Genomic DNA, 72,089 nt, shown 5'->3' on the forward strand with positions numbered 1-72,089 from the left:
GAGTTTCTCCGGAGCAGCAGAAACAGCAATCCAACCAGGCAAATCTCATTTAAATTTTCAATTAAAATGAAAGTGATTCATCAAACATTGAGTTCCCTTTTCGCTTCTGTGGTGGGACCCAGCATTGATTCCCGAGTCCGGAGACTTTAATTACCATCTCGGAATGGCTCTTTTCATTCTGGGGGTAGATCTTCAAGGAGTTGTCTCTTTGCCTGGTGGTGGCAAACGTCATCCTTAGAAATGCACTCACACTCCGAAAGGGAACATTGTGATCGCCCTGGAAGAGAGGAAGAGGGGCAAGCATGACCGGAGAAGATGATGGATTGCTTCTGGTACATGAATTGCATAATTAAAAGGTTATTCAATTACTGGCTTGGCTGGTGGTTGGTTAGTTAGTTGCTACCAGATGGGGGCACTTTTTTGTATCGACCGCAACAAGTTGATTACATTCTTTATGAGTTCAAAGTAACTTTGTTGGTAATTACACCACTTTACTAGAGTCCATTTTTGATTTTAATTAAATTGCATAAAACTAAGAAAGCATCCTATGCAGTAACGACCCTTATCTTTAAAGACCAAAACATTCAAATTCAAAGGAAAAGTAATTTCCTTCATAATAATAAATATAGCGAAAAATCTTGAAATAAATTGCTTTTTTCACGGGGATTATAATTCTAAAACAGAGAACTTCATTAACATTTTATGGAACGTGAAAACAATGGTGAAAATAAATCTTATAAATCATATGTTAAGCATCCAGAGCAATGAGGTGTTAAGTTCTTAATGGACTTTTGTCCAGCCAAAAAGTCTGTCAATTTTTAAAAAAATATATGTTTCAATCAAGATAGGACAGTTTTTGAAATCTCTATAAAGATTGTTATAGTTAGAAAAGATCTTTGACAAACACATTTTAAATCATATTTGTTTCTATCGAAAAGAGTCAAATATTGGATTTAGTTTGAAATTGAGTAAACTTCCTGTGACATGGTATTTTAAAATTAATTGATTTTTTTGTAGAATTCACTTTACTAGAACCTCACGGAAAAAAAAATTGTCAACTGGGGTTCGTCGTGAAGATTCTCTAACCCTAGTATGTCTAGGGTTAGAGAATCTTGCAAATTGAGATTAATATGTATTTCAGTCAATAAGGACTGTTAGATAATAACCCTCCACTGCTCATTTTGTATTAAGTTTTGAAATTATCAAAAGTTTCTCAAAATGATCGTCTCAACATTCTGAGAATCTTTTGTTAGATTTAACCCTTTTCGTTTTCGGCAATTCCAGTTGCATTTATTTTGTTTGATTTGGGTTTTTTGCCTTCCTCACTGAGGTAAGGCTATAATCTTGCTATAAAAATGAACTTTTCTCAGAAAGCTCGTAGACCCACCTTCATGTATACCAATCGACTCAGAATCGAAAACTGAACAAATGTCTGTGTGTGTATGTGTTTGTGTGTATGTGTGTATATGTGTGTGTGTGTGTGTGTGTGTGTATGTGACCAAAATTCTCACTAAGTTTTCTCAGCACTGGATGAACCGATTTTGGTCAAACCAGTTGCATTCGATTTGGTTTAAGGTCCCATACGTACCTATTGATTTTTATAAAGTTTCGATATGTAGTTCAAAAGTTATGTATAAAAATGTGTTTTTGTATTTATCCGGATGTTAGATAAGTGATCGGAAATCGACTCAAATATCACCATGTAAAATACGTTGGTTAGGTAATCCAAACACCTTTCCAACGAATCCAAAGCATTGAGAATCTGGAAACCCTGTTTCAAGTTATGGCCACTTAAGTGAAATTTATGTACTTTAAACTATGTCCAGATCCATCGACCGGTTAGGTAATCAAAAGACCAAAATATTGAGAAACTTTAGTGATATTTGCGTATTTTTTTTATTGCGGATATAGAGACAAAACTAGATGAAATTTGTGTCCAATCCCATCGAATCGCTAATTATTGGTAAAGAGTGAGGAAGGCACCAACCACATAGGTGGATTAAGTTAGTTTTTTCTGATAGTTTTGTATTTTTTGTTTTATTATTAACTGTTCACATTCATTTATTTAATTAAAATTGTTATACATTTTTGCATTGAATCGAATACATTTGGGTAAAAAAGAAAACATCACTTTAACCACTAATCCTTACTTTAAGCTAAAAAAAGTAAATTCATTGAATTATTCAAAATCATTAGAACGAGTAAACTACGAACTGTATTTTAACACTGATTAACTGACGTGCCACCATGAACAAATTTGTCGATAATTTTTGACCGCACACTGTTTCTTTTTCTTTCTACAATTCTCTTCTTCGGCGATTGTCAGAATTCGAGTTTGACGTTTTGTCACATCAGCTGTTTCCTTGCTGAGTTCCTAACCCGAGCATGGGTAAATAACAAGGGAAATGCGTAATAATACCTTTCTCTAGTATCAATACCAAATTTTGGTATTCCTGGACCCTTTAAAATTTGTCTTAAGGATTATGCAAGAGCAAAATGTGGTATCATACCAATTTAAGGTATTGTTTTGATATTGCAAAATTGCAGAATTTGTCAATGGTCGAACACCACATTTTGGTATTCTTTTGGTATTACAGAATTTTATCAAATTCCTCTGAAACTATGGGAAATTTTTGACAAATTTTGACAAAATAATTAATTTTGCGCTAAAATGATGTCTCAAAGCGAATGCTTTCATTGAAAACCGGAAATTTCAAACATTTTTGATATACCCCCTAAAGAAATGACTTGACATTGTGGAAAAGTTTCTAAGTCAGGATGCCACATTTTGGTATTATTTTGGTATTGAAAGGTTTCATCAAATTCCTCTAAAACTATGGGATTTTTTAAAATAAATTTTGATGAGATAATTAATTTTGCGCTAAAATGACTTGAAACCCAAAAATGTTAAAGCTGATTTTCATTTTTTTTTTTATATACCCACTAAGATTTTTTTTTAAAACGTTGAAATTTCTCTAAGTTGGGATAACCAAATACTTTGAAAAACGAGTTAATCGACAGATTATAGAATTTTGGTGAATTTCAATCCAGTTTCATTTTAATAACACTTATTTTTCAATCTTGTTATTTTTTAGAATCTTCAAGAACTTCAAGCACAGGCTGTTCATCAATGACAAATGCATTCAATGTGGTGAAGAATATCACTAAGGACAACATGGAATCATCAGGTGAGTAGATTTGGCTGTTGCATATGGACCGTATTTTCACTAACTGCAACTGTTGCACTAAAAATGGTATGAAAATACCAAATTTAGGTATTTCTTGTGCAAATACCAGCGACAAAAATGTGCTCTTGGTTGCCCAGTAATAGATGGTAAAATACCATGAAATCATACCAAAATCATGTATTTGGAAGACCACAGGAATACCAAAATCTGATTTTCCAAGGGCGCGGGAATACCTAAAAATTAAACCATGGCAATACCAAGTTTTGGTATTCAAGCAATGTTCAAAAATCCAGAAGATCTCAACTTGGTATTGAAATGGTTTTATTTTGAGATATTATTTTACCCTTGGAATAACATGGTTTGGTATTGTTGTGCCCTTCCACATACTAGACTTTGGTATGATTTCATGGTATTTTACCATCTATTACTGGGCAACCAAGGGCACATTTTGGTCCCTGTTATTTGCCCAAGTAATACCAAATTTTGGTATTCCCGTGTTATTTACCCCTGCTCGGGATAACTTGCTCCTGAAAGAAGATACAGAGTGTTCAAAACTCGTCTAAAACGTGATCTTGGAGCAAAAAACACATTTTAGACGAGTTTTAAACACACTATATCTTTTTATAGGAGCAAGTTAGCACCATACTCTCTTCGGGAAAAATGTAGAGCACATTCCAGAGCAACCGAATATGAATCCGGTTTTAATATAGCGTGAAACGTGGATTTTCCAAAAAAATGGTTTTCCCCATGGTAAATTGAATTGAGTTGTTTAGGACCCCAAAAGGAACTTAAAAGTTGCTGTGCTCACCAAATTTGGATAACTTTATATTTTTTCTTACAACCATATTACACCCTATTGTGACACAGACCATTTTATCATCAAAATGATCGTGCACACTTGTGACACGTCATACATGTTGTTGGAAAATGTGGAATTTTTTTTCTTGTTTTTCACAAATTTATGTTGATACACACTTTCTAAAGGCAATTCCATCTTTTTTTTTGAAAATATACTGATTATGTCGATTAAACCATTGATTTGAGCCTATTTTAGTTTGTATGGGAATTCTGTGCACACTTGTGACACGTAGTACAATTTTACTTTCGAAACACACTTGTGACACGTGCTTTTCAGATTTTTGTTTACATAATTTACTGTATTTTTTAACTGGTGTAACCAAATTAGTTGAAACTTGGAGCGTTTGTTTAGCGATAGTATACAAACCGATTGCTTCAAAAAGTTTGGCTCTATCATTCATAGTTTTGAAAATATTTATCATCAAACTTTGAAAATCGATTTTCTAGAATAGTACTAAATGGTCGTTGTCACAAGATAGCACACAACAGACGATTTACTGAAACATTTATTTAACACCCATGCCTTTTACACGCAGCTGGAATACACCATATGCTTCATTTACACAACGAAATAGGGGTGTTTAAATCGAGAATCGTTTAAAAAAAAGAATTTCCGTGACTTAACCCTCTACAACCCAACCCCGCCTTTAGACGGGCTTCGATTTAAAAAATCGCCAAAAATCTATTTTTCAACCAATTTTTGATCTTTAAAAAGCATTGGAAAGAAGAACTCTTAAAATTTTAGATAATTTATGGGTTGGAAGTTTTTCTTGTTTTATGTGACTTTGCCAATGTTTTTAAAAATGTAATTTTTTAGAGATCAACTTTAGCAGTGTTTTTTACTAACATTTCTTATATTTTTAATAAAAAAAGAAGTATGCAGTAATTTTTGTAGTGCCCCAGACTATGACTTTACACATTTATTTACAATTTAAATGATAATGGTGCCATTTTAAAGCAGAAAATGTGAAAAACATGCAAAAAATTGAAAAAGTTACTGTAAAAACATGAAAAAAATAGATAGGCAACTTGTAATTATAGGAGGTGGTAGAGTAGGCCAAAAACTACCAAAAACAAATATAAACTAAGCAAGATAAAAGCAGACTAAAATACTAAAAATGAAACAACAAAAACATAAAACAAGAGAAGTAAAGGTTTTCGTAGAACAAAAGTTGCTCAAAATGACCTCCTGAACACGGGAAAAATAAAAATTTTCGAAAAAAAAATTTGGGCTGTAGAGGGTTAAATTGAGAATATGACTTAAATTAAGAATCTTTCGGATTTCGTAATTTTTCGGAGAATTTTCTAAATGTATCAATAGTATTTTGTTTAGTAATGCTATAACCACATTTTGGTAAGGTTTTGGAACACCTGGGATGTTCTAGTCCATCCGAAACTTCCGGGAATTTCGTGCAATATACCTACCAAAGAAACAAGTCGAAACTTCAAGATTTTGACTACGGATTCTACCCAGATTGCTTCAGTGATTGTGGAAGGCTACAGTGCAATGTTGTAACAACTTATTGGGTTGATCTGGGTCATCCAAGGACTCCCTGGAGTTAAGATCAGTGGGTCTATCACCGTAACAAGCAAGAGGTCAGCGGTTTTTGACAACGGATCATACCCGCATAGCTTCAGTGAGTATGGTAGACTACTTTGCTGATGTGTTGGGACGGCCTGGGTCATCCAAGGACTCCCTGGAGTTAAGATCTGAGGGTCTACCACCGTAACAAGCAAGAGGTCGACGGTTTTTGACCCTGGGACATACCCGCATAGCTTCAGTGAGTATGGTAGACTAATTTGCTGGTATGTTGGGATGATCCAGAAAGTTCTTGTTACAGCCGTATTCCTTGGATGACTCGGGACATCCTAAAACATCAGCAAAGTAATCTACCATACCCACTGAAGCTATGCGGGTATGATCCGTTGTCAAAAACCGCTGACCTCTTGCTTGTTACGGTGATAGACCCACTGATCTTAACTCCAGGGAGTCCTTGGATGACTCGGGACATCCTAACACATCAGCAAAGTAATCTACCATACCCACTGAAGCTATGTGGTTATGTCCCAGGATCAAAAACCGTCGACCTCTTGCTTGTTACGGCGGTAGACCCACCGATCTTAACTCCAGGGAGTCCTTGGATGACCCAGATCAACCCAATAAGTTGTTACAACATTGCACTGTAGCCTATCACACTCACTGAAGCAATCTGGGTAGAATCCGTTGTCAAAATCTTGAAGTTTCGACTTGTTTCTTTGGTAAGCCTATTGCGAAAGATTCTTAATTTAAGTCATATTCTCAATTTAAGTCATGGACATTCTCATTTTAAGTCATGACTTAAAAAAAGTTGCGTAAATCAAGAATCGTTTAAAAAAAGGTGACTTAAAAAAAGAATATGGTATATTACTTTTCTATGCAAAAGGGCCTTATAAAACTCAGGTATTCGCGATCGTAAAAATCAGGAGTGAGTTGCGCTGTTGCTATAAAACAAGATCGATCTTGGAATTTATTTATACTAATCGATGAGTTATTGTGTGCTTAAAGCCCTTTCTTCATCATCGCTGGTTGGAAGGCAATTTGACGGTTGAGTTCGTTAGTTTTATCGCATAAAAAATATTTTGATTCATCAAGAACGTTGTGTGGTGCGCGAGTCTTTTTTTTGTGTTGAAAAGACCTTCCCATAGCTCCGTAGCTCGGAGGGCTCGACGTCGGTTGTTTGTGTGTTAAGCCTTCTCCAAAGCATCGTAGCTCGAGAGGCAACGAAAATCAATACCTCATCTAGCTAACAGAAAGAAGATCGGAAGGCATTTGATGGTTGAGTTCGTAGCGTCTATTCCGTAACAAATTTATGAATTAAATGGTTATATAATTAAAAATCAGACTACGCTATCATTGCAGCATGGCGTTAAACACCTCATTCTATAAATAAACATTATATGGCTTTATCTTTCCACAGCCTACTGTCTAAGATTAAACCATTTAATTTAAAATTTAACAACAGTTAAACGGGAAATGTCTCATCCGCAGCATCCGATTGTTTGCCTTGAGAATAATATATAAAACCTTTCAACAAACACTACGATTTTGGGTCGCATCATCATCTTCTATGATGAATCCTGACCAAGCACCCTATCCTACTAACAAATTTTCAGGTTCTTGGCGCTTGTGGGGTGTAAGCACAGAGTAAATCAGCTGCCCTAGTAGCAACCTGCGCTAACTAACATTCCCGTCCCTTAAAATCGAGATCTACAAACTGACATGGCGGGCGCCGTTGGTGGCCAATGACTGTTACCTATTCGCAACTGATCTAGTTTTAGCAATCATGGTGTTTTATCTTTTCGGCGCATTCATACATGCTGTTGATAAGGGAAACACCACTAGATCGTCGAAGCCTATGATCAGTAGTGCTGAAAGGATATTACGGTTCTGTTCAGCAACGGAGGGGCAACCATGGGTGGTCTCTCATGCTCATGCTCATGCTCAAAAGGGCCTTATAAAACTCAGTAATCTGAAAATCTAAGGAAATTTGCATCAAAGGGAATGAAGATTTATGTTATGTTGCTTCAAACGTTTCAAAAACATGTGCTAAAAAACAAAATAAAGCAGTTTAATCTATTTCATCACTGCACTTCCACCACCAAAGACAAAAAATAAACCTCCATTTTTGCATTAAAAACCAACCCGCTCTCTCCATCGAAAGGGGGAAATTTACATGCGATGAGCGGAAAAATCATTTACCACCACTCACCACCCAGCCAGCATGCCGAGAGGGGGTAAGTCACCCGTAACTGAGAGGGATCCGGATGTGGACCGGATCGGGCGGTCAGTGCTGGTGCTAAGAACGAAGCAGGAAAAAAACAACACAATCACGTGGAGGTGGAAACCTTGTTGACATTTAATTTATTTCCGTTTTTTCTCCCCTCCGCACATTGCTGCAATTTGGCTACCTGTCACCTGTGGATGGGTTGGTGAAATGCTTTTCAATTTACGCAGAAAAATTTGAAATTATTAATTTATCATAAACTAGAAAGGCAACCAACATGCCAATTTGCAAACAAGTACTTCTTTGTGGAAATTTTTTACTGTTCATGAAAAAGAAATGTTTTTCCAGTGCCAAATTGAAATTTCACCTAGTTTTTGTGAACCTCAATCACACACGGGTCCCATGCGTGGGCCTCCAGCTGCTGCACGTTGCTGTTTGCAGTGTCAGGTGGGAAAACAACCGAAAAATTAAATACGACGAAATGGTAATTATTCGGTGCGGAGATGAAACACTTTCATTAAGTATCACCGAAATGAGGGGCAAGGTGCCCTAAGGAGGTTTACCTTCGGTAATGAGAATATGTTAATTACTTTTGTCTGTCAGTGTGTAATGTTTCATTTGATTGATTTCAGTTTAAATATGTTGCTTTCGTTAAATTTCGCATCATCTGAAAATATTCCTGGCCAAGAAACTACCGGAAAGTGTTCCCGGAACCCTTGATTGCCCCTCAAGTGCAAATAAGGACTCGATGAAGCTGCCCTTCAGTGGCTCGAAACCCATCGTTAAAAGTGCCCAACGCGTACTTGTGATGATTGCAGAGTTCTCTCCACGTGTGCACCTATCGTGACTCGGTAACCGCTTCATTTGCAGGTCCACACGACGAGCCCGCCAATGACTATCACTTAATAATCTCGGCAATTTTCTTCTCGGGGTCTTTCTCTATTAACACCCGACCGTATCGTGGATCGTTTGGTCTCCGTGGGGCAGACGCATAATTTCCAGCAATAACTTTTTATTGATCCTCAATAAAGCGGTCTGCTCATCGCGCTAGCTCTGGACGTACGCTGAAGAGGACATCTTCGTATAACCCACAACTATATTACGTCTGTTTAAAAAAAATGACTCAAAAGTGAGACGGGGTGAAACAAGGTGACCAAAATCTCACAAAATAATCTGAAAAAAAAAATATCACAACGAGCAAATAAACAAGTGCTCGAACCTGGGAGTCCGAAGGCTTGAATAACCCAAACCTCTTTTTACTCCAAGAAACCTTCCACCATAGGATTCGAACTAACAACCTTTGGATTGCGAGCCTATTTCAATGCTAGGTCACCAAAATTACAAAGATAAAACTAATTTAATCCACCTATATGTCCTCACTACTCAAAAATCTTCAAACTCTTAAAGTGGTTGGGGAGGTATTGCGATTATCTCGATTATCCGTCCCATAAGGGGTCGTGCATAAACCACATGGTCTCCTTAGGGGGGGGAGGGGGTCCGAAATCCGACCGAAAAAAAACCATGAAAAGCCATGGGGGGGAGGGGGGGGTCGACGGCTGACCACGTGGCCTTTAAAAAAAATCTTTTCTTAAAAAAAAACAAAAAAAATACGCTCATTAAGTTTACTTATATGCATACATTTTTTCTTACACTTTAATACCATACAATTATTGTGTTTAAAATTATTACTTATATTTCAATGTCTTAATATTTTCCAATTCAATATTGAATTATATATTTCGGCAGATTCATATCAATACTTTGAGCCTGTTATTGAATGTACACTTTTTAATACTCATGTAACTACGTCTTGCAAAAGTTTAAAAGCTGTTAAAAAATAAAGTGACAGTATCCAAAGTTAATATACCCTAAAAAATGCGTACCAAAATGCAAACAAAATTTCATTTTTTTTGTTGATGGTATCAAGTAGCTAAAAATGTGCTTGCAAATTTGCATTGAAAGTAGATGTAGTCTTCGATAGTTCTATTTTGGAACAACTTAAAAAATAAATATTGCTGACAATTTTATGAGATTTTCGTAACAAGGCAAAAAACTAAATATGTATTATAAATGAAGTGTCTAAAAATGATTCTCTGCGAAAAAAAATTCTTTTCAAAATCTCAGATCTTAGCTAATTACCGTAGCTGGTCCTATAAGTGATTGAAGAATCTTAATCGAAAGATTTCCTTTTGGCACTTAAAACAAACTCAAGATATCTTGTATCTCCTCTCTCATGCAATATTTTTTTAAGTACAAAGAAACTAAAAACCCCAATTTCAGGATTATCGCGCAAAATTTAAGTTTCACTACCTCATTTGCAAGTGAAACGTCTAACATTAAAAAATAACCAGTAACGAAAAAATGAACGATACATACTTTAAGATTCACCAAAAAAATTGATGAATATTTTGGTCTAAAATATATTCCTTATTTCATGGGTTACACAATTCAGATTGTTATATTACATAACATTTCATAAAATACACGTTTACTATCCATCGTCAAAGTTGTAGGTATTTTTTTTTGTTTTTTTTTATGTTAATAGGGACCATCTCTTGAGCCAAAGAGAAACATGATTTTTAGATTTTTAGAGAAAAAAAAACGAGCTTCAAGCAAACATTGTTTTTGTTTCGCAATTAATTTAAAGATTAAAAAAATAGGGGCCAAGGTGCCCTTTCCTGAAAATATTAGTTTTTCTTTAAGCTGAGAAAATATACTATACCCTCAACTTCATATTTGAGTTAAAACCACTCAAATATATAGACACATTGAAATAATTTAAGTTTTAAAGAGTCACTTAATTTTTAAATGCCGATATCAATTTGTGAAATAAATTTCAATACAATGCCGTTAAAGATCAACATAAATAAAACTCCTTTAAAAAGATGGAACGGTATTTTCAACTCGCTGGTTCTCGGGCATAACTCAACCAACCGGGACATTTTTTTTTTTAGTGAATTATAAGGATGTCTAGATGATCCTTAAACTTTGCAGAACTCGATTTGATCAAATCTGTAATTTATGCGATCAAAAACGTCGTTCCAACTTTTGTTTGCTCTAGTAAAAAAAATCGCCCGAAAATCCGCGGAGACAAGCCCAAAAACCTGTGAGTTGAAGTTACCGTTCCAACGTTTTAGGGAGGCTTTGGCATCCGTGTTTATTTGACATGCGTTGGGCGTCCCAGTATTAATAATTTCAAAGATATTGAAAAGATTGAAAAATTAACTTATTCAATTTTTTTTTGTATTTATTTTGAAGTAATATCTCAGCAACCAAAGAGTCGTGTGGTGTTCGTGGGGGAGATCGGTTCGTGAATCGACGCGCGAGAAAGTGATGGAAGTTCTGGAATTTTTTCAAAAAAATTGCGGTTTGGCCATGAAAGTGGGCCTTCAGTCGTGTGGTGTTCGTGGGGGAGATCGGTTCGTGAATCGACGCGTGAGAACCTGCGAGATAGTAGTGAAAATTCGGGAATTCGTGTCGTCGTGTGAATTTCTGCTGTCGAGCGGGTTGTTTGCGGTCCGGTCGGTGCTAGTACGTTGCGACGTTTGTTATGAAGAAGTCGTACGCTGTGTAGCAGAGCTATTTCATACTTTTGGGATATTATATTATGAATTGCACGTCGCCGATTAAAACGATAATTATAACTACACTTCCTTCCAAAGCCCTTCCCATAGCTTCGTTGCTCGGATGGCACGCCGTCGGTATGAAATAATATACTTAAAAATGTGTTATTAATTGCACATTGCCGAATAAAACGTTTTTTATAATTACACTTAGTTGTAAAGCCCTTCCCATAGCTTCGTTGCTCGGATGGCACGCCGGCGGTAAGAAGTTTCAAAAAATGCGCGATTAAATAAGTCCTTCTCATAGCGTCGTAGCTCGGAAGGCAAGGATCATTCATTTTCTGGTCATATCATCTACCAAGATGAATCCTGACCTTCCCTTTCCTTCCCCTACTAACACAATTCCCCCACTTCCCGTGATGCTTGAAGGAGATGCTGTGGATTCAACGGTCTCATGCGGTGTCAACAGGTATAGAGCGACACACTCTGTATCTGATGAGTCTGCAACTTCAACTATCGGACTAACATTCCTACCTTTGTTGAACTGCATCTCCTTGGGGGGGCGCCGGTATTGACTTAAAGCAGAGATCTTCAGGGGTTATACAGTGAGGATGATTAGCTCCCACTACTCATCTGTTGGTTCATTGTGTAACTTCAGCTGATCCGTCAATAACGGAGTAGCAGCTCATTGGCAGTCAACCATGCTCATGCTCATGCTCAAGTAATATCTCAGCAACCAAAAGTTGGATCAAAAATCTTAAATCGTAGATAATTGCTTATTTAAACAACTGAAAAAAAAATGTAAAATAAATTCCAAATTTTAGCTCAATCTTTTTTAAATTTATCAAAACACGTAGTCGATAGCAAAATCAATTTAAAGTAAGAGTAAGACTTAAACAATTTGGATGTCCATGACTAAAAGAATGATTTTTAGCGCGTTGTCTACAACTTTTCCAAAGGCACGAAATCGATTTTCGAGCAATTCTATACAAATTCGGTCTTTATTCTTAAATTTTATTTTTTGATTTTTTTAATCCGTCTGAAACCTTTTTTGGTGCCCAAGCCATTTGCCATTAGTTTGTCCATATAGTTTTCCATACAAATTTGGAAGCAATGAAAATTAAAAAATCTGTATCTTTTGAAGAAATTTTTGGTGGATTTGGTGTCTTCGGCAAAGCTGTAGGTATGGATAAGGACTACACTGAAAAAAATGATAAATGGTAATTTACTTTGCCTATTTTTAATTTCACTTTTTGTCACTAAAACATGATTTATTTTTTTAAAATTTTGCCAGCTTTTCAGAAATTTCCAGAACGGGCAAAAAATCGTTGTTTGAGTTATGAATTTTTGAATCAATACTGATTAAAAAAAAATCGAAATATTGACCGCAACATAATTTCAATTTTATTTTTCGATGTAAAATCGAATTTGCAATCTAAAAGTACATTAGTGAAATTCTCATAAAGTGCACCGTTTTCAAGTTATAGCTATTTTTAGGTAACTTTTTTATAAAAATAGTTGCAGTTATTAATTTAAAAAATTTAGTGCCCATGTTTGCCCAATTTTGAAAAAAAAAATATTTTTGAAATGCTGAGAAAATTCTTTGTTGCTTTGTTGCTGAGATATTGCCATGCAAAGATTTTAAAACAGAAAAATGGATGTTTACTACCCAAACAACCCATAGTTTTCCTATGTCGATATCTCAGCAACTAATGGTGCGATTTTCAATGTTTAAAAATAAAACTTTCGTGAAATTTTCCGATCTTTTCGAAATCAATATTTTCAAAAATAAAGTTAAGACTAACATTTCAAAAGGTCGTAATATTGAATGTTTGTCCCTGTCTCTGATTCTTGTATGGAGAAAAAAAATCAAACAGCTCGACTTTTTTGGACACACTGAATCATTGGAATCAATCATGCTTAAATAAAAAGAAAAGTTGCTTTAGTTTGGATTTTTATGAATGTTTGGAATAAAATAAATATTAACTAGGAGCTTTCATAACTAGATATTTTCCTTAAAATAAAATGAAAATATTTTTTTCCTGAAACAAAACTTTTCTATTTAATTAATTTCGATTTTAAGAAAATATTAAAAAGCGCATTTAAATTAAATCATGAATGCTGTTTATATATCAAAATAGCTTTAATTCTTAAAGCATATTTATTCTGGATGCAATTTATTGCACTGCAATTCCATAATTTTGAATACATATGTTTTACTAAGTTGCTTGTTTTGTTGAGAGTATTTTTTACTTTCTGTACCATTTCAATAAATTGTTATACTGTTATTATTTACCTTAAACTTTGTGATATCATACTTTTTTCACACTTTTAAGTGAATTTCTGTTTTTTTTTTATATATATATGAATAAATTCGTTTTAATGGTGTTACAGCACCTACACAAATTAAAATGTTTTCTATTTGACCCAATGTCACCCCCTCTAAAGGGTGAGTTTGAGTTAATTTTAAAACGATTGGCATTTATGATCGGTGTGATTATACTGGCCATATTCTGGGAAAATGTTGGTAAATTCAGGAGCATTCCCCAACATTATTTATTTCGATATAATTTGAAATGTTTTTATTGTGTTAAAATAACAACAGTAATATCGTTTTTTGACCAAAAGTCACCACCACTAACGGTACATCATTTGTGGATAAACATTTTTGAAATCTATACCTATTTTGTTTTTTTTTAAGATTTTTCACCTGGGAGGAAAAAGCCACGTGGCCATATGGGGGGGGGGGGGTTGGCTTGAAACCACGAAAAACCATGAGGGGGGAGGGGGGGGTCAAAAATTCTCCAAAAAAAAGGCCACGTGGTTTATGCACGACCCCTTAAGTCTCTAATCAAAATCAGTTTAGTTAAGTACTTCATAAGTTTTGCTAAAAAACGATCTTGACTACATTCTGGAAGATTGTAAAAAGGGTGGATCTTATTATGCATATATAAAAAGTATTAAAAAGACCTTTCTAACGACCCCAAAACACTGACAACTCTTTCAAAAGTTATAAGCACTTAAGTGTTATTAATCCACTTTTTCGAGGCCAGATCTCATATATTTTGATGAAAACTTTGGTAGGATCTATCATGCAACCCATCGTTAGTCGTGGATCTCAGATATTTCGATGAAAATGATGTCCGGAGCTGTCATGCGATCCATTGTTTGGTGATTAACCTAAGACATTCCCGATGAGCCCAACAAATTGAAGATCTGATAGCCCTGTCAGAAGTAATGAGAACTTATGCGTTGATTATACAATTCTGGAGCAACATTTGAAAAGGGAGGGGGATTTTGTCAGGTGAAACTATTTTGCAAATTCCGAGCCAACAAAACTACATAACCCGCAGTCTTAAAACGTTGCTGGGAAGGCCAGCTGTTAGGGGAAATATACCCTTTCTAATCAAACACCTATCATCGTCATATGGAGAGTTTGATGCTCGATTAATGCTCCAAAATATCAAAATGTATTGGAACGATGATGATCATTAAAATTTGCATGTATTAGTCATCCCGTAAATGGTGTATAAATGTAGTAGTGATGTTTTAATCTGTTTACGTCAACGAAGTAAACAAACATATTTTTTTTAAATATTAAAATCAAAATAATTAAAAATGATTCTAATAATCGAAACGATTTCGCATCGATTTAGGATGTTCCGTTCAGGGATACCTTTTTTTCAAACGCGGTCATCTGCTAGGGACCATTCATAAACCACGTGGTTTATAGCTAGGGACCATTCATAAACCACGTGACCACTTACTTTTTTTGAAATCTCAAGCTCCCCTCCCCCCTCCTCCTCGTGAACAATCGATGGAGAATTATTTTCAGAGACTAGAAATGTTGCATTCTTTATTAGATAAAGACTGTTTTCTATTAGGGGAGAAAATCGTGACGTCAGAAATGAACTCAAATCACTCAAAGTTCATTTTGTGAGTGACTTTAACATTTTGGCCTACTTTGACAGCTACATTGTCCCCAGTTTTCTGATGGGAGAGAAAAGGAGGCGAATACTTTATGAAAATCATACCTGTCAAAATTCCTAGCCTCAAAATTTAATCGCGAGTTGCTTTTCTCCTCTATTAGGTTTTACAGCGTGACGTCACGAGCGCACACGCACACACATTTTTATTTAGACACACGTGCAAAAAATGTAAACAGTGCAGCCGAACTGTCAAATTTCTAACCTAAAAATCGAGTCGGCGTAAAACCTAATTGCGAGCTGATTGTTTCTGATAGTTTCAACAGGGCAATCAGTGTGATTTGAAATCTTGATAATTAAAACACCGGGACCGGTGGTGTAGGGGTAGGCTTGGTTGCCCCAGTCGGCCTGGGTTCGATTCCATACGGCACCGGTGCCATTTTTCAAGACGAGACTTGTCTGATCACGCCTTCCGTCGGACGGGGAAGTAAATGTTGGCCCCGATCAGGTGTAGGAGTCGTCTCCCTGGGTCCTATCTCGGCGGAGTCGCTGGTAGGCAGTTAGACTCACAATCTAAAGGCCGTCAGTTCAAAATTCCGGGGTGAATGGAAGCTTAGGTGAAAGAAGAAGTTTGCAATTGCTTCAAAAATGAAGCCTTCGGACACCTAGTTTCGAGTAGGAATTTAATAGGGCAATTGATTTTTGATTTCATTTGATAATTGAAACAGTAGTAGTTACGATTGCATGGTTTGCTACTTCTTTATTTCCATGTTTTGTGAAAATACGTGTTGAATGATGTGTTCTTCAAAAAATGACTCAAGTTTGCTTTTAATCTGATCTGAAAAGAACTCGTTGTCATGGTTGACGATGTGATAACCAATTGGAGTGTTCCGAGTACCGTTGATGTAGTAAATAATGCTTTTGGAAGCACTGCATGCGTGCAATGATGTTTGCGCTTCAACTTCCGATTTTTTTGTTCGGTGAAATCGGGTCAAATTTGGTTTCCGGGAGCTTTCGAAGATAAGAATCGTTTGATCATCATCGGAAATGGCTGAAATATTGCGTAAGTTTATTATACTATATCAACATGAATCAAATATTCAATTATTATTTATACTCACCATCCGGTGAGCAGCACAAATAAGTATGGCATTTATCAACAAAGAATCTAGTGCCTCTCAACTTCAAGTTAAGGTCCTGTTCTACCAGTCGAAGAATTCGCCCTACCACCCGTTTGTTAGCTTTTAAAAGCTTGTGGTTGTGCATATTTTGTAGCATCGCTTCAGCTTTTTTGGCCAAGGTCTTCGATTGGGCACCAACAATTTCGGGTACAAACTTAGAAAGTATGCGCCCTTTTGCATCATCATATTGAGATCGATGCTGGTTTTAGAGATGTTTGCGAGTCTTTGGAGAGCTGAAACAAAATGGTAAAAGTCATAAAACGTATTTGCACGTTTTTTTGTTTATTTGTTTATAAGTAAAGCGATCAATTACCGTATAAAACGCTCTAATCTTTGGTTTGTCCATTTCGTTATTGGTCGTTCTTTCTTCCATTCTTTCAACAGCGACAAGTCCGTAGCCAAAATCTGCTTCAGATTGTGTGGAAGACCTGTCCGGGTCGCCATCCGGCACGCGCTTGTCGGGTGTCAAAAACTGTGGTAGAAAGATTGCAGATCGTGTGCTGCTGTTCGACGTAACGACCTCCTCGCTGGCCGCATCCCGGGGGAACTTGTTCGGGTGGCCATCCGGCTTGGGCTTGTCAGGTGTTACGAGCTGAGGTGGACAGAACGCGGGTCTTGGGCTCGGACAGGTTTCCTGGCTGCTTCCCTGAGTTGTCGCCACACTGCTCGGCGTGCCGTCCTCTTCATTGCCCGCGCCAGAACCTAAAAAAAAAAAATCAAACCATCCACATTAACGACCCCGGGTCTTTTGTGGTCTCTATTGCAAGTTTCTGCTCGAACCTAGGAGTCCGAAGGCTTGAATGGGGAGAGCACCCAAACCTCTTTCTACTCCAAGGAACCTTCCACCCCAGTGTTTGAACTGACGACCTTTGGATTGCAAGTCCAACCGCCGCCAGCGATTCGACCGGAGTAGGCTTGGTTTGGTGTGTTGTTTGTACTTATGGCATGGAGACGACTCCTACACCTGGAATGACTTAACGGCCTAACAACCAAGGCCGGGACCGACATTTTACTTCCTCATCCGATGGAAGGTTGGAGCAGATGGGAATCGAACCCAGAATCATCCGCTTACAAAGCGGACAGCGTAACCATTCGGCCACGCACTGCGCCAGAACCTGGAGAAATTAAAACAATATTTGATCACAATTTTATGTCAACAACAAAAAAAAAAACTTACCTTCGATTGCAAATTCCTGTGGGTTTCTCCACGGATCTTGGAAGGTCCACGCGAGAGGATCCTCGAGGGCACGGATTATTTTTTTTTCTTTCCCGTTCTCGTGCAGCTTTGCAAATTTTCCTTACGCAAGGCATTTTTCATTATTGTTCAAATTATTTTATCACTTATTTCACTCCGAATGCTTGTGGAAATCCGCAAATGACAGATCAGCAGATACAAAACATAACTGTCACAACATTGCGTGCCAGTGAAAAGTGTTGCCAATCAGGGCAGAGTTTCATAAATTGTTGTGTTATTTCTATTTTTCCTGAAGATTTTTAACTTTAAAATCAATTTTAAATATAATGTATCAACCAAAACAACTTAACAATCAATTGTTTCAATATTATATGTAAGAAAAAAGCAAAAAAATCAAGCAAGAACACTTTATAATGTGGCAGTGCGTGGCCGAATGGTTACTCTGTCCGCTTTGTAAGCGGTTGATTCTGGGTTCGATTCCCATCTGCTCCAACCTTCCATCGGATGAGGAAGTAAAATGTCGGTCCGGCCTTGGTTGTTGTAAGGCCGTTAAGTCATTCCAGGTGTAGGAGTCGTCTCCATGCCATAAGTACAAACAACACACCAAACCAAGCCTACTCCGGTGGAATCGCTGGCGGCGGTTGGACTCGCAATCCAAAGGTCGTCAGTTCAAACACTGGGGTGGAAGGTTCCTTGGAGTAGAAAGAGGTTTGGGTGCTTTCCCCATTCAAGCCTTCGGACTCCTAGGTTCGAGCAGAAACTTGCAATAGAGACCACAAAAGACCCGGGGTCGTTAATGTGGATGGTTTGATTTGATTTTTTAGAAAAAATTCCACAGGTTTAAATTTTTAACATTGAAATTTCAGCAATATTATTTTTGATTTATTTGGGATTTTTTTGAAGGGGAGAGGGTGGACAAAAACTTGAAATAATAAAATTAGCAAGGGCGTTATATTTAAAAAATAGTTCATTGCTTAAATTTCTTGCTCTGTAACAGCTATTAATTCAAGAAAGGGTAGTAAGGGTTAACATGCTATAACAGGAAATCGTCTCGCATGCCAAGAAATGTCCTCAACAAAATGTATTATTGTTGAATTGCATTCTCTTCATGTACGCTTCACCATGAGGTTGACTCAACATTTCCAAAATAAAGGATAGAGTTTTTTTTTTAAATAAATATTTAACGAAATGAACATAGCTTTTTTCCTCAATGAGCCCTGCTTGACCTTTCTTTGGAGGGAATGAGGATGCAATGGAAATCCAGTGTCTGACACTTTCTTTAAAACATTCATGCTTACACTTTTGTTTATGTTCGGCCCGATCGTCCAGTCCCCTACGTTGTGCTTCATCTGCGGGGACATCCGGAACAGTACACGAAACGAATATTACGACGGCGGACGAAGACACCACTGGGAGAACGGTACTACAAAATAAAACACGGCGACTTCCTTGGTTCCGATGAGACGACCAGTCTCAACGGGTGTCAAATCGCAACAGAACGTATATTTTCACAAATATTACAAACAACATTCAAAACAATAACAACTCAAGCAGACGTCAGTTGCCACCAAGGCTGTATATCATAGGTACTCGCGATCTTGCTTTGCATTAGTGTGAGTGCATGGCTCCGTGCCACTAAAACCAAAACAATAACAAACGAACAATGGACCATGCCAGGAAAACCAAAACATAAACAATGTCAGTGTCAGTGGAGTGAGAGAGTCAGAGATAACGATTTTGACAACCGCACTACTACACACTCAATCGCGAGTACCTTAGGTAGAAAGCCATGAGTTGCCACCACTGACGACTCTTTCGTACTCACCCCCCCCCCCCCCCGTGCGACGGGGGGTGATAAATAATCACCGATAATAGGGTCCGCGACCTTACAGTTTAATTATATGAAAAAAATATTGGTTAAGTAACAACAGCAGTTTTTAGTTCATCATATTTTATTCATATAACTGACAAAAAATAGTACAGTCATCCCACATATTCGGAACACCCACAAATTAAAAGTAGTACTTTTTAAACAAAAAACTTAATTTCAAGACTATTTTATCCATAGCATCAAAACACTGCCTCCAAATGGCTGTTCCATAATTGTGGGATGTTATTGTGCCTCCCACAACATCACTAAGCTTGAGTATCACTGGTTTCAGTGTGTGAAGTCATTTTTTTGTTACAAATATGTACTCCTGGAGAGATCCAAAGTTTGTTTACATCCGTAAGAAAAAAGTGTTCCGAATTTGTGGATTTCAAGGGTCAAAGTTTTTCTTCAAAAACTTAATATAAAAGTTAAAATTTGCAGATGTTCGATACAGCATTCGAAACATCGCAAGAAAAGCTTTCAAATGAAGGTAAAAGCGAATCATCAAGTTCAATTATCGATTTGCTATGATTTTTTTAACATTGGCCGATCTGTAAACTGTTCCGAATATGAGGGATGACTGTAATTCAAAAAATCAAATAAATAAAAAGATTCGTAGAGTTGTAAAAAAATAATTTAGAAGGATACAAGTATTAATATCTTTTAAAATCATAACATACAAAACTAATTCTATGAAAACAAACAAACTTTTTAACATATTTTTTAAAGTTTTTAGGATATCTTTTTGTAGATATTTTTAGAATAAACTTTGTGAGTTTTTGCATCCTCTCAAACATGAGCAGGTATTGTATTTTTTTACATTTATTTAAAATTAGCAATTCTTTTGAAAATTAAAAATAACGAATAGTTTTTGGGTTGTTTCTGCCATAAGCTGTTCTCATTTTCCCTGTTAGATTTTTTTTTTAATTTTTGTGTTATTTTTTTTAAACATTATCAATTTGCAGGAGCACATGTGCAAAACATATTTGTGAAGTTTTGCATTTATTATTTTCTTTTAATGTTATCTAAATAAATTTCTGTGGAGTTTTTGCATGCTTTTAAGCAACTTTGAAAAATAATTGAGTTTATATTATTTATTTATCGTATTTTGTTAAATTTAAAACAACAAAATATGCTTTCTTTTATTTTTTGTTGTGCAATGATACAAATTAGTCACAAAAATAAATAGGGGGGGGGGGGAGGGGTGGGAATGAAGAACCTGAAAATCAGCCAAGGGAGGAATTTGACGAAAAAGGTTGAAAACCACTGCACTAGGACAAGGTAAAATAAGTTTGTAAATTATAAATATTATGTATCTTTGAAACATAATTAAAAAAAAACTCCAAATTTATAGAAATTTTTAGTAGATCAAATTTCATATCAAACTATATCATCAACCTTATTGATGGTATATTTGACGTGAAAATAAAATTTTAACACCTAAAATCTGATTTTGACAAGATTAACCATGACTATCAAAGTCACCCCGGGATTAAAAATAAGAATTTTCAACGCAACTCTTTGTTTTTAAACACTATTGTAAAAACTTTTTTTTCAAAAATGGTGCGTGGAGCTTGTGTGGCCTACCCCAGTACATGTTTTAAAAATAATTATCTTGAGAAAAATCTTACTGGTTGAAAAATATTCCAAAAATAAATTGAAATCCTATCAATGTCACCCCGGTTTACGGTACACACAAAGAAAAATTACTCTAAATTTAAAAAGATCGTTCGTTGGATTAAAAGTTCGCGTTGGTGAATATTCGTAGAAAGTTCAAACTTTTCAATTTAAAAGTTGGAAAGTTTTTGATACTACCATGCATTTATGGAACAAAATCGTTGTATTGGTAAAAGTATTTTACTTTTAATTGGAAAAGAAACCTTTTATGGCAAGAATACACAACATTTAGCACTACAGGGATAATTTCAGAAAAATGTGCTTGATTTTTTACATTTATTTCTAAAAAATTAAACAGTATGTTAGAAAAACACTTTTTTTTTGTATTTAAGGTGAAATTCGAAGTCCTGAAAAAAATGGCCGAAAAGGCGACCGTCCTTTGCCCTTAATTTGAGTCACTGATTTCCATTACGACCTCAATTCTTCCTGATGAAAAACTTCCCTAAAAGCAAACTGGCTCTAGGATCAAAATAAAGCCACTTACCTTAACCAAACATTATCTCGAGCAAGATACGATCACAATTTACCAAAATAACGAGCTTTTCCTGTATTTAAGTGCTCTAAACTTCGATAAACTCACCAAAATTGCCAAGCCAGCAAAAAATATTTGGATGCTGCTTCTTCTTACTAATTTGTCTGTTCTTTTTCACGATTTTCTTCTTGAATTTGGGCTCTGCTTTAGATTCACTGTTATTTGATGCTAACTTTATGGATGAGCTTCATATCACTACACACTCCCTTATTTGTGGAAAACTTTCCGAAAATCACTTTTTGAACACTTGAAAAATTATACTTTAGTCAGAATCTGCTGATGTATCGGCACGGCAGCACACGAAAAAATGGTTGTCTTCTTCTTCGTTCGTTCAAGAAACAAAATCATCATTTCGAACCGAACTTTTGCCAGAGGCATATATAATTCCAAGGTTTTATTCGTTTTGTATAGCCACAAGCCATTTTCAAACACACTTCAACATCCGCAAATGTTGTTGCCAGTAAAAGTTTGAAGTGAATTGAGATTGAAAAAAATAAAATGGTTATTTTTCCATCAAATTGATTTGAAATTGTTTAAAAATATTTTTTATGAGCCTAATATTTATCATTCTATAGAAATTTATTACTTTAAGCAGTAAACAGAACCAATTTTAGAATAATCCAATGTAATTAAATTTTATTCACCCTTGATTCGGCAACTCTGGTGTCGTAACCTCCAAACGTCATGTTTTCGAGGAAAGTCGGCAAGAAGGCGACCAAAACAAAACAAACAAAATCTCTCAGTCGCGAAAAGAGGAATTTGGCCTCCGTGGTTGTGGAAGTCTGGAAGCACGACGATGGTCCTGGACTTCGTCGGCGGTTCCTGCATCGAGATCGAGCTGCTCGGAAAACTGGACTGGATGTGCTGGTGGAGCAAGAGGTTGGTGGTTTTAAAACTTCCGTCTAGATTTTTCCGAATCAAATTCGCATTTCCGTTCCGCATATACAGATTGCATCGAGTGTGTAATTGCCACGACATCCAAACGATGGCCGTCAGCGGCTGGATGAGGACATTTTGTTTTTTGCCGATCGTCATTCTACTCAAAAGCTGACCGAAACCTACCAGAAGTTTATGGTAAAGTTTGCAAAAGATAACGCCAAACGGGAGGATTGGCATAATCGGCCCTCTTGGGCACGGACAAGTTCCTGTGGAATTTTGGAAAATCTAGGAGGTGGCGGTAAAGGTAAGTTCGAAAATATTTTTGGCAAGGATTTTTAAATAATATTTTTCTTGTTGCAGCTCATTCCGTCACTTCCAACTGAGGGGCATCGGTGCCAGGGACCCTATGCAACTCTTCTACCTACACGATTGCATCACCATCTGCGGCCGCCTTAGTCCTAACCCGATTCTTGGTCCGTCCCAATCGCGGGAAGTTTTTCGGTGTAGCATGGCCAGGTTCAGTGATTTCCGGAAACGTTTCCGAAACGTCGTGGCCGCCGTGATGTGCAGTGGAAAAGGAAAAAAACAGCTTCTCCTGTGGCATCGGAAACGACCGGGAAGCATCAACATCGGCTGACGATGTTGATGACGGAGTGAGGCCGCAGTTGTGAGGAGCGTCCGACGGGAAATCTTAGCAAAAACACAAGAAGTTTTTTGCGGAGCACGTGCTGGACAGTCCGGATTCGTGTTGGAGGACGAGGACGTCATTTCGGGTTGGTGGCGCCAGGCTCAATTGAAGGCAGCAAGAAGATTATCGCGGGTGTTAAACTTACTGTGCAGTGATGTCAAAACATGAACGTGAATATAAAAACGTACCTCTATTATTGTTAATAAAGATATAAAAACAATTCAAAACAAGTGCTACTATTTTAAAAACGTAATCCAAACTAATTCAAAAGATTAAGAAAAAAATGGTGGTTTGCTCAGCAAGTACCTTGACCCAGTATGATGGATTCTAGAATTTTTTTTAAACCGAATTAGGCTAGAAAATAGCTGAAATAAGTATAACACTATTTTGAAATTACTTTAATTCCTTTTTTTCTGAATATTACACTACTTTTAAACGTTTAGAGACTCAAAGTTCAAACAAACCCGAAAACGTAATCTTCATTCATGGAAAAGAATTTTTATTACAGCCAGGTTAAGCTGCCTAAAATAAATCAACCAGCAACAACATATTACAGCCCAAATCGTCCATTCCACTTTTTCATCAAATTATGATTTCTGGTGCTTTTTGTGTAAATTATTTTCTAACGGTGCTCTGTTAGGTGAATTCATCATAATAAACAAAACAAACATTATTTTGTTTGATTTTGATTCGTAAACAACAACAGAACAATCGGCCTGATGATGCTAATGATTTTAATGACTACAAGGATGTAGAAGACAACGAAGAAGAAGCCCAAACAGATTCAGACCGATTTCACCTTAAAGCTTCTCCACTAGCTTCTGCTTCATACGGTACGCCACCGGTCACTTCCGAATACCCCAGGCTGGACGGTTCCGGATGGAGGCTTCGACGCGCGACAGCAGTGTAACACGATGGTCACGTTTCCGGCCTCAATCAGGACAATCTTGGAGGAGTTGGCCATTGATTCGGGAAGGGTGGTCGACGTTTCCCGGCTGGAAAGTAAAGTGCCTGAACGGGGAGTTCCCGATCCTGGAAGCGCATCCGGAACATGGAGTTGATGAGGCCCTCGGAACGGAGTTCGATTTTGAGCACGTAATCCTACTTCGAGAGTGACACAGATTTTTTTTGGCTCACTGTCCAGATTCATTCGGCTGAAGCTGCGCCGTCGCGACGTGAGTGTTTGTGGGCGGGAAGTTGCTAAAAGAAATGGAAAGTAAGTGAAGTTTGCTAGTCACTGCACACATTCTCAATACTCACCGGTGCTGTAAACCGCAGGCACCGAGTGCAACATCTGCGCTGACTACCTCCGATTATGTAGCTTTTCGTTGTCCTCCTCTTCTTCGGAAGCCCATCGTGAAAATAAACTTTCGCGTACTTGTCCAAAAACCGGCAGCGCCATCTCCTCGATGATCTCGCCCCAGTCCTCACGCGAATTGACCTGCAACCACCAACACGGGCCACCACCACCCAATACAACCGGTGCGAATCCACATTCCTACCTCTCATCCTACAAAAACAAAAAAAATCAATCACAAACCCCACAAAACACCCAAGCTTCCTTCTTACGCATTCCGGCCGTGGAACAGCTGCAGTTCCTGTAAGAAGCTGGCCTTGTCCTTTTCGAGCACTCGATCTCGTCCCGCTCCTGCACCACCCTCCTTCGAAGGCGTTCCGCTGCTGCTGTTTGGCTCACGAAGGTTTCTGCGTCCGAGTCCTGGCTGCTGCCGCGATCGGCTTTGCTTTGCGTCCTAGACTCACCAGCACCACTGGACCCACCAAAGTGTTTGTTTACATTTGCGACTTAGGCGTACACGGTTACACGAGAACGTCAAAATGAAAGAAATTTTACAGTCGAATTAAAAGTAAAAACTTTTAAATCAGTGAGCAATGAGATTTTCAAAAACTGTAGCAGTAAAAGTTTTCATTTTCAAAACAAGAAAAAAACTTTTAATGTAGCAAATTTTAACAACTTTTTAATTCAAAAGTAAGTTACTTTTGTCATTACCGTAATATTTTTTTGTGTGTACCAAATAAAGAATGTTGACTAACTGAACACACCAATTTTGTTAGCCTTAAAAATCAAGCAAGGCAATGTAATTGGGCCAAAGTGAGTTTTTTTACAATTGTTGTACCCAATGTGGTTGTTTACATTTGGAATGAGCAGGATACACCGTTTGTTTACAAACTCACTTTGACCCAATTACAATATTTTACTTAAATTGTTCTTAAGTTTGCCAGCAGCTCTTAAACATTTTGTTTTCTATTCTTACATGCACAGTAAAAAAACCTGATACAAAATTTGCAATTGTTTAAATCTTTGTTCATTTTGTTAGCAGAAAATAAGATTTTGTAGCGAAAACAACCCTTGACTTGAGTAGCTATTTTTCCCTGTTTTCCATCGCCTACTCCGTCCAGGTCGTCTCGAACACAATTCACTGCCGAGGTCGTTCGCCAACCTTGGCGCATTGTGGTCCATCCCATTCTTCTCCCACCCTCTCCTCTTTCTCTTACTTTTCTTTCTTTCCTCGCTCGCGGACACTTTCATTCAGGATCGACCGGTTCGCTCTCTTATCATCATTGCCGATTTTTTTTTTTCTCTCTCTCTCCTTTAGTCTCATCCGTTCTTCGCTCGCGCGAGTGCATGCTCGTTCGTGAAATTTCGAAAATAATCACACCGAGAAGGTGCACCTTTTATGTTTATTGGCTTAATCACAGTAATAAATTTGATTTTTGCCTTATTACCTTGGGCGCGCAAGTACGTCCCCTCGCGCGTATTGAATTGAGGCCACCAAAAAAGAACGTAAATATTTCGGATCAAGTTTCGATATTTATATCTTCGATGGCCTCGTTTTTTTTTGCGACGGCGAGGACGATCCGACCCAGTGTAAATTACGTTAAAGTAACGGTACCTTTGCGGCGGAATTGAATTTCTTACTTTTTAACGCAAAAGTCTACAATTTCCGCGAGTCCTGCCGCAATTATTCACGGTATCTCCGGGACGACTGACGGATCTTGGAATTCCCCTGTCCCGAAAAAATCAAAACAATTCGCAGCAACCCTCCCATCTGGACCCATTTCGAATCGTAATTTTGCTATTAACCCACTTGCGAAGAGTCCGCAACCAAAGCCTACTTTGCGAATCAGATTTGTTGTTTTTTGTTGGAAGAAAGTAAAACCGCACCAACTGACAGATAAACCCAGTCAAAGAGATTCTGTCAAACAAAAAATAAAAGAAGCAAACTACAGTCGGACGAACGCCTACGGAATGCTTAATCCGGCAAAGGTTTAGTTTGCTGTTGTTGTTGAGCGACTCCGCAAGTTCAAAATATATTCTGCTGGTTTGCCCCCATTTGCATGGAAAGTACCCGTTTCGGGCCCGGACCCGTCCTGTCCTGTGTCCTGCTCCCAGCCGACGGCGATTTATTTTTGCGAATCAAAGTAGGCTTGCTGCTGCAGTTGCGAGTGTTAGGTTAGGTCACCACAATATTCTCGATTTCATTGGTAAGTTTTCAAACGAGCACTTACAATGAACTCACTTTCATGAGCGATGAACTCGAATGCATGTAAAAAGTCACAAACAGGAATCAGGGAGTAGGAAATAGGACGCGAATGTCAAGAATATGAAGGAATTCGACGATAAATGGGAGAGAATTGAGCGAAAAGAGACCGGAAATGGACATTTTTCTCTCAATTCTCTCTCGTTTTGCACAAACGATGAACGTTTTGACCGAGCGATGAACGTTTTGACCGAGCGATGAACGTTTTGACCGAACGATGATCATTTTGCTTCGTGCGTGTTCGAAAAGATCTGAGTGAAAAAGATAATAGACGAAATGTCCCCTTGATGCCCAAATTAGCATACAAGGCTCGTAAACCTGATTGGATTTATGGCTGGGAGAATGGGGATAGGCGAAAAATGAAAGTTTTTTGAAAACGTATTTTTGGTTTGGTTTTGTTTAGATTTCCTCACCTTCGAACATTTTGAAACTACAAGAATTCATTGTTGAATTTCATCTTGTGTCACATCTTTTTGAAAATGACCAATGAAATGTGTCAGCGATAAAAAAAAACTTATTCAATTTTTACAACCTTTAAAAATCAGGGCTGCGGAGTCGGGTCATATTTCAAACGACTCCGACTCCGACTCCGGCTTTCTAAGATTAGCCGACTCCGACTCCGACTCCGGCTCCGGCTTTGAACAAATGGTTGGCTCCGACTCCGACTCCGACTCCTGCCTACCAACTCTAGCCGACTCCGACTCCGACTCCACATATTTTTAAATGTTTCAAAAGTTAGTTAACTATTATTAGTTAATTATTTTTAAAACATTGATTAATAGGATTATTTGAATACTCTCTAAGCGACATGTTTTTCTCAAGAACAATAAGTTAAGTAAAAGTAAAGTAAAGTAAATAAACGGAAAAAAAGTTTCTAGGTTACAAGTTTTATACGTTATGGAAACAGAAATCAAAAAATATCTTCAGTTTTAGAGGCATTTTGAGAAGAACAGTTTTGTAAGTAAATTTGGATTTATTTGCTTAACCTCAAATTTGAAAATATTTTTTTCAAAGCTAATAAATTTAAACATTAAATTGTTATTTTTTGAAAGAATAACTAAAAGAAACCTGGCCTTAATGATCTATTGAACATTAAAATTCAATTTGCTCACTTTCAGGCTGACATTTGTAAGAAGGACAGTGACAGGCACCTTGTTTTTAAAATGACAATTTTAAACGAAACATTTTTTTTTTTTTAAGACGTACATGGACATTTCGCCATGGCTGAAGGAGAATATTATTGCAAATCAATATATCTAAACAATTTCTTCGTGGAAAGGACGCTTAAGATGTCCTTTTCAAATATCTGTGACAAGGAAAATATTCTACCTTGGAAATTTTTAATTTATTTTAATTTTAAAATTTTATATACTTTAAAAAGGAGGCGCATGATACTTTGTGAATCTTCACCTAAAACGAAGCTTTATGAATGATCTTGCGCCTCCATCAAAATATATGAAAAAACTTAAAATAATACATTGTTATGCAATGATTATCACCTTGCGTCATATTGGCGTGGGACATACAGTATGAGAAAATTCGTACCAGTTGATAATATTTTGATTTTATGTTTTGTATAATATTTGAAAAATAAATTAAAATCCTACATTTTGTTCAATAAATTTTTTTATTAGTTCATTTTGTACTGAATTCTTGAGATTTGTTCAACGATAATTTGCAACGATATCAAAATAGTTTAACTAAAATCAACATCAACATCAACAATCAATGATTAATTCAAAATTTGATGGAACTTCTTTTGATATTTTTTGTTAGTTTCAATTATTTTAAATGCAACATATTGATTTTCTTGTACTTAGTGATAAACAAAATGCGCATGTTGAGTTCCAAGTGAGAGATTGTTATTATCGTTGATTATTTGTTACAAAAGTTAAACTGTCAGTGACTCTTTTTCGATTTGCAAAAACAGTGATTACTATTTTTAATCTTTTTATGTACCTCCTACCAAGACATATGCTATCGGGGTAAAAGATGACTGTGTGTGTATTTTTTTCAGAAATAACTGGATGAAATTTGGTCAAATTTGAATTGAAAGGGCACATAAATATAGGCAAAAGGAAACATTCAAGAATCAATTAGATATGTCTCACTACAAAACCAATATTTTTTTTAATTATTTTTTAAATTATGATACTACATACTTGGGGAAAAGGTTATCATTTAGTGATTATAGTGTAATAACACAATTAGAGCTTTTCAATCACAATAAAAAGCTTCAAAAACACAATGGCATCTGATAAATCAATTAAAAATATAAGATGTTTTGTAAATTAAGCTGTTCTATAGGAAATACTGAACATTAAAAAAAACATATTTTTTGTTCAATTTAAGATAACTCCGGCTCCGACTACGACTCCGGGTTATCAGAAATCCTCGGCTCCGACTCCGACTCCGACTCCAGCTCTTAAAATTTAGCCGACTCCGGCTCCGACTCCGACTCCAGCTGTTAGAGTTTTGACGACTCCGACTCCGACTCCGACTCCAGGTCCCCTAAAAGACCCGACTCCACCGACTCCGGCTCCGACTCCGACTCCGACTCCACAGCCCTGTTAAAAATAGTTGATTGTTTGGTGACTGCAAAAATGCAATTTAATTTTATGATTTTGATTTTGACATCAACATTGGCACCACGGTTGTTTATCGATAAAATTATCGTTGAGCATATTATCATCTAACAATAACGATAATGGTAATCTATCGCTATCAATATCGTCATCTCACTAATTCTATCCACGATAATCTTATCGCCGATAATAGACAATAACTTATTTTTTGAATCTTTCTTAAAGCGACTTAAATCAACCATATCATGTTTAATTTTAATGCTTTCACGAAGAATATATTTGTTGACAATGTAGTAAGTTTCAAAGTATGAATACTCAAAATTGAAAAAAAAATCGAATGTACTCAAATTTTCATAATTTGCAATATGGTAATCAAATGAAGCGAAATTTTGAACGCTTTTTCACTTTTTTGTAATAGTTTTTGCCTTCCTCACCTTACTGAGGAAAGACTATAAAATCACTCGAAAAATTAACTTCTCAATTAGACCTCATAGACCCACCTTCATGAATACCTATCGAATCAGAATCAAATTCTGAGCAAATGTCTGAGTGTGTGGTGGGATGTTGATCAAAAAATTGTCACTCGATTATCTCGAGGCTGGCTGAACCGATTTTGTCTGTTTTGGCCTCATTCGATCCGTCTCGGGGTCCCATAAGTCGCTATAAACAATTATGCAGTTTAGTTAAGTACTTCAAAAGTTATGCTAAAAAAACAATTTTGCCTAAAGTTCGGAAGATTGTAAAAAGGATGGTTTTTGTAAGAAAACCCGTCAAATTATACATTTTCAGAAAGGTATTTGAAATACCTTTCCAACGCGTCCAAGACATTGAATATCTGACATTCCTATCAAAAGTTATAGGCACTTAAGTGTTATTTATGCACTTTTTGGAGGCCGGATCTCAAATATTTTGATGAAAACGTTGTCCGGACCTCTCATGCGACCTATCGTTGGATAGGTAATCAAAAGACCTTTTCAACGAGCACGAATTGGATTGGAGATCTGACTACCCTATCATAAGTTGTAAGCACATAAGTGCCCTGCAATATGAAGATCTGACTACCCAATCTAGTGGTATGAATAATGAGTCAAATTGATAAAACACTGAAAAACACCGCCCTTTTGTGTCTATTTTTGATAGCACCCTTTAAATGTGAGGAAGGCACAAACCACCCTAGGGTGGATTAAGTAACGTTTTTTTTAAAGACAAACATTTTTACAAAATTCCTCTTTTTTTGAAAGCACCCAAATTTTCAAAATTTATAGTTTGGGTATCATACTAAGCGAAATTTGCTATGCATTTTCAAATTATTATTGGCTTTTTGGAAAAAAATAAAATTTTAACAAAATACCGTAATTTTTCGAACGTACTAAAATATCTTTTTTTGTAAACCATTTTTTTTAAATAAAATACCGTATTTTTTTGGAAATACACAAATTTTTAAAATTAGTGAAATTTGGTTATACTTTTTCAAATTATTAAAGTCCTTTTTGAAAAATACTAAAATTTTCACAAAAACCATATTTTTTTCTAAAGTACTGAAATATTTATAAATTGCAACATGGGTATCATACTAAGCGAAACTGTGTATGCGTTTTCACTTTATTAGAGTTTAATTTGTTGATACCAAAAAAATCGCGGAATTTTGAAAATTTTAGTATTTTTGAAAAAAAAAGTTTTTTTGTGAAAACTTTAGTTAACAACAAAAAACTCTAATAAAGTGAAAACGCATAAAAAAATGTCGCTTCGTTTGATACCCATAAGAGTGTAACAAAAATGACCTTTTGGCGGGCATTCAAAGGTTCCGGTGGGCATACTAAGCCCAAATCCAAAATATGAGCTTGATTGGACGTAACATGAGCTGGCGCTTTTCATTTGAATTTTAAATGGGATTTGAGCCGATTTAACCCGAAGATTTTTTCAAAAATGTCATTTTTTGAGACATTTTGGCCACTGAAGCGTTTATTTTCAACATCATTGGCGTGTAGGCCAGATCCTTGTGCATCTTTTGGTATATATAACATTGAAATTTGGAGCACCCTAGAGCTCGAAAAATACGGAATTTTGTGAAATTTTTTTAGTATTTTTCAAAAAAAAAACTATAAAAAAGTAAATTTTTGCTTCATTTGATACCCATATTGCAAGTTATGAAAATTTGAAAACTTTCAAAAAATAGTGTATTTTGTTAACAATTTTGATTATTCATACTTTGAAACTTACTACATTTTCAAAAACTATATTCTTGTTGAAAGCATAGAAAATTAAACATTATATCGTTGAATTACAGTATGTAAAAAAAAGTATTTACACCCTTTGGGCACTATGCACATTTTGTGATAAAACATGTAAAAAATTTAAAGTTTGACAGGCACCTAGTACTACGTTTTCTAATCTAATCTAATCTAATCAGACCCTAGCGCAGCCAATCTTTCGAAGGGATCCTGGAGAGTGCCTTAGGTTAGATGACGCCTAGCACTCTTCTTGTCATTTATTAACATTTGTAGTGCGCCATTGCATTAGAATGCATTGAAACATCACAAGCGTTAAAGCGACCAGGCCTACTGCGTAAAGCCGTATCGCAGAGATGACTCGTAATTGGGTTGAGTTTGAGCACTGAGTGTTCGAACAACAACACAATTCTGAATCGACAGGGGAGGAAGAAGCGTGGGGACACACCACCATACGCTCCGAGATTTGTTTGTATTCGTTGGGAGCACCATGCTAAGAAGGTTTGGTACTCCGGGACCCTCTGGGATGGGACATTGTATTTCCACAATTGCCCTGGACACTATTTGCCGTGGTTATAGCGCCACAACTCGCTCTCTGTAACAGTATTCCTAATTCCAGTCCACGCTCACCAAGTCGTCATGGCCTAGTGGTTAGCATTTTTGCTTACCAATCCAAAGGACGGAGGATCGAACCCCGCCTCGAGCGACTTTGATTTTTCGTTCATATTCATAATTTAAAATTTATGAAGTGCAGTGTTTCTGGGGACGCGCAGTCCTGTTTTTTCGCGATAATTTTCATCTCTTTTGTGTGAATTATGTTCTGTCAGTGCAAGCGGATGGTTGGGTTTGTGTGCAAAGTGAAAAAAAACAATTCAGGATTGTGAGATGGATTTTTGTGGTGTTCTTTTCGTGCTGTATTCGCGATCGTGAAAATCAGGAGTGAGTTGCGCTGTTGCTATAGAACAAGATCGATCTTGGAATTTATTTATATCAATCGGTGAGTTATTGTTTGCTTAAAGCCCTTTCTTCATCATCGCTGGTTGGAAGACAATTCGACGGTTGAGTTCGTTAGGTTTATATATTTTGATTCATCAAGAACGTTGAGTGGTGCGCGAGTCTTTTTTTGTGTTGAAAAGACCTTCCCATAGCTCCGTAGCTCGGAGGGCTCGGCGTCGGTTGTTTTTGTGTTAAGCCCTCTCCATAGCATCGTAGCTCGAGAGGCAACGAAAATCAATACCTCATCTAGCTAACGGAAAGAAGATCGGAAGGCATTTGATGGTTGAGTTCGTAGCGTCTATTCCTTAACAAATTTATAAATTAAATGGTTATATAATTAAAAATCAGACTACGCTATCATTGCAGCATTGCGTTTAACACCTCATTCTATAAATAAACATTATTTGGCTTTATCTTTTCACAGCCGGCTGTCTAAGATTAAACCATTTCATTTAAAATTTAACAACAGTTAAACGAGAAATGTCTCATCCGCAGCATCCGATTGTTTGCCTTGAGAATAATATATAAAACCTTTCAACAAACACTACGATTTTGGGTCGCATCATCATCTTCTATAATGAATCCTGACCAAGCACCCTATCCTACTAACAAGTTTTCAGGTTCCTGGCGCTCGTGGGGTGTAAGCACAGAGTAAATCAGCTGCCCTAGTAGCAACCTGCGCTAACTAACATTCCCGTCCCTTAAAATCGAGATCTACAAACTGACATGGCGGGCGCCGTTGGTGGCCAATGACTGTTACCTATTCGCAACTGATCTAGTTTTAGCAATCATGGTGTTTTATCTTTTCGGCGCATTCATACATGCTGTTGATAAGGGAAACACCACTAGATCGTCGAAGCCTATGATCAGTAGTGTTGAAAGGATATTACGGTTCTGTTCAGCAACGGAGGGGCAACCATGGGTGGTCTCTCATGCTCATGCTCATGCTCATATTCATAATTTCAAATTTATGTGTTCTTAACTTTCTCGTTGGGAGCAGATGGGAATCGAACCCAGAACCATTCGCTTACAAAGCGAACACCGTAACCAGTCAGCCACGGCCGCTCCTCAATATGGCGATTGTCCACGCTCCATACAAAAAAGTTGCAGGAAAATTGAAGTTTTCTAAGTATCACCCAAACAACCCACCATTTTCTAATGACGATATCTCAGCATAGGAAAGACCCCCACAAAGTTTGAGCCAAATCAAAAAATAAAATAAAAATATGGTCGAAATCGGCCGATTTCGTACAGAATTGGGCACATATAAGAAGTATATCAGCAAATACTTATTACTAAAAGAATCACCAAAAATCAGGATCAATTAAGATCATTTTGCACCTTTCAACAAAGTTGTAGGGAATTAAATTTCCTACAAGAACCTTATACTTTGAAAATTTCCCATATTAACTTCAGCGATAAAAAGCGACCCCTAAACATTAACGGATTTGGCTCCAAATACTTATTATTGTCTGAAGAATCGAGCCAGGGGGTATCCCTAATGTCAATTATTTTTAATGTCACCCAACTACTGATCCAATAATGTTCTGCGAAGTGGATAAATACGACGAGTGCTGAAAAATTAAGTTTTGCTACTAGTTGCATTCATTTGTTCACTGTACAAACCGTCAAAAAAAATCCTGAAAGCACAAAACCGGTAATATTTGAGCAAGGTCCCAAGTTAGATGGTCCTTTGTTAGACAAGCCACCACGACTCAGGTCCTAGCGAAAAGGCTAAGTTGTTTGCCGAGGAGATCAGTAGCTATACACGGAAAGGAGTTCCATCTAAAATTTAACAATTCAAATTAGCTGGCTTCAAATTGGTGAAACAGTGATTTTTTTGGTTGAATCAGCTAAAATTTCAGCTAAATTTACCAATCTGGGATTGGTGAAATAGCTAACCCTGATTGCTGATTTGCTTTCCAAAACTGACAGCCCAAACCAAAATGACAGGAGAGATTTTACCAAAAATAATGGTGTTTCAGCACAATTTTGCGTAAAATTACCAAAAAAACTAGCTGGAACCGGCAGCATGGATTTTTGACAGATCATCAGTTTGAGAACAAAACAAAGCAACGCCCTGTGTCGTGTTCGATCCTGTTTGAGCCGCTCAGTTCGTGAAGTTTTTTTTTGATGATTATGTGTGTTGTTTGAGTGCAAGTGCAAAAGGTGATAGAATGTGTTGTGTGAGTGAATAAATTAAAAGCCAGGAAGATTTTCTGCGGATCGGCACCTGAAGGAATGTTTCAGTTGATAAGGTGAGAAGTTTTTTGTGTTGAGGGAAAGTGGTTAGAAGTTGAGCCTCTCGTTACTGTTTGGACGATGCGTAGGTAAAAAAATGTACTTAACATAAAGTGGGGGCATCCCTAAACCACGTGAAAACATTGGCAGGGGAAAGGGGAGACTGGCAATTGTCCACACTCTACTTTTTTGTATGGACATCTGTCCACTTGGAGGGGCGGCTGGTACAGAATGTCTAGACATAGATTGGCCGATGTTTGACAAATCCGAACAAATAGGGCACCTAACGCCTTTAAAGCACATCAAAAAATAGTGTTAAATATTGTTAGAAACGAAGTTAAATGAAGTTCAATTAAGTTAAATTTAGTGAAATTAAGTTTAATCAATTTAAGTTTTATTAAATTAGTTAATTTTAGTTAAATTAAGAAGAGTTTATAAAAATAAGTTGAATTAAGCCAAAATTTAGTTTAATTCAGATAAATTCAGTTGAAAAAAGTTATTTTTAGTGTAATTTAGTTGAATTTGCCAAAATTTAGTTAAATTAAGTTGTGTTAAGTTAAATTTAGTAAAATTAATAAAATTAAGCAAAATTAAGAAAAATTAAGCAAAATTAAGTAAATTTAAGCAAAATTATGTAAAATTAAGTAAAATTAACTAAAATTAATTAAATTAAGTCAAATTAAGTAAAATTAAGTAAAATTAAGTAAAATTAAGTAAAATTAAGTAAAATTAAGTAAAATTAAGTAAGATTAAGTAAAATTAAGTAAAACTAAGTAAAATCAAGTAAAATTAAGTAAAATTAAGTAAAATTAAGTAAAATTAAGTAAAATTAAGTAAAATTAAGTTGTGATAAGTTAAATTTTGTAAAATAAAAAAAAATTAAGTAAAATTAATAAATTAAATTTAAATTAAGCAAAATTAAGTAAAATTAGGTAAAATTAAGTAAAATTAAGTAAAATTAAGTAAAATTAAGTAAAATTACGTAAAATTAAGTAAAATTAAGTGAAATTAAGTAAAATTAGGTAAAATTAAGTAAAATTAAGTAAAATTTAGTAAAATTAAGTTAAATTAAGTAAAATTAATTTGTATTTTTGTATTTTTGTATTTTTGTATTTTTGTTTTTTTGTATTTTTGTATTTTTGTATTTTTGTATTTTTGTATTTTTGTATTTTTGTATTTTTGTATTTTTGTATTTTTGTATTTTTGTATTTTTGTATTTTTGTATTTTTGTATTTTTGTATTTTTGTATTTTTGTATTTTTGTATTTTTGTATTTTTGTATTTTTGTATTTTTGTATTTTTGTATTTTTGTATTTTTGTATTTTTGTATTTTTGTATTTTTGTATTTTTGTATTTTTGTATTTTTGTATTTTTGTATTTTTGTATTTTTGTATTTTTGTATTTTTGTATTTTTGTATTTTTGTATTTTTGTATTTTTGTATTTTTGTATTTTTGTATTTTTGTATTTTTGTATTTTTGTATTTTTGTATTTTTGTATTTTTGTATTTTTGTATTTTTGTATTTTTGTATTTTTGTATTTTTGTATTTTTGTATTTTTGTATTTTTGTATTTTTGTATTTTTGTATTTTTGTATTTTTGTATTTTTGTATTTTTGTATTTTTGTATTTTTGTATTTTTGTATTTTTGTATTTTTGTATTTTTGTATTTTTGTATTTTTGTATTTTTGTATTTTTGTATTTTTGTATTTTTGTATTTTTGTATTTTTGTATTTTTGTATTTTTGTATTTTTGTATTTTTGTATTTTTGTATTTTTGTATTTTTGTATTTTTGTATTTTTGTATTTTTGTATTTTTGTATTTTTGTATTTTTGTATTTTTGTATTTTTGTATTTTTGTATTTTTGTATTTTTGTATTTTTGTATTTTTGTATTTTTGTATTTTTGTATTTTTGTATTTTTGTATTTTTGTATTTTTGTATTTTTGTATTTTAGTATTTTAGAATTTTTGTATTTTTGTATTTTTGTATTTTTGTATTTTTGTATTTTTGTATTTTTGTATTTTTGTATTTTTGTATTTTTGTATTTTTGTATTTTTGTATTTTTGTATTTTTGTATTTTTGTATTTTAGTATTTTAGTATTTTAGTATTTTAGTATTTTAGTATTTTTGTATTTTTGTATTTTTGTATTTTTGTATTTTTGTATTTTTGTATTTTTGTATTTTTGTATTTTTGTATTTTTGTATTTTTGTATTTTTGTATTTTTGTATTTTTGTATTTTTGTATTTTTGTATTTTTGTATTTTTGTATTTTTGTATTTTTGTATTTTTGTATTTTTGTATTTTTGTATTTTTGTATTTTTGTATTTTTGTATTTTTGTATTTTTGTATTTTTGTATTTTTGTATTTTTGTATTTTTGTATTTTTGTATTTTTGTATTTTTGTATTTTTGTATTTTTGTATTTTTGTATTTTTGTATTTTTGTATTTTTGTATTTTTGTATTTTTGTATTTTTGTATTTTTGTATTTTTGTATTTTTGTATTTTTGTATTTTTGTATTTTAGTATTTTAGAATTTTTGTATTTTTGTATTTTTGTATTTTTGTATTTTTGTATTTTTGTATTTTTGTATTTTTGTATTTTTGTATTTTTGTATTTTTGTATTTTTGTATTTTTGTATTTTTGTATTTTTGTATTTTTGTATTTTTGTATTTTTGTATTTTTGTATTTTTGTATTTTTGTATTTTTGTATTTTTGTATTTTTGTATTTTTGTATTTTTGTATTTTTGTATTTTTGTATTTTTGTATTTTTGTATTTTTGTATTTTTGTATTTTTGTATTTTTGTATTTTTGTATTTTTGTATTTTTGTATTTTTGTATTTTTGTATTTTTGTATTTTTGTATTTTTGTATTTTTGTATTTTTGTATTTTTGTATTTTTGTATTTTTGTATTTTTGTATTTTTGTATTTTTTTATTTTTGTATTTTTGTATTTTTGTATTTTTGTATTTTTGTATTTTTGTATTTTTGTATTTTTGTATTTTAGTATTTTAGAATTTTTGTATTTTTGTATTTTTGTATTTTTGTATTTTTGTATTTTTGTATTTTTGTATTTTTGTATTTTTGTATTTTTGTATTTTTGTATTTTTGTATTTTTGTATTTTTGTATTTTTGTATTTTTGTATTTTTGTATTTTTGTATTTTTGTATTTTTGTATTTTTGTATTTTTGTATTTTTGTATTTTTGTATTTTTGTATTTTTGTATTTTTGTATTTTTGTATTTTTGTATTTTTGTATTTTTGTATTTTTGTATTTTTGTATTTTTGTATTTTTGTATTTTTGTATTTTTGTATTTTTGTATTTTTGTATTTTTGTATTTTTGTATTTTTGTATTTTTGTATTTTTGTATTTTTGTATTTTTGTATTTTTGTATTTTTGTATTTTTGTATTTTTGTATTTTTGTATTTTTGTATTTTTGTATTTTTGTATTTTAGTATTTTAGAATTTTTGTATTTTTGTATTTTTGTATTTTTGTATTTTAGTATTTTAGTATTTTTGTATTTTAGTATTTTTGTATTTTTGTATTTTTGTATTTTTGTATTTTTGTATTTTTGTATTTTTGTATTTTTGTATTTTTGTATTTTTGTATTTTTGTATTTTTGTATTTTTGTATTTTTGTATTTTTGTATTTTTGTATTTTTGTATTTTTGTATTTTTGTATTTTTGTATTTTTGTATTTTTGTATTTTTGTATTTTTGTATTTTGTTTTTGTATTTTTGTATTTTTGTATTTTTGTATTTTTGTATTTTTGTATTTTTGTATTTTTGTATTTTTGTATTTTTGTATTTTTGTATTTTAGTATTTTAGAATTTTTGTATTTTTGTATTTTTGTATTTTTGTATTTTAGTATTTTAGTATTTTTGTATTTTTGTATTTTTGTATTTTTGTATTTTTGTATTTTTGTATTTTTGTATTTTTGTATTTTAGTATTTTAGAATTTTTGTATTTTTGTATTTTTGTATTTTTGTATTTTAGTATTTTAGTATTTTTGTATTTTTGTATTTTTGTATTTTTGTATTTTTGTATTTTTGTATTTTTGTATTTTTGTATTTTTGTATTTTTGTATTTTTGTATTTTTGTATTTTTGTATTTTTGTATTTTTGTATTTTTGTATTTTTGTATTTTTGTATTTTTGTATTTTTGTATTTTTGTATTTTTGTATTTTTGTATTTTTGTATTTTTGTATTTTTGTATTTTTGTATTTTTGTATTTTTGTATTTTTGTATTTTTGTATTTTTGTATTTTTGTATTTTTGTATTTTTGTATTTTTGTATTTTTGTATTTTTGTATTTTTGTATTTTTGTATTTTTGTATTTTTGTATTTTTGTATTTTTGTATTTTTGTATTTTTGTATTTTTGTATTTTTGTATTTTTGTATTTTTGTATTTTTGTATTTTTGTATTTTTGTATTTTTGTATTTTTGTATTTTTGTATTTTTGTATTTTTGTATTTTTGTATTTTTGTATTTTTGTATTTTTGTATTTTTGTATTTTTGTATTTTTGTATTTTTGTATTTTTGTATTTTTGTATTTTTGTATTTTTGTATTTTTGTATTTTTGTATTTTTGTATTTTTGTATTTTTGTATTTTTGTATTTTTGTATTTTTGTATTTTTGTATTTTTGTATTTTTGTATTTTTGTATTTTTGTATTTTTGTATTTTTGTATTTTTGTATTTTTGTATTTTTGTATTTTTGTATTTTTGTATTTTTGTATTTTTGTATTTTTGTATTTTTGTATTTTTGTATTTTTGTATTTTTGTATTTTTGTATTTTTGTATTTTTGTATTTTTGTATTTTTGTATTTTTGTATTTTTGTATTTTTGTATTTTTGTATTTTTGTATTTTTGTATTTTTGTATTTTTGTATTTTTGTATTTTTGTATTTTTGTATTTTTGTATTTTTGTATTTTTGTATTTTTGTATTTTTGTATTTTTGTATTTTTGTATTTTTGTATTTTTGTATTTTTGTATTTTTGTATTTTTTTATTTTTGTATTTTTGTATTTTTGTATTTTTGTATTTTTGTATTTTAGTATTTTAGAATTTTTGTATTTTTGTATTTTTGTATTTTTGTATTTTTGTATTTTTGTATTTTTGTATTTTTGTATTTTTGTATTTTTGTATTTTTGTATTTTTGTATTTTTGTATTTTTGTATTTTTGTATTTTTGTATTTTTGTATTTTTGTATTTTTGTATTTTTGTATTTTTGTATTTTTGTATTTTTGTATTTTTGTATTTTTGTATTTTTGTATTTTTGTATTTTTGTATTTTTGTATTTTTGTATTTTTGTATTTTTGTATTTTTGTATTTTTGTATTTTTGTATTTTTGTATTTTTGTATTTTTGTATTTTTGTATTTTTGTATTTTTGTATTTTTGTATTTTTGTATTTTTGTATTTTTGTATTTTTGTATTTTTGTATTTTTGTATTTTTGTATTTTTGTATTTTAGTATTTTAGAATTTTTGTATTTTTGTATTTTTGTATTTTTGTATTTTAGTATTTTAGTATTTTTGTATTTTTGTATTTTTGTATTTTTGTATTTTTGTATTTTTGTATTTTTGTATTTTTGTATTTTTGTATTTTTGTATTTTTGTATTTTTGTATTTTTGTATTTTTTGTATTTTTGTATTTTTGTATTTTTGTATTTTTGTATTTTTGTATTTTTGTATTTTTGTATTTTTGTATTTTTGTATTTTTGTATTTTTGTATTTTTGTATTTTTGTATTTTTGTATTTTTGTATTTTTGTATTTTTGTATTTTTGTATTTTTGTATTTTTGTATTTTTGTATTTTTGTATTTTTGTATTTTTGTATTTTAGTATTTTAGAATTTTTGTATTTTTGTATTTTTGTATTTTTGTATTTTAGTATTTTAGTATTTTAGTATTTTTGTATTTTTGTATTTTTGTATTTTTGTATTTTTGTATTTTTGTATTTTTGTATTTTTGTATTTTTGTATTTTTGTATTTTTGTATTTTTGTATTTTTGTATTTTTGTATTTTTGTATTTTTGTATTTTTGTATTTTTGTATTTTTGTATTTTTGTATTTTTGTATTTTTGTATTTTTGTATTTTTGTATTTTTGTATTTTTGTATTTTTGTATTTTTGTATTTTTGTATTTTAGTATTTTAGAATTTTTGTATTTTTGTATTTTTGTATTTTTGTATTTTAGTATTTTAGTATTTTAGTATTTTTGTATTTTTGTATTTTTGTATTTTTGTATTTTTGTATTTTAGTATTTTAGAATTTTTGTATTTTTGTATTTTTGTATTTTAGTATTTTAGTATTTTAGTATTTTAGTATTTTTGTATTTTTGTATTTTTGTATTTTTGTATTTTTGTATTTTTGTATTTTTGTATTTTTGTATTTTTGTATTTTTGTATTTTTGTATTTTTGTATTTTTGTATTTTTGTATTTTTGTATTTTTGTATTTTTGTATTTTTGTATTTTTGTATTTTTGTATTTTTGTATTTTTGTATTTTTGTATTTTTGTATTTTTGTATTTTTGTATTTTTGTATTTTTGTATTTTTGTATTTTTGTATTTTTGTATTTTTGTATTTTTGTATTTTTGTATTTTTGTATTTTTGTATTTTTGTATTTTTGTATTTTTGTATTTTTGTATTTTTGTATTTTTGTATTTTTGTATTTTTGTATTTTTGTATTTTTGTATTTTTGTATTTTTGTATTTTTGTATTTTTGTATTTTTGTATTTTTGTATTTTTGTATTTTTGTATTTTTGTATTTTTGTATTTTTGTATTTTTGTATTTTTGTATTTTTGTATTTTTGTATTTTTGTATTTTTGTATTTTTGTATTTTTGTATTTTTGTATTTTTGTATTTTTGTATTTTTGTATTTTTGTATTTTTGTATTTTTGTATTTTTGTATTTTTGTATTTTTGTATTTTTGTATTTTTTGTATTTTTGTATTTTTGTATTTTTGTATTTTTGTATTTTTGTATTTTTGTATTTTTGTATTTTTGTATTTTTGTATTTTTGTATTTTTGTATTTTTGTATTTTTGTATTTTTGTATTTTTGTATTTTTGTATTTTTGTATTTTTGTATTTTTTGTATTTTTGTATTTTTGTATTTTTGTATTTTTGTATTTTTGTATTTTTGTATTTTTGTATTTTTGTATTTTTGTATTTTTGTATTTTTGTATTTTTGTATTTTTGTATTTTTGTATTTTTGTATTTTTGTATTTTAGTATTTTAGTATTTTTGTATTTTTGTATTTTTGTATTTTTGTATTTTTGTATTTTTGTATTTTTGTATTTTTGTATTTTTGTATTTTTGTATTTTTGTATTTTTGTATTTTTGTATTTTTGTATTTTTGTATTTTTGTATTTTTGTATTTTTGTATTTTTGTATTTTTGTATTTTTGTATTTTTGTATTTTTGTATTTTTGTATTTTTGTATTTTTATATTTTTGTATTACTGTATTTATTTATTTTTTAATTTGTCAATAGAATAACAAAGCCGTACTATAAGGATGATCAACTAGAACATAGTTTAAAAAGCCTGGAAACTATTGAAACATCCAAAAAACTTTGCTGGACTACCAAAAAACGTACCAAGAATAGCGGAAAATCATGCTACACCAGCAAAAAGTCTTTTTGAAAATAAAAAACAACTTTACAGGCAGCAAGGGATTTTTAAAATGATTTCGAAATTTCCAGTTAAAACAGTCGAAAAATTAGCTGGACTTACCGAAAAACGAAGCAAGAACAAAAAAGAAACGAGCTAAATCAGCCAAAAGGCTGGGTGAAGAATGCGTGCTTTGCAGGCAGCAACGGAGGCTTTTGAAAGAAAACTTGTAGAAATAGTGGAAAAATTAGCTATTCCAACCAAAACACCTACCAAGAATAGTGGCAAAGTTAGCTAAACTAGCTAAAAAGATGTGTGAAAATACCTGGCTTCGCAGCCATCAATGGAAAATTTTGAGAATGATTCCAAAAAAACTAGTTGAAACAGCCTAAAAACTTGCTGGGCTAACTATAAAACTTCCTAGAATACCATAAAATCTAGCTAAAATAGCTAACAGACCTTCTCAAAACATACAGCTTTTGAGACTGACAGCATTTTTCCAGCTTGCAAATTAGTAAAATTTACTAAAAATTTAGCTAGATTTATCATTTTTAGGACCTGGATCCAGCTGTCAAATCCAGGAATTTTTTTTAGGATTTCCAGCTAAAAAAAATCGTGGTTGGAAAAACAACCAATTTTTTTAGGGTTTTTAACCGAAAATTAGTAAGATTCACGATAAACCTTCTTTCCGTGTAGTAACAACGCGGAGTGCACAATGCAGCTGAAGCCTTAGTATCTCGACTTTGCAGTGAAAAGGACCTTTTTCAAGTGGGCTTAGGGTGGAATTGTTGGCTGGACTTTACAGTGCAGATTTGACGTCATCAACATGGTGGTTGGTTTGAAGAATGCTATCGTTATTAAGCAAAAAGGACCAAACAACCAACTCGTGTTCAGACCAAGAGTTAGAGAAGTTCATTTCGTGAAAAGCAACCAAAACAGTCAGGACTGAGTTTGGCTAGTGATTCAATAACATTTGACATGCTTTCAACCGAAATCAACCAATCAGCAAATATCTACTCAACAATCTTATTTGCTCGAAACCATTCCGATCCAATAAGCATTATGCAGGAGCATCAATTTGGCAACACTAGCTACCAGGCCCCTAACCACTCACTCTTTCGATAATCCGGAGATTAATTTGAATTTTCAATAACTGCTGCCGCGAGCGTCGGCGGCCATACTTGTCAGGGTGAAATTCTAGCCAAAATCCCGTTTCCCGAGCGCACTGACACTCATCAATATTAAATCCAAACATCGCCAGTGTGATGGACTTTGATTTTTCCCGGGGCGGACAGATGTTCCACGCGGCGGCGAAAATATCAAACTCAACGGGTCGGAAATAATTGCCACCGCGGGCCCAAAATTTGAGCGGCCGCCATATTGGACATCTAAAATGTTGTGGGACGGGTGGGATTTTGGTGCAGGGTTTCACTCCCCTCACGTTCACTTCTCATGAATTGAAGCGTTTCTGAATGGGTCACAGACAAGTGGATGACTTAAATAATCTTCACTCTCTTTACTCTTAACTCTTCACTCCTGCTCTTCACTCTTCAGAATCTTAACTCTTCAATCTTCACTATTCACTATTCACTATTCACTATTCACTATTCACTATTCAATATTCACTATTCACTATTCACTATTCACTATTCACTATTCACTATTCACGATTCACTATTCACTATTCACTATTCACTAATCACTGTTCAATATTCACTATTCACTATTCACTATTCACTATTCACTATTCACTATTCACTATTCACTATTCACTATTCACTATTCACTATTCACTATTCACTATTCACTACTCACTATTCACTATTCACTATTCACTATTCACTATTCACTATTCACTATTCACTATTCACTATTCACTATTCACTATTCACTATTCACTATTCACTATTCACTATTCACTATTCACTATTCACTAATCACTATTCACTATTCACTATTCACTATTCACTATTCACTATTCACTATTCACTATTCACTATTCACTATTCACTATTCACTATTCACTATTCACTATTCACTATTCAGTATTCACTATTCACTATTCACTATTCACTATACACCATTCACTGTTCAATATTCACTATTCACTATTCACTTGACTCTTAAATTTTGACTCTTGACTCTTCAGACTTTTCAGACTCTTTGGATGCCTCTTTTCTCACTTCTCACTTTTAATTTTTGATTTTTCTCTTTATTTTCAAAATTATTCCCCTGCAATTGTTTGTGGCACGGTTATCGTGCGGTGTTTGTTCCGTTGACATACGACAGATAATATGTTTTTCGGGAAATGTATGTGTGTGTGTGTGTGTGTGTGTGTGTGTGTGTGTGTGTGTGTGTATGAGCCCGGGTGTGACCAGCATGATTTTAAACATCCTGTGGCGGGGGACAGTGTCCCCGGGAGTCACACCGCGTTCGGGCCTTTTTATTCACACCTCATTAACGCCAATCGAACGCGTTGCCTCACAGCCACTCAGCTAAATGGTTGAAGGATGAGTGGGAAATCACTCCGAAAATCGGTAACAACGATGAAAGTATCACACATTTTTTTTTTGAACTTTAATCTGAACAGCATGGCGAAATAAAATTATAATGAACGCAATCAAATTAAAAGCGATAAACAATAAGTAGAAAGTAAAAACAGAAAATAATAAAGAAAAATGAGAAAAATGATAGGTAAAACTTTTAAAAATGAAAAATAAACACTGGAAAGTGAAAAATTTAAAAAGAAAAAAGTGAAACATTATAATTAAAAGAAAAAAAAAAATCAAGTTGAAATTTAACAATAAACATAACAATTGAAAAAGGAAGAGTAGATAAAGGAAAAAAGTGAATTGAAAATAGGAAAAAAGAAAAGTGAAAAGTGCAAAGTGAAAGGTGAAAAAATTAAGAGTGAAGAATGAAAAGTGAAGAATGAAAAATTAAAATTGAAAAGTGAAAAATTAAAAATTACCTAAAAATAGAGAAAAATAAAAGGTGAAAAGTGCAAATCAAAAGTGATAAGCAATAATTAAGAGGAAAAATTGAAAATTGTACGGTAAAAAGTAAAAATTAGATTTGAAAACAGAAAAGTGAAAAGTCAAGAAAAAAGTGAATTGCAAAAGGAAAAAAGGGCAAGGTGAAAAAAATTAAGAGTGAAGAATGAAAAATGCACAAAAACTAGGAAAATATGAAAGGTAAAAAGAGCAAATAAAAATTGAAAAGTGATAAGTTAAAAATTAACAGGTAAAGTGAAAATTGTACGGTAAAAAGAGAAAAATTAAAATTGAATAGTGAAAGGTAAAAATTGAAAAGTGAACAGTAAAAAGTAAAAATAAAATAGTGAATTGGAAGAAGTGAAAAGCGAAGAATGAATAGTGAAAATTGAAAAGTGCAAAATGAAAAATGAAAGGTGATAACTTGAAAATTAAGAAGATTAAGTGAAAATTGTACAGTGAAAATACAAAAGCAAACCGTAAAAAGTGAAAAGTGAAGAATGAAAAGTTAAAAATTAAAAGTAAAAAAAAATCAAAAGTGAAAAGATAAATGTTTATATGGAAAAGTGAAAATTGAACGGTAAAAAGAAAAAAAAAAGAGAGCGGTGAAAAATTAAATTTTAAACGTAATAGTGGAAAAATTAAAAGTGAAAACATGAAAAGGAAAAAGAAAAGTGAAAAAATGAAAGATTAAACATGCAATGAGAAAAGTGAAAACATAAAAAAAATGAAAAGTGTAAAGAGAAAAAAAAATAAAAAAATATTAAAGATTAAAAGTGAAAAGTGAAACGTGCAAAGTGAAAAATGAACATTGAAAACTAAAACGTTAAAAATGAATCGGGACCAAAATGAAAAAAAGGGTTAGAATCAATATTGAAAAGTGAAAAGAGAAAAACGTAAAGTCAAAAATTCAAAGTGAAAAATGAAAAAGAAAAAGTAAAAGTGAAAAATGGAAATAAAGTACAGAATAAAGAGTAAAGAGTAAAGAGTAAAGAGTAAAGAGTAAAGAGTAAAGAGTAAAGAGTAAAGAGTAAAGAGTAAAGAGTAAAGAGTAAAGAGTAAAGAGTAAAGAGTAAAGAGTAAAGAGTAAAGAGTAAAGAGTAAAGAGTAAAGAGTAAAGAGTAAAGAGTAAAGAGTAAAGAGTAAAGAGTAAAGAGTAAAGAGTAAAGAGTAAAGAGTAAAGAGTAAAGAGTAAAGAGTAAAGAGTAAAGAGTAAAGAGTAAAGAGTAAAGAGTAAAGAGTAAAGAGTAAAGAGTAAAGAGTAAAGAGTAAAGAGTAAAGAGTAAAGAGTAAAGAGTAAAGAGTAAAGAGTAAAGAGTAAAGAGTAAAGAGTAAAGAGTAAAGAGTAAAGAGTAAAGAGTAAAGAGTAAAGAGTAAAGAGTAAAGAGTAAAGAGTAAAGAGTAAAGAGTAAAGAGTAAAGAGTAAAGAGTAAAGAGTAAAGAGTAAAGAGTAAAGAGTAAAGAGTAAAGAGTAAAGAGTAAAGAGTAAAGAGTAAAGAGTAAAGAGTAAAGAGTAAAGAGTAAAGAGTAAAGAGTAAAGAGTAAAGAGTAAAGAGTAAAGAGTAAAGAGTAAAGAGTAAAGAGTAAAGAGTAAAGAGTAAAGAGTAAAGAGTAAAGAGTAAAGAGTAAAGAGTAAAGAGTAAAGAGTAAAGAGTAAAGAGTAAAGAGTAAAGAGTAAAGAGTAAAGAGTAAAGAGTAAAGAGTAAAGAGTAAAGAGTAAAGAGTAAAGAGTAAAGAGTAAAGAGTAAAGAGTAAAGAGTAAAGAGTAAAGAGTAAAGAGTAAAGAGTAAAGAGTAGAGAGTAAAGGGTAAAGAGTTAAGAGTTAAGAGTTAAGAGTTAAGAGTAAAGAGTAAAGAGTAAAGAGTAAAGAGTAAAGAGTAAAGAGTAAAGAGTAAAGAGTTTTCGATTTTCCGTGACCAGGTTTTATTTTATTTTTCTGTTTTCAGTAATCATTTTAAATTTTAAACCCCGCAACATATCACAATCACATTGATCTCGACAGGGACACGGTCGTTTGGGCAGTCCGTTCATGTTCGTTTCACAGGGCACGTCCAAAATAATAGATTTATTGGACCGTCACGTGCCACTATCGGTGACAAACGTGACTCAAAATCAATCCTTTTCATGGGGAGGAGGTGATATATAGCTCGTGTGTCTTTTGCAGCTGAAAATTTATTTTTGAAGAGGGATGAACTTTTGGATTTCAAATAAAAATGAGGTCAAGTATAAATAACTCAATAGAATAATCCAAAAATGTTATCGCAAATCAAACTTCCGCTCAAAGGAAAACTAATTAATTGCTTCAATTTAATTACAATCAAGAGCGGACAGCATCAGATACCGCTGAGATGTCAAACAAAAGCTCCTCGGCATAAACTTCCTCATTGTTATCTATCCCTTTACAAAACCTCCTCCACCAGGATGGCTTCTTCATTGACAAGATTACGCAGAAAACGTTTTTCTTCCTGGTCAGCATCCCGCGACCCGAGCCATATCAGTGTCACTGGCTGGTCCAAATCAGCTTTTCATCAGTCTAATTAATGCTTTCTGCTGTCTTGTTTCAGCTTCAAGTAGGATCCACTCTATTAAGATGTTTCCTGTGGATGGTGACATCTTCTCGCAGAGGATTAAACACCACGAACATGTGTTGTGTGGCCATGCGGTTGTGGTAATTCTTGAATTGATTCTTGAAACAGATCTACGTAAGGGTTCAAGAATTTATTATTTGAAAATTATTTTTTTTAAGAATGGATTTATGTAGCAAATTTCATCAAAAAATATAATTATATTTTTTATAATTTCAAATTGATGTGAGTCATTCCAAGGAGCACAGAAAACTACCCGATGCATTCCAGAAGCTGCTCCATTTTCTAATCTTTCCTGAGCATGCCTGTGATTGATGTCAGATCAGTTAGAAAGAAAAAAGTGATTAATGGTACCCAAATAGAGCCCGACCTAATCTTAAGTAGGTAGGTAACAAGACTGGCAAATTGATTAGTCAACCAGTTTTCCCCAAGAAGTCGAATTCCCGATTTCGCTTTTTATTCACTCAGGCTTTGTCACATGATTCGGTCTCTATTTTTTGCGAAGGAGGTTAGTTGGGTGAAAGTATTTTTTTTTAATTCCGACCACCAACACTATTTGGGAGCTCCAGCGACGTTCGCGCTGTGGAGTAGGCCAAGCAGGAAGATAAAAACAAATAAATATGCAAATTTGGCCACTTTGGGAATAATACGGCAAGTAGTGTCGCCGGATTAAACCAGTCGACGTTGCGACCAGCGCGTTCTGTTTGCCAACTTCAAGGCACACACACACACACCTTCTGACTCTGGAATGGTGCCTCTCGTTTTTTGCGGATTGACGGACTCGTGCAGGGTCCTTAACCTGGCGCCAAACTGCAGCGGGCAATGCATCTTGTTGTCCCGAAGAGAAGGCAGTGCGGATATGAAGTTCCAAGATGTTGATACCACTTTTTTTTTGTTTTAGACTTTTTGGTTAAATATCCCATATTCATTTTCATCGCTTTTGGGTTATTGATGCAGTTTGGTTCAAATTCGTGTGTGCTTCATTTATGACTATTTTTTGAATTGAATCGATACTCCGAAGTCCACAAAAAAATTAATCACGATTTTTTTTCGCTGTCTTATTTTGGGTCTAAGTGCTCTACTAGGAATTGAACTAGGAACTAGGGAAAAAATAATGAAATTGCAGGTCGTGCAATCAAGATTTTTAATGACAATGAGTACGAAAATGCAATATGCACCAGTTCAGATATTTTTCAATCAATATTAAAGAAAAAATAGTTTTTGGAAAAAAAAACTTTTAGCGGTACTGTACAATGAAATTTCACAAAAAAATCAAATATGTTTAAACTGGTACAATCATTGTTAAATGTCTATGAACGCAGGAAAATACATTTTAAATAGTGTTCAGTCAATTGCACGTCTAATTCCATTGGGAATTTAAAGTTTTTTTAAAAACATATTTTTTGCCTTTCTTACTAAAGAAAGGTATAGGTTTTACTTTAAGGCTGGACGTCATTTCCATCTTCGTAAATATGTCGATTCAGCATGAATTTTAATCGGAAAAATCGTCAAAAAATCACACTGCATCGATTTTCGACGCTCTATCGATTTACCTTGACAGAACTCGTCGATCTCCAATCCTCGAATTTTGACAAAATAAATTCCGTGGAGGTCGAGTGATGTTCGTATGTGGTAAAATTTTGCAAAATTTTGTGTCGCGTCGTTCTCAGCTCCCATATATCCGATTTCGATTCTTCTGAATGCAGATGAAAGCTAGTGTGCTGAACCTGGGCGAGTTGCCGCGCAAATTTCGAAATATCCATCTGTTTTCGGATGGGGCCAGACTTTTCAACAAAATACACAGTTTTCAAATGAAAATATGGTATTTTTTTTCATTTCCATATCTTTTATTTATCTCAAAAAATGCATTTTTCGAGCTCTACAACCTCCCAAATTTTCATCCAGATTCATAATATGGTTCTGGAGTCAGAGCCGTTTGATTAAACTACCATAAGAAAAAAAATCCCTAAAAAAAGGTAAAAGCCCACCTGGTGACCTTCGCCAACATTTTTCATTTCTGATTTTATCCGAAATTTCTTTCTACATTCATAGTACAGACCATGAGTGAGCATCTGAAACAAATTCGACATCTATCGGCAATCCCGATCAATTTTTAGAACAATCTACTTTTTGCCTTTCTTACTAAAGAAATGTATAGGTTTTACTTTAAGGCTGGACGTCATTTCCATCTTCGTAAATATTACGATTCAGCATGAATTTTCATCGGAAAATTGTCAAAAATTCACACTGCATCGATTTTCGACGCTTCGTCGCCAAGTTGTCAAGTTGAGCTTCGAATACTGGCGCGAGAATGCTGGCGCATATATTTTGTGGCTCGACTTATACTCGTTTTGTAGTAGCTTGTCTACCGATGTTTCCTACAACATGTAAGATATCGTTGCTTTTCGGTTTCTTTTGCCCTGTCCGTTTTTGCATAACTGTCCAATGTTTATGCAAAAACTTTTGTGACATAGGACATTCATCCGGCTACAATCATTTTGTTTCCCGTGCGCTCCTAAAATCGCCTAAATGTAGACTTCATTTTCGTAATTTTATTTATCAGGGTTCATTGGATTCCAATAGGAGCTTTCCAAGCTTTCATCGTTTATATCGTTTTCAAAGTTTTCAATGCTGGCGACGCCAATGGCTTTCTACCTAAGGTACGAGTCGCGATTGAGTGTGTAGTGGTGCGGTTGTTAAAAATAGCTATCTCTGACTCTGTCACTTTCGTGAAGCTGAATGGCTAGCTTCCCTGCGCCGTGCGGCACACGCGGTTCACTTGTACCTCGGTTTTGCTTGGCTTGGTGCGCTGGAACGATGAACCAAAATACCAACACACAAAAGGGCTCGTACCGAAGCTAAAAAATCAAAACCGCGGAGTGCGTTGTCACTGGCGCATGGGAAGCTTGCTATGATTGCGTTTGTCATAACGCTTGTTTGATTACAAACGTACAAACATATTGTACGATTGAAAATATTCTTTTGGTGAAAATTGCGTTTTTTATTTCTTTTGGAAATCATATCATTTATAATAAATTGCTTTCATCATAAGACTTTCTTTTGTGCTTATAACGTCAGCATAAACAAAGTCGATGTTATGAATTGAAAAAAGTTCTACCATTGTTATATTTTTTTTAGTAAGAAAGGCTCTATCTCACCCCAGGTGGGATTAAATCGGGTTTTTTCGAAAAATTAGTTTTTGGATCCCTCACAATTCGGAATCTTGCCTTCAAATGGGGACAACTAAGCGATTTACTTCTGGCCGATCATAAAGTCTGAATCACCCGGGAGCCCCTCTTTTTCTTTTCATCCTGACTGGTTTTGGTGGCCTTTTTTTACGGGTTGCAATGCACCAGGTGATTTGCTATTTGGTGATTTGTTATATCCACATCCATCGATTGATGGTGACATCAATTAAAATGACGATTTTTTTGTTGAATTATCGATTGTGTAAGCTTATGTTGTATCAAACCTTAACACTTCCCGGTGGCATTATTTGTGTGAAAACTGCTCGAAAAACGGAACTTCCAGAAGAGCTTAGGTTGGGTTAATTTATCGTCAATTCTTCTCGGCTCGCTCGGTGTCTTTCTTCCTGGCTCACTTCAGATTTCGAGGCCACGGCCTCAAAGCCGTCGTGACAAAACGCTTAAAACGTCCCCGTTCGATCTTACCTTAGCGAGTGAGGCGGTGCTGGCACTTAATTTGGGCAATGGTAGCCTTTGCATTATGGCACCTGGTACTGTTAGGTCATGTGAACTCGATCGGATGTGAGCAGTACGTTTTGGGTGTTCTCTCGGGTTGGTTCACGTTCAGGATCCCCGTCAGCGGCACTGCCGTAAATCAGAATTATAATGGCAAAGTTAATGGTATTTATGACACGATAATAAACTGTTTATTTTCCAGCGATTCGATGCGGTTTCGTGGTGGGTTGCAGAACTTTGCATGCCGGGAAGGGAGAGGATTTGTGTGAAGTGTGAAAAAATGATAAATGTGCAGAATTTTGATTCGCCATGTTCGGCACACTTTTTCCAAAGTAAATTTTGTGATGGTGATGCATTTTTTCATTTCAAGTTCCTCTATTCCGCAAGAATAAATTCAGCATTGTTATTCGAGCATTCGTTGGAGAAGGTTGTCTTATTCAACATGACTCGTCGCGTCCCGGCGCAAAACGCCGGCAATATCGCCCTACCTGCGGCTCAAGCAGGCAAAAAAGTGGGGATTTCCAAAAAGAAGGTTGAGGCCTCAACTGATGGCCAAAAACAGGGGATTTCCAAAAGGAAGGTGCTTTTGGAGGTAACACTGAACAGCAAAAAAAAAAGCAAAAAGAGCGACGGTACTGTAGCGATGGATGAGGAGGAGGAGAACTCTTCGTCGCACGAGGAGCAGCTTTTGAAGAACAAGTTTGCTGGACGAGGACCAGGTAGCGGAAGCAACGGAGAATGAAGTGAAACAGCGAAAGGAGAAACTGCCTCCTTTTTATGTGCGGCAATCAGCAGCAACGATCGCCTTCGAGCGGGGCTGGTTGAACTCATCAAGTCTGGGAAAGTCCAAGGCAACATTCGTCTGTGTCAGGATGGATTTAAGGTGCTGGTGCAATCCAGGCAGCACTATCAACTGGTCAAGGATTACTTGACCGAAAACGAGGTGGAGTACTTTACCCATGATGTCGTCATGGATAAGCCGTACAAAATCTTCGTCAGAGGTCTATACGACATGCCAGTGGAGGAATTAGCTGCCGAGCTAAAATTTTTGAAACTGGATGTGTTGGCCGTGCACAAAATGAGCCGACGCAACAAAGACATCAAGTACCGTGACCAGCTCTACCTGTTGCATTTGGCTAAGAGATCGACGACCAAGATTCGCATCCAAGATTCGCTGGTTAAGTGCCTCAACTGCAACGGTGAACATTCGTCAACCGACCGAAAGTGCCCCAAGAGAGCTGAGTTCGTGAAAATTCGGCAACAAGCATCGACGAAGAATCAGCCGCAGCGTCGTAGAACTCCTCCAGCCCTGGTGGAGCAAAATTTTCCACCTCTTCAACCGCGACGGCAGGTCCCGAACCTGGCTCCGTTGCCGTTGGATCCCAGGAAGAGAGCAGAGCTGAATCAACCGCGGCTGGGCTTCAGCCAGGAACCGAGACCATCGCCACCGGGCTTCAGCCAGGAGCCAAGACCAACCCAAGAACCAGCAGTTGAGGAAAATGGTAATGATCTTTACACCTCAACCGAACTCCTCAATATTTTCAAACAGATGTCCGCTGCACTGCGTGGATGCAAAACCAAGACCCAGCAGATTGAAGTGCTGACCTCGTTCGTCATCCAGTATGGATCGTAGGTCCCTCAAGCTGCTGAATTGGAACGCTTGCTCCATTAGGAGGAAGAACTTAGAGCTGGTGGATCGACGTAGCTGCCATCACGGAAACTCATCTGAAGCCCGGTGAAAAAGTTTATCTGCAAAACTACAAGATCGCGACGCAGCTCGACAGAACCACCTCTGGAGGAGGAGGTGTGCTTATCGCTGTTCATCGTGATCTCAAGCCACGCCGGCTGCCACACTTCAAGCTGGACATCATCGAGGCCGTTGGGGTGGAAATTCCCACTTTTGTTGGCCCAGTACTCTTCATTGCTGCATACTGCCCACGTCAGGTGAATGCCAGAGATGGTTCAGCAGCAAAACTGAAGAGCGATATCCAGAAGCTGACACGGCGGAGCGCAAAGTACATCATCGCTGGTGACCTTAACGCGAAGCATGAAGTTTGGGGCAACAGCAGGAGGAATCGGAACGGAGTGATTCTGCACAACGATCTGCAAAACGGATACTACAACGTTGTGAGTTCTGATCGTCCAACGAGGGTGGCTCGGTCTGGGAATCACTCAATCATCGACTTCTTCATCACCAATATGGCTGAGAACGTGGCTCATCCTGAGGTGTTTGAAGAGTTGAGTTCTGATCACTATCCGGTGGTTGTGGAGGTTGGAGCTTCCGTTACTCCGCAGCGGCAACCAACCCGGAAAGATTACCACAACGTTGACTGGCAGCAGTTTCAGCAAGTGGTCGATAGCAATATCGACTATGATCAACACCCTGAAACTTCTGCCGATATTGATCGTTCGCTGGAGGTGATCCAGCAGGCTATCAACCAAGCAGAGGCTGCCAACGTTCGGGAGTTTCCTGTTAATGTTAAGGTAACTGATATTGACGTAGATACTAAATACTTGATTAGACTTAGGAATGTTTATAGGAGACAATATCAACGGACTGAGGACTATGACAAAAAGATTTCAGTGAACAATTTGAACAAAATCATACAAGACCGACTTGACGATATCAGAAATGAAGAATTTTCAAAACATGTAAGCCAGCTTGGGAATTATTCAAAACCATTTTGGAAACTTTCAAAAGTTCTTAAAAACAAACCAAAGCCTATTCCTCCTCTTATTGTTGAGGACTCTCCCTTGATAACATCCGAGGAAACGGGCAAATGCACTTGGGCTTCATTTTGTTAGTTCTCATTATCTTGGCGCTTCCATGACCAGTCGTAAAGAAACATCAGTTGCCAATAGTATTTCAACAATCAATAACTCTACTTTTGAATTTCCTGCAGATTCCCATGTTTCTGGTGAGGAAGTCAAAGTTGCAGTTAAACAAATGAAAAATATGAAAGCTCCTGGCTTCGATAACATTTTGAATCTAGTGTTGAAAAAACAGAGTGATCAGTTCTTTCAACATCTAGCCAATATTTTCAATTAATGTTTGCAACTTGGTTACATCCCTACCAATTGGAAGCTGGGCAAAGTCATACCAATTTTGAAGCCTCAAAATGATCCAACATCGCCAACAAGTTATCGTCCCATTAGTCTTTTATGTAGTCTGTCCAAACTCTTGAGAAGGTCATCTATTCAAGGCTTTTGGGTTTTACCAACGATAATAATATAATTTTGAATGAGCAGTTTGGCTTCCGTAAGGGACATAATACTGCTCATCAGCTTAAGAGAGTAACCAAAATCATCAAGCAGAACAAGCTTGAGTCTAAATCAACTGCTATGGCTTTGTTGGATGTTGAGAAGGCTTTTGACAATGTTTGGCATGATGGTTTGATACATAAACTGTATTTGTACGGTTTTCCAATGTATCTTATCAAAATTATCCAGCACTATCTTTCGGAGAGATCGTTCAGGGTTTTTCTGAATGGGATTGCTTCTGGATTATTCAACATTGATGCTGGGGTTCCCCAAGGAAGTATTCTTGGCCCACTTCTGTACAATATTTTTACGTCTGATTTGCCTACTCTTCCTGGTAATGGTGTGTTGTCACTTTTTGCTGATGACACTGCCGTTATTTATAAGGGTAAAATAACCAGATATTTAGTTGGCCGTCTTCAGAAGGGTCTTGACGTTCTTTCCGGATACTTTGGCGATTGGAAAATTCGCATAAATGCAGCAAAAACTCAAACCATCTTTTTTCCTCTTTCCAAATCGGCCAAATTTGCCCCAAAGGATGATGTTTTGATTAAAATGAATGATGTTTCGATACCCTGGTCAAAGGAAGTTGTCTACTTGGGTCTCATACTTGACTCGAAACTATTGTTTCGGCAGCATGTAGACAAAATATTGAACAAGTGCAGCATTCTCATCAGGTGCTTGTACCCTTTAATTAACAGAAAATCAAAGCTTTCTTTGAAAAATAAGCTAGCAGTTTACAAACAAATAATTTACCCCGTTATTGAGTATGCAGTACCTGTTTGGGAGTGTTGCGCTAGAACTCATAAATTGAAGCTCCAGCGTGTCCAAAACAATGTACTCAAAATGGTTTTGAATGTTCCTGGCTGGACAAGATCAAGTGAGGTTCATGAATTAGCTGAAGTAAAAATGTTGGATCAGAAGATTCAAGAGAAATGTTTTAAATTCAGGGAAAAATGTGCTATTTCTGAATACTCTTTGATTCAAGGATTGGTTTAGTTTATGGCAAGTTTAAGTTAGTTTTAGGTTAGGTTATGTTTTCTTAACATTTTTTTTTTCTTCATTGTACCTAGTGCTACAAAAATGATAAATCATATACTTTTAAAGTTATAAAAATGAACAGTGTTTAAATCACAAAAAGCAAACTAAAGCTGAAGAGCCACAGCTATTATGTAAATCAAATGTAATTATTATAAGAAAGATTCAATAAAGTATATTTTATTTAAAAAAAACATAAATAAATAAATAATAAAAACTAAAAAAAATTCAGCAAATGACTCAGATTGCCACTAGAGCCACTTGACTGCCACAAATTCTACCAACCCTCAAATTTCTCCATTTCTTACACTCTCCGCAATAAAAAGAAAGATTGTCGACTCAGTCTCAGCTCAACATCTGCTGGACCCAAACCCAAACCTAGAACAATTATGATTATGATCCGTGACCAGACTGTCTCAGCTTGGGGGAGGAGGAAAAAGTGCTACCATAAATATCAGCATTCGTCATCGTTTTATGGCTGGATTAGCACGTTTGGACATTCTTTTTTTTCTGAAAGAGTGTTTTTTCTTTTTTATTCTAATTATTCTTTGTAAAATATGTGTATAAAGGATTGTTTTAACCAATTTTCAAAAAAAAAAAAAGAAAACAGGAACTCCAAGAATTTTCCACTTCCTCCAAACCTTCAATCCATTTCCCTCACAGGTACTGAAATGCAATTGGCTGACAAAAATATCGTAAAATTTTACGTCGCTCTGTTCGACTTCAACTTCCTCCAGCAAGCACAAGCATTTCTGTGAGCAACTTTATCACCATTATCCTCACGGACGAACCACCGACTGATTGGAACGAAATTTGATTTTCCATTGATCTGGTTATGATCGCAAACCAATACGGGGCAAAAGTTGCGCTGCCGGTTGGTCGTAAAGAACTTATTTTCCCTCCTCCCGGAAGCGAATCTGCACCAAATCGTGTGGTCATGGCAGCCGAAGAAAAGCCTTACGAAGGTCGTGAATCTGTTGCGTTATTTGCAAACTTTTGCTGGGAAATCTTTTGTTGAAGATGTTTTTCAAAGGTTCAAACAACATTTGATTGATATTTGTTAGATGTTTTTAATATTTTAAGTAAGTTTATTGGATTTTTTTCTTATTAAAACCCATGAGACCTTTCCAAATCACACTCCACATTTCCGCAGTTCGGCGTTTTGCCCGGAGAGTCTTTTTACGGTTATGAAGTCCGGAACTTCCGCAGGCATCAACTTTTTTATGGCTGCTTTACGCAGAACAGTCGTTACTCTTTTCGAGGGGTTTAGGGAGGACCCCTGCCTTATCATTTCTGCACCTCGTTCACGGACTGAATGCGAAAGAGTTCATGAAGTGGTCAATAAAATCGCTGGTACTTTGTTGCCGATGAGCTGCCTGACTTTACATTTGATTGAAGAAAGCTATAAAAAAATGAAAAAAAAAGTACAATAATCACATAAATAATCAATCAACTAGAAACAAAAACAAAAAAATAAGATCAAGTAAATAAAAAAAACAGAAATAAAAATAAAAGTAAAACAAAAAGACAAACAATATGAAGAATAAAAACATCCGTACTCATCATAAAAGAATATACAGACAACTTGAAACATTTATCATCGAACAATTTAAACAAGAGCCACATAAAAGAAATTCCAGAAACACGAAAATTGAAATATTGATAGAAAAATATAGTTAAAGTCAATGAACATTAATAAACACAAACCCACAAAACCAATAAAAATAAAAATCAATTAAAATAAATAGAATATCTCGAATCAATTAATAATAAAAAGAGATCAGACAGACAAATTTATGTTAGCAAAACAATAAAAAAAATAAAAGAAAGAACAGTAGATGAATAATAGTACAACAACAAAGAGACAAAGAGCAACCAAAAGCAAGAACATTTTAAAAGATAATTTGAAAACAATGAAATCAAAATTGAAGAAAAGAAGAATACAAAAAAGATGTTTCACACGAAACCTTAGAAATACACATAACAGCTGGGTAAATCTCCGCCAACTCACACAGCAGTTGCCCCGACCCCTCTTCGATTTGCGTGAAACTTTGTCCTAAGGGGTAACTTTTGTCCCTGATCACGAATCCGAGGTCCGTTTTTTGATATCTCGTGACGGAGGCGCGGTACGACCCCTTCCATTTTTGAACATGCGAAAAAAGAGGTGTTTTTCAATAATTTGCAGCCTGAAATGGTGATGAGATAGAAATTTGGTGTCAAAGTGACTTTTATGTAAAATTAGACGCCCGATTTGATGGCGTACTCAGAATTCCGAAAAAACGTAATTTTCATCGAAAAAAACACTAAAAAAGTTTTAAAAATTCTCCCATTTTCCGTTACTCGACTGTAAAAAATTTTGGAACATGTCATTTTATGGGAAATTTAATGTACTTTTCGAATCTACATTGACCCAGAAGGGACATTTTTTCATTTAGAACAAAATTTTTCATTTTAAAATTTCATGTTTTTTCTAACTTTGCAGGGTTATTTTTTAGAGTGTAACAATGTTCTACAAAATTGTAGAGCAGACAATTACAAAAAATTTGATATATAGACATAAGGGGTTTGCTTATAAACATCACGAGTTGGTGGTCATCGATCATGGCCTTTCATGGTCACCCGCGACATCCAAAGACGACGAAACAAATAGAAACGCAAAAAGTAACTTTTTCAAAACTTTTTTTCGTAAAATCGCGATAACTCGTGATGTTTATGAGCAATCCCCTTATGTCTATATATCAAAAAATTTGTAATTGTCTGCTCTACAACTTTGTAGAACATTGTTACACTCTAAAAAATAACCCTGCAAAGTTAGAAAAAACACGAAATTTTAAAATGAAAAATTTTGTTCTAAATGAAAAAATGACCCTTCTGGGTCAATGTAGAATCGAAAAGTAAATTAAATTTCCCATAAAATGACATGTTCCAAAATTTTTTACAGTCGAGTAACGGAAAATGGGAGAATTTTTAAAACTTTTTTAGTGTTTTTTTCGATGAAAAATACGTTTTTTCGGAATTCTGAGTACGCCATCAAATCGGGCGTCTAATTTTACATAAAAGTCCCTTTGACACCAAATTTCTATCTCATCACCGTTTCAGGCTGCAAATTATTGAAAAACACCTCTTTTTTCGCATGTTCAAAAATGGAAGGGGTCGTACCGCCCCTCCGTCACGAGATATCAAAAAACGGACCTCGGATTCGTGATCAGGGACAAAAGTTACCCCTTAGGACAAAGTTTCACGCAAATCGAAGAGGGGTCGGGGCAACTTTTCCCGATTTCGTGTGAGTTGGTAGAGAATTACCCAGCTATCAAAGTGACAAGAAACAAAATAAATAACAAGCAAACAACTTTATAAGAAGAAGATCAACAAAATTCATCAAAAAGAATCAAAAAGAATAAAGAATAAAAATTATGAAAAGAATCAAGAAGAGCACGAAACAATAAAAAAACAACTAAAACAAATAATCGTGCAATTAGACAAGACAGACAAGACAGACAAGACAGACAAGACAGAAAAGACAGACAAGACAGACAAGACAGACAAGACAGACAAGACAGACAAGACAGACAAGACAGACAAGACAGACAAGACAGACAAGACAGACAAGACAGACAAGACAGACAAGACAGACAAGACAGACAAGACAGACAAGACAGACAAGACAGACAAGACAGACAAGACAGACAAGACAGACAAGACAGACAAGACAGACAAGACAGACAAGACAGACAAGACAGACAAGACAGACAAGACAGACAAGACAGACAAGACAGACAAGACAGACAAGACAGACAAGACAGACAAGACAGACAAGACAGACAAGACAGACAAGACAGACAAGACAAACCGACAAACCGACAAAAACGACAAAAATGCCAAACGACAAAACGTCAAAAACGACAAAAATGCCAAAAACGACAAAAACGCTAAAAACAACAAAAACGACAAAAACGCCAAAAACGCTTAAAACAACAAAAACGACAAAAAAGACAAAAAGACAAAAAGACAAAAAGACAAAAAGACAAAAAGACAAAAAGACAAAAAGACAAAAAGACAAAAAGACAAAAAGACAAAAAGACAAAAAGACAAAAAGACAAAAAGACAAAAAGACAAAAAGACAAAAAGACAAAAAGACAAAAAGACAAAAAGACAAAAAGACAAAAAGACAAAAAGACAAAAAGACAAAAAGACAAAAAGACAAAAAGACAAAAAGACAAAAAGACAAAAAGACAAAAAGACAAAAAGACAAAAAGACAAAAAGACAAAAAGACAAAAAGACAAAAAGACAAAAAGACAAAAAGACAAAAAGACAAAAAGACAAAAAGACAAAAAGACAAAAAGACAAAAAGACAAAAAGACAAAAAGACAAAAAGACAAAAAGACAAAAAGACAAAAAGACAAAAAGACAAAAAGACAAAAAGACAAAAAGACAAAAAGACAAAAAGACAAAAAGACAAAAAGACAAAAAGACAAAAAGACAAAAGACAAAAAGACAAAAAGACAAAAAGACAAAAAGACAAAAAGACAAAAAGACAAAAAGACAAAAAGACAAAAAGACAAAAAGACAAAAAGACAAAAAGACAAAAAGACAAAAGACAAAAAGACAAAAAGACAAAAAGACAAAAAGACAAAAAGACAAAAAGACAAAAAGACAAAAAGACAAAAAGACAAAAAGACAAAAAGACAAAAAGACAAAAAGACAAAAAGACAAAAAGACAAAAAGACAAAAAGACAAAAAGACAAAAAGACAAAAAGACAAAAAGACAAAAAGACAAAAAGACAAAAAGACAAAGAGACAAAAAGACAAAAAGACAAAAAGACAAAAAGACAAAAAGACAAAAAGACAAAAAGACAAAAAGACAAAAAGACAAAAAGACAAAAAGACAAAAAGACAAAAAGACAAAAAGACAAAAAGACAAAAAGACAAAAAGACAAAAAGACAAAAAGACAAAAAGACAAAAAGACAAAAAGACAAAAAGACAAAAAGACAAAAAGACAAAAAGACAAAAAGACAAAAAGACAAAAAGACAAAAAGACAAAAAGACAAAAAGACAAAAAGACAAAAGACAAAAAGACAAAAAGACAAAAAGACAAAAAGACAAAAAGACAAAAAGACAAAAAGACAAAAAGACAAAAAGACAAAAAGACAAAAAGACAAAAAGACAAAAAGACAAAAAGACAAAAAGACAAAAAGACAAAAAGACAAAAGACAAAAAGACAAAAAGACAAAAAGACAAAAAGACAAAAAGACAAAAAGACAAAAAGACAAAAAGACAAAAAGACAAAAAGACAAAAAGACAAAAAGACAAAAAGACAAAAAGACAAAAAGACAAAAAGACAAAAAGACAAAAAGACAAAAAGACAAAAAGACAAAAAGACAAAAAGACAAAAAGACAAAAAGACAAAAAGACAAAAAGACAAAAAGACAAAAAGACAAAAAGACAAAAAGACAAAAAGACAAAAAGACAAAAAGACAAAAAGACAAAAAGACAAAAATACAAAAAGACAAAAAGACAAAAAGACAAAAAGACAAAAAGACAAAAAGACAAAAAGACAAAAAGACAAAAAGACAAAAAGACAAAAAGACAAAAAGACAAAAAGACAAAAAGACAAAAAGACAAAAAGACAAAAAGACAAAAAGACAAAAAGACAAAAAGACAAAAAGACAAAAAGACAAAAAGACAAAAAGACAAAAAGACAAAAGACAAAAGACAAAAGACAAAAAGACAAAAAGACAAAAAGACAAAAATACAAAAAGACAAAAAGACAAAAAGACAAAAAGACAAAAAGACAAAAAGACAAAAAGACAAAAAGACAAAAAGACAAAAAGACAAAAAGACAAAAAGACAAAAGACAAAAAGACAAAAAGACAAAAAGACAAAAAGACAAAAAGACAAAAAGACAAAAAGACAAAAAGACAAAAAGACAAAAAGACAAAAAGACAAAAAGACAAAAAGACAAAAAGACAAAAAGACAAAAATACAAAAAGACAAAAAGACAAAAAGACAAAAAGACAAAAAGACAAAAAGACAAAAAGACAAAAAGACAAAAAGACAAAAAGACAAAAAGACAAAAAGACAAAAAGACAAAAAGACAAAAAGACAAAAAGACAAAAAGACAAAAAGACAAAAAGACAAAAAGACAAAAAGACAAAAGACAAAAAGACAAAAAGACAAAAAGACAAAAAGACAAAAAGACAAAAAGACAAAAAGACAAAAAGACAAAAAGACAAAAAGACAAAAAGACAAAAAGACAAAAAGACAAAAAGACAAAAAGACAAAAAGACAAAAAGACAAAAAGACAAAAAGACAAAAAGACAAAAAGACAAAAAGACAAAAAAACAAAAAAACAAAAAGACAAAAAGACAAAAAGACAAAAATGACTAAAACAGACTTCAAAAAAGGAACAATAACGAAAAAAGGACAGAAAAAGAAAAAAAACGACAAAAACTACAAAAACGACAAAAAACGACAAAAATGACTAAAAAACCAAATCGAGATAGGGAGGATTCGTCATCTAAAATGCACAGCAACACAAGTCTCTCATAAATATAATGGTTTTATTTACTTTATTTGTTTACCATTTTCTTTATTACAGAACAATTTATTTTAACTTCACCAGTTTCTCCTATTATTCGTTTATATTTTTCCCCTCGCCGCGTCCACATTTGCCAGATTTCTTCTTTTATTTATCATATTAAACAGACAACTTTTACAATCACTGTGGCTAACTGCGGCTTTTCTTCTTTTGTTATCATTTTTGCAATTTTAATTTATTTGATTTGGTTTGCATTACTTATTTTCACTGTTGCTTCCTTATTCTACCTATGTAAGATCTAGCCGTATTTCAATTTCTTTTGCGTTCAAACTTTCCAATCCCGTTTTACAAAAGCCGACTATTTGTTTTATTCCTTTTGCTTGCTAACTTTTCGTATCATCATTTGCTGGGTTATTTTTACCATTTTTTTTGTTTTGTTTTCCGGATTAAGTACATCAACAAACGTTTAGTCTTCTGTGTTTTTTCTTCTTCTTCTTCTGCGTTATTAATTTGCTTTTCGGGTTTGATTTATGAAAATGTTTGATTTCGTCTGGTTTTACTTTTCCTACAAATCATCGTGTGACACTACAAAGAAAGTTGACAATACAAAGAAAATGTCACGCGACACTCCGTTTATGATGCGTTGCAATTGCCTCTCGTTAGGCGATTTCATCACTCGTTAAGAGCATCTCCACTGGAGGGGTGCTAAACTTGGATCGCTTGGAATGATACCCGGAAAATAGAACCTTTTTTTTGCACTAATAAAAATAAACGTATAATTAATTCGATTAATGTGTGCAATCACCTCATTTTTTCTCTCTCTCTCTTTCTCTCTTTGGTGAAAAGCAATTAAATGCAATCAAATGCTCTGCCCGTAAACATTTGATTTTTTGTCACTATTTACAAGAATGTATTTCATTTGTCACTTTTTTTTTTAACACTTGCTACACTTTGGCTGCCGACGTTCGAACTCGTGTTGATTTTTTAATCGAATGTTATGACTTTTTTCCTCACTCCCACTTGCAGCGAATCGAAAATGACGAAATGAAAAGTTTCATCCAATTTCAATCAATCAGCACTTGGCGGGATGCTCAATTCCGGGATGAGAGAGAGAATGCATTTTCGCACTTGAATTGGCGTAATTTGCCATTTTGGAGAGCGGGCAAATTTTTATTTTCATTGAATTATGCACGGGGTCGTGGCGATGGATTTTCGTTTTTTTTGTTCGAGTGACCAGTGAACTGTGCGAGGCCCTCTAAAACGGGTTTAGGGACGGTTTTGAATGAATGAAGCGGAAAAAAAAGTGTACTTGATTTGCTGCCGGGAGCATGGTGCACTGACTTTCGATGCATTATCTAATGTTTGTAATTCCTGGCGGGAAAGTGGAACAGATGGTAACGAATCAGTTTTAGGTAGGGAAAATAGTTTGAAGGTGGCGTAAAAACGGTTAACAATTTCGAAGTTAAATGTTAATATTCAATTTCAAATGTATTTTTCAAACCAATAACTGATGTAATGCTGTGAAATTTTGAAAATAGATTTCTACCTTGATTGTAAATTTTTGTATTCACCAAGATAATTTAATAAATAATAAAATAACGACAGTGACTTAAATTCAGAAAAAGAAGTTCAAAAAAAACTGTACCAGAAAATTCTATTTATAATGCATGTTTTTTCGGTCTAAAACACTCCAAAATGAAAAAAAGTCTGGCAAATTCTGAATAAAAAACTGGCAAATTCTGGGGCTATAAACTCAATGCTGTCAAATTTTAAAACATTGGAATGTTGCCAAAATCGTCAACTTTTTTCCGATTTTGAACAACAATGTTGTCCTTTTTGGAAACGTTTAAAGTGAAATCGAAAAAATGTTGATGATTTTGGAAACATTTTTATTTTTACAAATTCAGCAACATAGAGTTACCGGTTTTGCTTACAGGATTTCTATCCAACTACCAATGAAAAATTTGACGATTAAAATGCATACAAAAATCATTATTGAAAAAAAAAACCAAAAGTTGTTTAAAGTGACTTTCTGAGAACAATCAACATAAAAAGGGGCAAACTTTTGGTAATGCTTTGAAAATCGACCAACTTTGTTGACAACTTTCAATGAAATTGAAAAAAAAACAATCAAAGAGTTGAAAATAAACAGTACAGAGCAAATCTAAAGAGCACTTTTTCAAAGCATTTCCGTTTATTTCTTGCCAGTCATAAGAAATACATTGTAGAAAAAAGCAAAAACTGCTCGAATGGAAATGCTCCATTGTTGGACTCAAGTGAAAAATTATTTAATTTCTGGTCCTAAAACTATTAATTTAATTTTATGTATTTCATTGAACTAAAGACCCTCATCAACATGTATAAATAACAAGTTTGGATCAGTAAACTTCACTTTAATTTGTGATATAAATTTGAAATAAGAAAGTTGGGGGACATTTGAGTATCATAAGATTGGCTTGGCTGACCATTGGAAGAGATTTTGTGGTCGATTTGGTGTCTTCGGCAAAGTTGTTGGTATCAACGAGGACTTTTTTTGCCGATTTCACAAATAACTTTTTTTTACAAAAGGTCAATTTCCTAAAATCGTTATTTGTTAGAAGTATGGACAAAATTATTGTCGCCAGGCAATGATTTATTTTTGTTAAAATAGACATTTTAGCCAAATAAAATTTGCATTCGCAAAGTACTTAACTGAATTTTTAAATGAAGTGCATCGTTTTTACGTTTAATTTAAACTGAAAAATTCCCGTTTTGGATATTTTATGATGAAAAGTGTTCATGACTGTTCTCTCTGAAAATATATAAATTTTTTAGGAAGGCTAAGCCCCCAACATTTAAAAAAATCCAAGTGACACAGAAAGTTGAACCTTAAGATTTTTAAGTTTCATCCAAATATTCCAAAATTTGCAAATGCCAATATCCCGGCAACTAGTTGTCCAATTTTCAATGTTGAAATGTTTTACAAATGAGCAGTTCTCTCAGATTTCGGTAATTCGATTTTTTTTTGTATTTTTTATTCCGGCTGAAACTTTTTTGGTGCCTTCGGTATGCCCAAAAAAGCCATTTTGCATCATTAGTTTGTCCATATAATTTTCCATACAAACTTGGCAGCTGTCCACACAAAAATGATGTATGAAAATTCAAAAATCTGTATCTTTTGAAGGAATTTTTTGATCGATGAAGTGTCTTCGGCAAAGTTGTAGGTATGGATACGGACAACACTGGAAAAAAATGATACACGGTAAAAAAAATTTGGTGATTTTTTATTCAACTTTTTATCACTAAAACTTGATTTGCAAAAAAACACTATTTTTATTTCTTTTTATTTTTTGATATGTTTTAGAGGACATCAAATGCCAACTTTTCAGATTTCCAGGTTGTGCAAAAAATCTTTGAGCGAGTAATGAATTTTTGAATCAATACTGATTTTTCAAAAAATCGAAATATTGGTCGCAAAAATTTTTCAACTTTATTTTTCGATGTAAAATCAAATTTGGAATCGAAAAGAACTTCAGTGAAATTTTGATAAAGTGCACCGTTTTCAAGTAAAATCCATATTTAGGTGACTTTTTTGAAAATAGTCGCAGTTATTATTTTTTTTAAATTAGTGCACATGTTTGCTCACCTTTGAAAGAAATATTCTTGAAAAGCTGAGAAAATTCTCTATATTTTGCTTTTTTGAACTTTGTTGATACGTCTCTTAGTTGCTGAGATATTGCAATGCAAAGGTTTAAAAACAGGAAAATTGATGTTTTCTGAGTCTCACCCAAACATCTAAAATTTTTTTAATGTCGATATCTCAGCAACTTATGGTCCAATTTTTAATGTTTAAATATGAAACATTCGTGAAATTTTCCGATCTTTTCGAAAAAAATATTTTCAGAATTTTCAGGTCAAGACTAAGATTTCAAAAGGGCCAAACATTCAATATTACTCCCTTTTAAAATGTTAGTCTTGACATGAAAATTCTGAAAATATTTTTTTCGAAAAGATCGGAAAATTTCACAAATATTTCATATTTTAACATTGAAAATCGGACCATTAGTTGCTGAGATATCGACATTAAAAAATTGTGGGTTGTTTGGGTGAGACTTAGAAAACATCAATTTTCTTGTTTTTAAACCTTTGCATTGCAATATCTCAGCAACTAAGGGTCGTATCAACAAAGTTCAAAAAAGCAAAATATAGAAAATTATCTCAGCTTTTCAAGAATATTTTTTCAAAAGTGTGCAAACATGTGCACTAATTTAAAAAAATGAATAACTGCGAACATTTTCAAAAAAGTCACCTAAATATGGATTTTACTTGAAAACGGTGCACTTTATCAAAATTTCACTGAAGTTCTTTTCGATTCCAAATTTGATTTTACATCGAAAAATAAAGTTGAAAAATTTTTGCGACCAATATTTCGATTTATTGAAAAAATCAGTATTGATTAAAAAATTCATAACTCGCTCAAAGATTTTTTGCACAACCTGGAAATCTGAAAAGTTGGCATTTGATGTCCTCTAAAACATATCAAAAAATAAAAAGAAATTAAAATAGAGTTTTTTTGCAAATCAAGTTTTAGTGATAAAAAGTTAAATAAAAAATCACCAAATTTTTTTTACCGTGTATCATTATTTTTCAGTGTAGTCCATATCCATACCTACAACTTTGCCGAAGACACCAAATCGATCAAAAAATTCCTTCAAAAGATACAGATTTTTGAATTTTCATACATCATTTTTGTATGGACAACTGCCAAGTTTGTATGGAAAATTATATGGACAAACTAATGATGCAAAATGGCTTTTTTGGGCATACCGAAGGCACCAACAAATTTTCGGCCGGATTAAAAATTAAAATTTAAGAAAAAAGACCGATTTCATAGAGAATTGCTCAAATGTGAAATTTTTCAAAAAATTATTTTAATAATTATGGAATCAAAACAAACATTTCAAATGGGTGCAATATTGAATGTTTCTCCCCTTTTTCACACTTTGTCACGCTTAACCCCCCCCCCCCCCCTCTTTGCCCTTTCCAAGATCGTGACATACTGTATGGTTGAGTTTTTGTGCTCTAAAACATATAAAAAATGGAAAAAAAAAATTAATTATGAGTTTTGGATTGGATTTGTGAAAAAAGTTAATTTAAAAATCGGCATTTATACTTTGATGTTTTCCACTAGTTATTTCTTCAATTGTCATGTATTTATTGGCTGTGATGCCAATTTTTCAACAATCTCTTAATTTTTGTAAAACGCGAAAAGCAAAATCGAAAAGCTTTTAGATTTTATTTGCAGATGTAATCAGTTTCCAATAAAAATAATAATAATATTAATAAAATAATGTTATCTGTAGAAGGCGTGACAATGCATGACACTTTCTGATTAATTTTTGTAGTTTTTTTTTTGAAAAATTCAGAAAATTTCCCTAAAAACGGTTTGAAAACACTGCAGATTTTACCAATCGTGGTTGAAAGGTGAGCAAATATTTTACATCATCAAAATGGCGTCGATTATTTAAGAGACGATAAATCAGCCAATATGCATTCGGTGTTCAATGTCACAATATAATACTCCTGTAAAAAATGATCTGCTTTTTCAGAATCAGCTCAATAAAATGGTGAAAATTAGTGGTTTATGCTTTAGGTAACTTTTCCAATATCAGGATTTAGTTAATTTTTTAAATGTTATTTTTGAATTAAACGAAAAATTGTCCTTTAAAGTATGTTTTTTTTTTGCTTTGGCACGTACACAAAAAGTTAAGCAATAACATTGTTTAGGTTAACAATTTGTCGTTATCGTGGTGAAAATTATGCGTTTCAATGTTTCACCTTGCATAAACAAAATCAAGGGCACGCAATGTAACCAATAAAAACCACGTTTTGTTTGGCTTGCTGAAATTTGGTTAAATTTGAATGATGGAATCCTAAGTGCCAAATTAAAAATGTACACAGTAGACATTTATCAAGGGTGACATAACGGCCTCTGATATCATTTTTTCAAGTTTACATCACAAGATCTTATCCGAGACTACCCGGATTTTTTACGGGTTTTGTTTAATATTTTTTTATAATTGAATAAGGTCCTAAAGGCCTATGTCACTCTTTTTTGTACAACTGTAATAAAAAAAACACGATCAAAACCATTTCTGATCACTTTTTTTTTTTCATTTTAATACGAAACAAATTGACAAGACAACATTTTTTCAATGGATCAACTAAGGTCTCCTTGGAGCGAGCTGTCAAGTAGGACTTTTTCTGGCAAAAAGGTCCACGAAGTTAATTTTTCAAAATTTATTTGAAAATCCATTTAAAATCCTTTGCGGTCGTACAAAGGGTCATTGTACCTAGTCAGAAAAACAAGCTTTATCGTTGTGAACCATAATATCACAAATTTAAGCCAAATTTTAGGACCCAATTCGAGTTTTTGGAATTTGTAAAGGTCCTGAACTCGATTTAGCCCAAACTGAACGTGCAGTCAAAACAGCTTGATCCGTCGTCGCCGAAACGTAAAATGTCAAGATATGTTTATACACATTAAGTTAAATCCAACTTTTACCAACAATTGGGTACTAAAGCCCTATGTCAATTTTTATCTACAACGGTAAAAAACACGATCAAAAACTATTTCTGATCACTTTTTTTTTTCATTTTAATGCAAACAAAAAAAAAATTGACAAGACAACATTTTTTCGATGGATCAACCATGGTCCCCTTGGAACGGGCTGTCAAGTAGGACCTTTTCTGTCAACAAGAACCGCGAGGTTGATTTTTCAAAATTGATTTAAAAATCCATTTTAAACTTTTTGTGGTCGTACAAAGGGTCATTGTAGTCAGAAAAACAAGCTTTATCGTTGTGAACAATAATATCAGCAATCTAAGCTTCATTTTAGGACCCAATTCGCTGCCAAAATATTGCCCTTAATTTTGTCACCGACTGCAGCCAAAACATCCTCCCCTAACCCATTCCCAGCAGCAGCTGCTGCAACATCCGCGCAACACTCGGTCTGCATGCTTGTTGCCTACCTGCCGGCGCAATCCAATCAACGTCGTGTAAACAGCGAAAACCCTGGTGCAATTCCAAATGTGAGTTTAACTTTGAAGCAAATAAAAAAAAAACGCTGTCTTTTTTCAAACTGATTTTGTCCCGTTTTCCCGTCGACAAGCCAAAGTGCATGCAATCGCCATCATCAAACAAATGTAGTTTTCGTCGTTTTTTGCTGTCTCTCTTCAGTTTGTCGTTTGTGCCAAACTAAACACACACGGGAGCAAAAACGGCGATGATTTCGTGTCTCTTAGCTTAATTATCCAACATTTACATTAACGGTTAGTAGATGCAATAATATGTTCTGCTTTTTTTACTTCTTTTTCTCATCCTTTCATTCAATTTTCACTCGATTTGAATCGCGTCCACTCGTCTGGAAAATTCGCTTCTTTTTACTACATATTTGCATTCACTGTGTTTCTTATCTTCTTTTACCTTCCCTCCCACCTCTCTTATTTGCCACCTTCTTTTTATTTATTTCTTCTATCACACATTTCTTCGCTGTCGTTAAATTAAAACTAACAGACCTTGTTCTATCCGCTGCTCGTGCCACTCAAACTCAAGTTTTGCTACAACAGAGGGAGCCACCTCCCAAAAAGTTGCATAACTCTAGGGGGGGAATTACGTTTAATTTAGCTCGTGTTTTTGGCTTTTCAATTTCCTTGCTCGCGTGACTGAATGAATGCAACTGTGTGTGTGTTTTCCTGTGTCTTTACTAAATACAATGTAAATGTGTGTGTGTTTGTGTGTGTGAGTTACTAAACGTATAAAAATCATGCATCGTCATGGCGTTCAGCTGGATTAAACTGACTATCTTCGCTGAACCGGGCTGAGGGGCCCGGCCGGGAAGCTGCTGCTGTGGCCACTTGTCAGGGATGTCGTAGTCAGCAGGAGTAGCAGCAGGGTTGCCAGCAGCAGACACAGCGCCGAGGGGGCGCAGGTGGGGGCGGAGCGCGAACCGGTGAGGGTTACTGGAAATAGAAGGAGAAATGTAAAAAAAATCGTTAGAGAAATTTTAAACAATATTTTTGAATTTAATCTTCCCGTGCAGACGCTGATAACAAAATGCATGCCATTTCAATGACAAATACTGTTAAAATAGCAGAAAGTGTAATGGAATCTTCTTATTGAAACATCTTTTTTTGCATAACGGTTTAATAACAGTTTATGTTATTATAACAAAATTCGTTATTGGTCTGATTTTGGTTGAAAGCCAAAACAACTTGGGATACAATTTTTTGTTATGGAAGAATAACTCCAACTGTTACTGGGATGATCGGATAAGTTGTTAAAATAACAAAAAATAATAACAAAGATTTGTTCGAAGAATAACTTAAATTGTTATTAGTCTGTTATTACAATAACAATCCAATAACAAAAAAAAAAAATCATGACGGCTAATAACAAAACTTGTTATAAATTGCATAAAATGGTATTGGCCTATCATCCTAATAACAATTGGAGTTATTCTTCCAAAACAAAAAATGTTACTCCTAAGTTGTTTTTTCAACCAGTGTCAGACCAATAACAAATTTTGTTATGATAACATAAACTGTTATTAAACCCTTATGCAAAACTGGATTTTTCAAGAAGATTCCATTACACTTTTTATTATCATTTTGCATCATTAGATTGTCCATACCAACCGTCCATACCAAAAGGCTATTAAAATATTTTAAAATCTGTTCCTTGAAATCAGATTTTACGATCGACACCGGCAAAATAGTAGGTTGCTAAGAACTTCTCAAAAAATACTCTTAAAAATTTACTTAGTTTTGTATTCGATTTTGCTCAGAAAAAAGGTGCAGGTGGTTATGTTCTACATGACCAATATGATAAAGAACTTTGTACAAAACTCCTGAAAAATTATTCTATTTTATTTTTTTATTTTTTTATTATTGCCTATTGTTTCTAATCATTGGCCCCTTTGTAGAAATAAATTGCCAAAACACGAAAATATTGCCAAAATAAGTTTGGTTCGGAAAAGTCCCCCCGGGAGAACCTCTCAGGGGGGCACCGGCCACTCCAGGTTGTGACCTCCACTTTTCAAATGGCCATTTCCATGGCAAGTATCAAAAAACATGTATTTTGATACCCATATTGTCAAAACTCGTATATGGTTCGGTAAATGTACCCCCGAAGGAACCTTCTCTGAGGACGGAAGATATAAGCATTTGAAAGACGACAAAAATCGTTACACTTTCGCTTTGCGAAATTTTGGATTGACACCCGTAGACAGTGCCCTTAGGACAAAGTTCTTTGTCCAAAAAACGTTATGCAAAAATATCATAAAATTCTCATTTTTGGATATATTGTAAGTGACATTCATCTCGCGGTGCTACCGATTTTTCAAAATAAAAACATATTTTTTTTAACTGGAAAAAAGATCGAAAAAATGACACTTATTTCAGACGTAAAAT

General features: G+C 33.6%; 2 protein-coding genes and 2 long non-coding RNA genes across 6 annotated transcripts in view; 1 reads left to right on the forward strand and 3 right to left on the reverse strand.

Annotated features, from left to right (window-relative positions):
• Nucleotides 1–16,054: 16,054 nt before the first annotated feature.
• On the reverse strand, nucleotides 16,055–17,990 carry LOC120428204 (uncharacterized). Of its 2 annotated transcripts, XR_005607057.2 has the most exons (4): nucleotides 17,658–17,990; nucleotides 16,794–17,182; nucleotides 16,421–16,713; nucleotides 16,055–16,350 (listed from the first exon to the last, which is right to left on the reverse strand). It is a non-coding gene; the product is annotated as an uncharacterized LOC120428204 (long non-coding RNA). The 2 variants fall into 2 exon arrangements; XR_008211776.1 differs by having other exon boundaries at nucleotides 16,421–17,182.
• A 4,510-nt stretch (nucleotides 17,991–22,500) lies between these two features.
• LOC120428203 (uncharacterized) lies at nucleotides 22,501–23,882 on the forward strand. Its single transcript, XR_005607056.2, has 3 exons — nucleotides 22,501–22,633; nucleotides 22,703–22,937; nucleotides 22,994–23,882. It is a non-coding gene; the product is annotated as an uncharacterized LOC120428203 (long non-coding RNA).
• A 246-nt stretch (nucleotides 23,883–24,128) lies between these two features.
• LOC120428202 (uncharacterized) lies at nucleotides 24,129–25,345 on the reverse strand. 2 transcript variants are annotated; one of them, XM_052706657.1, is made up of 4 exons: nucleotides 24,891–25,345; nucleotides 24,582–24,831; nucleotides 24,459–24,521; nucleotides 24,129–24,389 (listed from the first exon to the last, which is right to left on the reverse strand). In XM_052706657.1, exons 2-4 carry the CDS (start codon nucleotides 24,613–24,615, stop codon nucleotides 24,148–24,150), a joined length of 339 nt encoding a protein of 112 aa, XP_052562617.1. In that variant the 5' UTR covers nucleotides 24,616–24,831; nucleotides 24,891–25,345; the 3' UTR covers nucleotides 24,129–24,147. The 2 variants fall into 2 exon arrangements, with proteins under 2 accessions (XP_052562617.1, XP_039449115.2); XM_039593181.2 differs by having other exon boundaries at nucleotides 24,129–24,521.
• Nucleotides 25,346–67,753: 42,408 nt separating this feature from the next.
• The window catches only part of LOC120430290 (uncharacterized), a 300,000-nt gene continuing 295,664 nt past the window's right edge, over nucleotides 67,754–72,089 (reverse strand). The window contains exon 6 of the mRNA XM_052706656.1: nucleotides 67,754–70,640. Within this exon, the coding sequence (XP_052562616.1) occupies nucleotides 70,480–70,640 (161 nt within the window). The 3' untranslated portion in view covers nucleotides 67,754–70,479. The remainder of the gene's footprint in view (nucleotides 70,641–72,089) is intronic.

Source organism: Culex pipiens, chromosome 1, assembly GCF_016801865.2.
Source record: "Culex pipiens pallens isolate TS chromosome 1, TS_CPP_V2, whole genome shotgun sequence".
Lineage (NCBI taxonomy): Eukaryota > Metazoa > Arthropoda > Insecta > Diptera > Culicidae > Culex > Culex pipiens.

Excerpts from the sequence above, each read along its gene's own strand:
- LOC120428202 (XM_039593181.2), bottom strand. The coding sequence starts at position 24,615 with ATGTTGCACTCGGTGCCTGCGGTTTACAGCACCG. Across the intron at positions 24,522-24,581 it reads GCCTGCGGTTTACAGCACCG|CAACTTCCCGCCCACAAACA; the intron begins GTGAGTATTGAG and ends CATTTCTTTTAG.